The 72,089-nt window shown below is 35.1% G+C and overlaps 2 protein-coding genes and 1 long non-coding RNA gene across 4 annotated transcripts; 2 read left to right on the forward strand and 1 right to left on the reverse strand.

Moving 5' to 3' along the window:
• Positions 1-321: 321 nt before the first annotated feature.
• On the forward strand, positions 322-13,733 carry LOC145030297 (uncharacterized). Its single transcript, XM_078978687.1, has 6 exons — positions 322-492; positions 6,755-6,823; positions 6,902-7,107; positions 10,313-10,533; positions 10,661-11,992; positions 13,615-13,733. The coding sequence occupies exons 1-6, from the start codon at positions 322-324 to the stop codon at positions 13,731-13,733; spliced, it is 2,118 nt and encodes a 705-aa protein (XP_078834813.1).
• Positions 13,734-16,672: 2,939 nt separating this feature from the next.
• On the forward strand, positions 16,673-19,923 carry LOC145032383 (uncharacterized). 2 transcript variants are annotated; one of them, XR_013677123.1, is made up of 5 exons: positions 16,673-18,381; positions 18,514-18,622; positions 18,739-18,980; positions 19,059-19,136; positions 19,612-19,923. It is a non-coding gene; the product is annotated as an uncharacterized LOC145032383 (long non-coding RNA). The 2 variants fall into 2 exon arrangements; XR_013677122.1 differs by having other exon boundaries at positions 16,675-18,381; positions 18,514-18,980.
• A 10,610-nt stretch (positions 19,924-30,533) lies between these two features.
• Positions 30,534-31,799, reverse strand: LOC145032384 (uncharacterized). The gene is made up of 2 exons (XM_078981165.1): positions 31,655-31,799; positions 30,534-31,495 (listed from the first exon to the last, which is right to left on the reverse strand). Exons 1-2 carry the CDS (start codon positions 31,706-31,708, stop codon positions 30,779-30,781), a joined length of 771 nt encoding a protein of 256 aa, XP_078837291.1. The 5' UTR covers positions 31,709-31,799; the 3' UTR covers positions 30,534-30,778.
• Between the last annotated feature and the right edge of the window lie 40,290 nt (positions 31,800-72,089).

Below are 72,089 nucleotides of genomic sequence, written 5' to 3' on the forward strand. Positions count from 1 at the left end.
TCTCTCTCTCTCTCTCTTATCCTCTTTCTAATCTCCGTCACCTCCATCTATCACTGCTAGTGCCTCCTGTAACTACCACTGGTTATCATTCAAATCTCAAAAAACGAACCCTAAACTTGTAAATCGAAGAAGAGGGAGATTTAGATTGGAGAAGCAAGCTCAGATCGAACCCAGTATTCTCCATCGACGATAGAGACAGAGAAGGGACCATATTCGAGGGAGATGGTTTTATGGCCCTGATTTGTGGCAGTTATATGCGCTTTTGGTGAAGGTGAAGTTCAGAAATGGTTGTCGGTATTTAGGAACAAGTTTGATTTTAAAATGGTGGCATTTGAAGGCAACAATTTTCGAGGGTGGCGGCGACAACGGTTTGTTTCGGTGGTGAAGAGGTTAGAAACAGGTGGTGTAGAGGGTGGGTTCCGTGATGGGCAACCGGTGTTCCTGGTGAAGTGGTTCATGGTGAAGGCAGTTTTTAGGAAAAAATGGTTGATGGTTCTATGAATACGGTAGGTTATAAACAAAAAAAGTGTCCGAATTTGACTTTAAGGGATGTGTTGCGGTGGTGGTTGGTCGGAAGTGGTGGATTAGTGGTTTTTCAAGAGTTAACAGAAGATGGAGGAAGAGAGATGAGCAAAAGGAAAGTAGGGGGAGGGGTAGGGTGGTAGGGATGTTGGGGTTTTTTCTTTTATTTTTAAATTAATAATAATTATTATAACATTTAAATTAATTAAAAAAGAAATACAAAAGGGCATAATAGTCATTTTATGACTCATAAGGGATGAAGCTTGCAAATTTAAACTTACGAGGGACGAAGTGTGCAACTTTTAACCAAATGAGAGATGGTCCAACTTAATTTTTGAAAATAGGGACCAAACGTGCTTTCTGACACCTACACAATGGACAGTTGGTGTAATTTACCCATATTTTTATTAAATATATGAAAATCTTTTTTTTTCTCTTTTTGATAAAAAAAAAAGGGTAAAATTACTTAAATCGTCCCTGTGGTTTGGTCAAAATTGCACGTTTGGTCCCTAATTTTTTTTCCACTCCGATCGTCCTTGTGGTTTGATTTTGTTGCGTTTTTTGTCCCTGTGGTTTGATTTTGTTGCATTTTTCATCCCTTACATACATAAAGTTAGGGACCAAACATGCATTTTTTACCAAACCATAGGGACGAAAAACGCAACAAAATCAAACCAAAGGGACGATCCGAGTGCAAAAAAAAATGAGGGACCAAACGTGCAATTTTGACCAAACCATAAGGACGATTTCAGTAATTTACTCTTGATTAATTCACAAAATTCAAAACTTAATAAAACCATTTTACAATAATTCACAAACGCAAAGAAATCAAAAATTCAAACTCTACTAGCACCACCACCATATGCTGCCACCAACAGGGCCGGTCCAGACGGTGGGCAACCCGGGCGACCGCCCAGGGCCCACGTCACCAGAGGGCCCAAAATTTATGGGCTATGTAATGATATATATAAAAAAATTATTACCTAAATGATTTTTAGGGCTTAAAGTTGGTTCAAAATCAAACTAGGTCAAAAGATAAACAATTTGATATGTTTTTTATTGCTAATTGAACGCGTTTATAGTGAAAAATAAATAATATTTTTTTGAATTTTTATTATATTTGTCTTTAAGGGGCCTTTTTTTGTTTTTCGCTCCGAACCCCATATACGTTTGGACCGACCCTGGCCATCAACCACCTATACCAGCATCACAACCATCATTTTCTTCTAAATCAGATCTGTAAATAAAGTCGTGCATTAATAACTTAAATAGTACATTCACAGTCTAATAAAACACTTTATTTCACTCATTTTGAATTTAATGCAAAACTATTATGAAAACTAATGTATTCTTACATACATATACAACACAAAAAATAAATATATTCAGAAGAAAATTAATAAAAAAAATTATATATTTTAAATTGGGAATTTAATATATTAAGCCGTGAATAAAATTTACATTATTTCAAAAGCAACCAAAAAAATTATAAAATAATCACAACTTAATGTCAATTCATTCACAATTTAGTACAATTAATTCATAATTTAATACACAAAATTTACAGCTTAATATAATCAATTCATTGTCTAAAAAGAAAATTTACAGTTTAATGCAGTCAATTCACACTTTAAAACACAAAAAATCACAGTTTAGTACACAAAATTCAAAATTTAATACAAAAAAAGTAGGCATCCACAACCATATTTTCAAGTTAACACTCTTTATATAGTCAATTCAAAGTTTATACACAAAATTCATAGCTTAATACAAATAACTTCATACTTTCATACACATAATTCACAACATAATCTTATCAATTTACAGTTTAAATAGAAAATTCACAGCTTAATGCTATTAATTCGTAGTTCAAAAAGAAAATTCAAAGCTTAATGCAATCAATTTACAGTTTAAAACACAAAAATCACAGTTTAGTATACTAAATTCACATTTTAATATACAAAAAGTAGTATTCACATCCATATTTTCAACTTAAAACACTTATTACATTTAATACACAATTTAATATAGAAAATTCACAAACTAGTATAATAAATTCAAAGTTTAATTCAAAAAAAAATATACATTGACCACTTAATAGGAGTTAAAAATAAGATTAACAAAATTATACGACAAATGAGAGATTAAAACTTCAAATTAACACTTTAATAGAAAAAACAAACAAGAAAAATAGTTTAGTACTTTCTTTCATAGTATTCACTACATAAAACCATATCAATTCACCCATTCACAATTAAAACCAAACAATAGTTAAAACATTAATAATCATAATTCACAGCTTAAAAAAATTCACAATATTCTAGAAAACATTAACATAATAACACATCTTCTATGTTTTAATTCATAGTATAACAACCATCAAATATAAACTAGGAATAACAATTTGATGCATATGTTATAACAAATAAGAAAAAAAAAAAGAATGGATCCACAACTTAACAACAGAAAAAACTATAATCAACAAAAATAAATAATAACTGAGATATTAAAACATTAAATTCACAACTTAACAGAAGGAAAAAAAATAATAATAAATAAAAGATTGACATACCTGAAGTGTTTCACCAGAGGTCAGAGAGAAAGAGATGGAGAAGGCGACAATATTGAAACGTATCTAAGGTGGTGGAACTACCATTAGCTACCGGTACCACTATTATAGCTTCAGATATATGCATGAAATAGCACCATATAAACCAAATCTAGAAAAATAGAACCATACACACCAGATCTAACTAGATCTGAACATGATGTCGACAGTAGGAGATTGTGGTGTGACATTAGTAGTGGTAGCAATGGTGGAAACGAAGTTGACGGTGATGACGGTTGTATAAGCTCTGACCAAATCGCACCAGAACTAAGATGTTTTGCGTTTTAGAGAGGGAAAGTGAAGTTGAAACAATTTTGTGACTCCAAATCTTAGACCGGGTGTCGATCGACGGTGGATATGAAAGTATTTTCATCAGATCTTGTCAGATATGTGTTTCCGTTGGCTGCGACAGTGATGGACGAAGGTGGTGGTTATCACCGCTCACCGGAGCTCATAAATCTTGAGGAGAAATGGTAGATCTGAAGACGAAAATGGTAGATCTAAAGACGAAAGTCGTAGATCTAAATACAAAAATCGTAGATATGAAGATGAAAGTCGTAAGAAAATCATAGATTGGAAAACTAAAGTCATAGATCTAAAGCTGAAAACTATAGATTTGGATCCAACGGGAGCTTGTGGATCTGATGGCAGTGGTTCGTCGGTGGTCGTAGGCGGCAACGGTATGCCGACAGTAGGAGGCCGGGACAAGAGGGGGTGGTGGCTAGTGGCTATTGGTGGCAATGTTTATGTGTTCTTCAAGTTTGTGATGAGAGAGAAGATAGAGTTTGTGTAGTGTGTAGATCTAATATAATAAAAGAGGAAAGTGTAGGTGGGAGAGTTTGAGAGGGTTTGGAAAGTGAAGCCGAAATAATTTCGTGACTCCAAATCTTAGACCAGGTGGCGATTGACGGTGGATATGGAAGTATTTTCATCAGATATTGTCAGATACGTGTTTCCGTTGGCGGTGACAGTGATGGACGAAGGTGGTGGTTATCACCGCTCGCTGGAGCTCATAAATCTTGAGGAGAAAATGGTAGATCTGAAGACGAAAATGGTAGATCTGAATACAAAAATCATAGATATGAATATGAAAGTCGTAAGAAAATCATAGATCTGAAAACTAAAGCCATAGATATGAAGCTGAAAACTGTAATTCTGGAGCCAACCGGAGCTTGTGGATCTGATGGTGGTGGTTCGTCGATGGTCGTAGGCGGCGACGGTACGCCGACGGTAAGAGGCGACAACATCAAGGGGTGGTGGTTGGTGGCAACTAGTGGCAATGTTTATGTGTTCTTCAAGTTTGTGATGACAGAGAAGATATAGTTTGTGTAGTGTGTAAATTTGATATAATAAAAGAAGAAAGTGTTATTGGGAGACTTTGAGAGGGTTTAGAAAGTTTTCTTGTAAAATAAGTTTGAAAAAATAGACCAAAATAAATAATTACTAAGGTTTTTAATATTTTTTTTGTTCTCATTTGAACATTACCTCTCTCTCTTTATATATATATATATATATATATATATATATATATATATATATATATATATATATATATATATATATATATATAATTTCCTCGTTATTTCAATTTTTATGTGACAAGAAGTTTTGATCGCTGCCTACAAATAACTGTGTGTATATTAGTTTTGTTAAATTAAATATAAATAAATGTTATGGAAATTATAGTTTAATATTCTTATCCTATCAAAATGAGTATTTTATATCTATTTTTTTTACGAAATTTTAAGGCTAGTATCACAAAGATGATGTGGATGCAAAATCCAATTCAAATGTAATTTGTTATTTTTTCTAGTTTCTTGGTATAGGTTTTGTTTTTTGTTTTTTGTTTTTTATAAAATGTGATGTTGTTCTATATATATATATATATATATATATGAGAAAAGTGAATATACTCCTAAGGGTATATAAGCTTAGGTACCCAAACACACCATAATATATCGTTTTGTTTGGTATATTCATTATAATATTCTTAAACTTCAACCCCTAACTTGATTTAATTTCAAGATTTTCGAAATTTTAGTATTATCTTTCTCTTATATCATATCTTATTGTCGATAACCTATTAGACTATATATATTGTAGTTGAAAATGAAAATTATGTAAGAGGAAGATAAATGTGTAATTTATAAAAATCATGAAGTAAATCAATTTAAAAGATAAATTATAAGAACATTGGACAATTATAATGTATTATATGATACAAAACGACGTAATATTATCAGTTTGGGTACCTAAGCTTATATACCCTTAAGGGTATATTCACTTTTTCCTATATATATATATATATATATATATATATATATATATATATATATATATATATATATATATATATATATATATATATATATATATATATATATATCCTAATTCTAATAAATAAGTAGAACTCTGCCACGTGTCAATCTATAAGACCTCCAAAATAGAGTTTTCCCGCTCATTTTATTCATCTATATTTACGTAAATGCCATACAATGCAAAATCAATAATTCCGGAAAAATCTGCAAACAAATATGTTAATCAATCTGCAATATTTATCTTTTTCAAACGTAATCTTCATTATTTTGAAAGTTTGTTTATTTTGATTGCAAATTAAATCCCTAAAAATCTGCAATATTTATCTTTTTCAAACGTAATCTTCTTAATTCTTATTCTTATTTATTCAAACGTAAATAGCATTTATACGGTTATTTTCTTTTTACCATTCTGCTCCAAACAAATTCTGCTCCATAGTAATATTTGCAAACGTATTCTTCTTCATTCTTCTTGATTCTGCAACGCTTCAAAAATTATAATATCAGGTTAGTGTATTAAAATATCAGCATTACTAATATTTCTAACCTCTTAATTGTCTGATTTACCAGTTTCTATCATTTTTCATTTTATTAGTGATGTTCTTCTTCTTCCTTTTGCTAATTCTTCTTAATCATGTTCTTCTTCTACCTTTTCAGTTTAAAAGACGTAAATGTTAATGAAAATGATTACAAAATACGAAATTAGTAATAAAAATGAGAACTTTATTTTCTTTAAAAAAAACTGTTCTTCAAAGCTTTAACTATTACAATATGTTTTTTTTGTTTTGCTGTTTCATTTACTTTGATTTGCTGTTAATTTAAAAGGTTGCTAATTTTCGCCCCAATTCCAAAATCAAATAACAGATCCTTCGTATGATTCATTTAATAACCAAGGCTTCTTTTACTTCAAAATGACCATATTGCCCCTAAATTGATAAGTATTTCATATATCGCAATTAACAATTAAGACAAATCAATCAATCAATCAATTTGTATAATAAAAATGCAAAATTCTTAGCTTTCTTCCCCAATTCGCATTCTACTGTAAAATTCACATTCTTCATTCATCCTCTTTCTTCGCATGTTCCAGTCATTTTTTTTTTAGTTCATTCGCATTTGAGTTGTTTGTCTCACCAAATACGAAATGAATATTAACCATAATCACCTTCGCATCTTTAACCCCAATCCATACAACCTCATATGCGAAACCCAATTTTGATTTGTATTACCAAATGCGAACATTTTTGCTTTTACAATTCTTTAATGTTAAAGTACATAACGATTAACATATTTCCATTTTATTTTTTAGAGTAATCAATCTGTCGCCTTAAATCAAGTTGCTTTGGAATCCGATGATGTTGTACAGCCTGTTCAAAAGGTTTTTCATTTTATTTTATAAACTTTTAATTATATTAGTTGTTTTTTTTAGGAATCAAACATTTTTTTTTTAAATTAGGATGTGATCTCACAAACAGACGAAAGTTTTACACCCTCAACAGTTGATAAGTCAACCGCAACAAGTCCTTGCAAAATATCAGGTGATTTGAAGCGCAACCTCCAAGAAATTTATGATGTTGATTCTGGATATGATTTAAGTTCAACTAAGGCTAAAAGAAAGTCAACCGCAGAGGAAACTCCACTCTTGATTCCAAAAATTGAAAAGTGAGTGTCTATCGGTTATAAGACACATTTAATATATTTTGATTATTTGTTTTGGTTATAAATATATTTTAATTGCTTGGTATGATTTGAATTTTGGGGTATTTAGGATGTCAAATATTATTGGTTTTGAATATTTTTGGATACTTTTATTGTTTTAAATTGGACAAGTTAGTTGATTTTGGTTATAACTCAAATAAAATATATTGCCCCTAACTAAATAAGTATTTCATATATCGCAATTAACAATTAAGACAAATCAATCAATCAATCAATTTGTATATTAAAAATGCGAAATTCTTAGCTTTCTTCCCCAATTCGCATTCTACTGTAAAATTCACATTCTTCATTCACCCTCTTTTTTCGCATGTTCCAGTCATTTTTTTTTTAGTTCATTCGCATTTGAGTTGTTTGTCTCACCAAATACGAAATGAATATTAACCATAATCACCTTCGTATCTTTAACCCCAATCCATACAACCTCATATGCGAAACCCAATTTTGATTTGTATTACCAAATGCGAACATTTTTGCTTTTACACGTGAACTGCATTTGACTCCAATATTGAACAAATCACATTTCACAGTCCTTCTTGACTTCGCATTTTTCTTCACGAATCGTCCCTCAATCAATAACCCAATTAACCCAAATGCTAATCGAAAATCAAAACTTATCTGTTTTCATATGCGAACCCAACTGATTGGCTTTTCAAAATCAAATTTGCAACTCCAAATGGTTCGATTATTCGCCCCAATTCCAAAATCAAATAACAGATCCTTCGTATGATTCATTTAATAACCAAGGCTTCTTTTACTTCAAAATGACCATATTGCCCCTAACTTGATAAGTATTTCATATATCGCAATTAACAATTAAGACAAATCAATCAATCAATCAATTTGTATATTAAAAATGCGAAATTCTTAGCTTTCTTCCCCAATTCGCATTCTACTGTAAAATTCACATTCTTCATTCACCCTCTTTCTTCGCATGTTCCAGTAATTTTTTTTTTTAGTTCATTTGCATTTGAGTTGTTTGTCTCACCAAATACGAAATGAATATTAACCATAATCACCTTCGTATCTTTAACCCCAATCCATACAACCTCATATGCGAAACCTAATTTTGATTTGTATTACCAAATGCGAACATTTTTGCTTTTACACGTGAACTGCATTTGACTCCAATATTGAACAAATCACATTTCACAGTCCTTCTTGACTTCGCATTTTTCTTCACGAATCGTCCCTCAATCAATAACCCAATTAACCCAATTGCTAATCGAAAATCAAAACTTATCTGTTTTCATATGCGAACCCAACTGATTGGCTTTTCAAAATCAAATTCGCAACTCCAAATGGTTCGATTATTCGCCCCAATTCCAAAATCAAATAACAGATCCTTCGTATGATTCATTTAATAACCAAGGCTTCTTTTACTTCAAAATGACCATATTGCCCCTAACTTGATAAGTATTTCATATATCGCAATTAACAATTAAGACAAATCAATCAATCAATCAATTTGTATATTAAAAATGCGAAATTCTTAGCTTTCTTCCCCAATTCGCATTCTACTGTAAAATTCACATTCTTCATTCACCCTCTTTCTTCGCATGTTCCAGTCATTTTTTTTTAGTTCATTCGCATTTGAGTTGTTTGTCTCACCAAATACGAAATGAATATTAACCATAATCACCTTCGTATCTTTAACCCCAATCCATACAACCTCATATGCGAAACCCAATTTTGATTTGTATTACCAAATGCGAACATTTTTGCTTTTACACGTGAACTGCATTTGACTCCAATATTGAACAAATCACATTTCACAGTCCTTCTTGACTTCGCATTTTTCTTCACGAATCGTCCCTCAATCAATAACCCAATTAACCCAATTGCTAATCGAAAATCAAAACTTATCTGTTTTCATATGCGAACCCAACTGATTGGATTTTCAAAATCAAATTCGCAACTCCAAATGGTTCGATTATTCGCCCCAATTCCAAAATCAAATAACAGATCCTTCGTATGATTCATTTAATAACCAAGGCTTCTTTTACTTCAAAATGACCATATTGCCCCTAACTTGATAAGTATTTCATATATCGCAATTAACAATTAAGACAAATCAATCAATCAATCAATTTGTATATTAAAAATGCGAAATTCTTAGCTTTCTTCCCCAATTCGCATTCTACTGTAAAATTCACATTCTTCATTCACCCTCTTTCTTCGCATGTTCCAGTCATTTTTTTTTTTAGTTCATTCGCATTTGAGTTGTTTGTCTCACCAAATACGAAATGAATATTAATCATAATCATCTTCGTATCTTTAACCCCAATCCATACAACCTCATATGCGAAACCCAATTTTGATTTGTATTACCAAATGCGAACATTTTTGCTTTTACACGTGAACTGCATTTGACTCCAATATTGAACAAATCACATTTCACAGTCCTTCTTGACTTCGCATTTTTGTTCACGAATCGTCCCTCAATCAATAACCCAATTAACCCAATTGCTAATCGAAAATCAAAACTTATCTGTTTTCATATGCGAACCCAACTGATTGGATTTTCAAAATCAAATTCGCAACTCCAAATGGTTCGATTATTCGCCCCAATTCCAAAATCAAATAACAGATCCTTCGTATGATTCATTTAATAACCAAGGCTTCTTTTACTTCAAAATGACCATATTGCCCCTAAATTGATAAGTATTTCATATATCGCAATTAACAATTAAGACAAATCAATCAATCAATCAATTTGTATATTAAAAATGCGAAATTCTTAGCTTTCTTCCCCAATTCGCATTCTACTGTAAAATTCACATTCTTCATTCACCCTCTTTCTTCGCATGTTCCAGTCATTTTTTTTTAGTTCATTCGCATTTGAGTTGTTTGTCTCACCAAATACGAAATGAATATTAACCATAATCACCTTCGTATCTTTAACCCCAATCCATACAACCTCATATGCGAAACCCAATTTTGATTTGTATTACCAAATGCGAACATTTTTGCTTTTACACGTGAACTGCATTTGACTCCAAAAGTAGGAAAAGCCATCGGTAGAATTCATTCAGTTTCACCTAAACTAGGTGAAGCATATTTTCTTAAGGATTCTTTTAAATAAAGTAAAAGGACCAACATCATTTGATGAAATTCGCACGGTAAATGGAGAAACACATTCTTCTTTTAGAGATGCCTGTTATGCACTCGGGCTATTAGATGATGACAAGGAATACATTGATGCAATTAAAGAAGCAAGTCATTCTGGATCTGGTTTTTATCTACGCTTTTTATTTGCTACATTGTTGATGTGTAATAGTATGTCTAAACCAGAGATCGTTTGGGAAAATACATGGGAATATTTGGCAGATGGAATTCTATATAGCCAACGACGAAGATTTAAGTCAGCAGGTATTACATTTTTTCTTATTTTTTAAAATTAATTTATTTTTATTTTTCAACACCCATTAAATAATTAGTAATGAAATTATTAAATATCAACCACGTATTTTATTAATTATTTAATATTTTCGTGCAGAATTGTCTCTCGGAGTAGATGAACTTAAGAACTTAACTTTGTTCGAAATACAACAAATTTTACTTCGAAACAACTCTACTCTCAAAAACTTCAAAAACATGCCATACCCAGATGTTGAATCCGTTTCTTCTTCAAACAATCGACTTATCACCGAGGAACTAGATTACGACATTCCCGTGATAAAGAATGACTATGATCGTATGTTTCTTGCATTAACAAATGAGCAACGGAACATTTTCCTAAACATCAAGAGTGCTATTCAACAAAATAAAGGAGGTGTCTTCTTTGTTTACGGGTATGGTGGAACGGGTAAAACTTTTTTATGGAAAACAATATCTGCAGCAATTAGATCTGAAGGAAATATTGTATTAAATGTTGCTTCAAGTGGTATTGCTTCCTTATTATTGCCCGGTGGTAGAACAGCACACTCTCGATTTATAATTCCATTTGAGCTTACAGATGATTCTTTTTGTAACATAAATCCAGACGGTGAGTTGGCAAGCTTAATAAGGAAAACCTCTTTGATAATTTGGGATGAAGCACCTATGGTCCATAAGCATGCATTTGAAGCTTTAGATCGAACTTTGAAGGATTTATTAAGGTGCGTAAATTCAACCATCTCAAATATTCCATTTGGAGGGAAAGTTATTGTCTTTGGAGGAGATTTTAGACAAATTCTACCTGTTGTGCCGGGTGGCAGTAGACAGAACATTGTAAATGCTTCTTTGAGTTCTTCATATTTATGGGAACATTGCAAAGTCCATAGATTAACAAAAAACATGAGGCTAACTGTTGGAAGGGATCAATCAGATATAGGAAAAATAAGAGATTTTGCAAATTGGTTGTTGGATATAGGAGAAGGAAAACTTGGTGGTCCGAACGACGGTGAAACGATTATCGATATTCCGGATGATATTCTCATTAATGATTCACATGATCCTATAGGTTCCTTAATTGAGTTTGTATATCCTTCAATTTTAGAGTACTATAGCGATATAAATTATTTCCAAGAAAGAGCGATACTTGCTCCAAAAAATGAAGTTGTCCAGGAAATAAACGACCGTTTACTTAAGAAGTTTCCAGGAGATCAAGTTGAATATTTAAGTTCAGACTGCATATGTGAATCCGAATTTCTCCATGATCAATTTGATGCAAATCTATACTCTCCTGATGTATTAAATGGACTCAAAGTATCCGGTTTACCAAATCATAAATTAGTTTTAAAAATTGGTGTTCCAGTAATGTTACTGAGAAATATTGATCAGAAAAACGGCTTATGTAATGACACAAGACTACAGGTGTTATCATTGGGCAAACGTGTTATTGAGGCACGTATAATAACTGGAACTAATATTGGAAATCGGACTTTTATTCCAAGAATGTCTTTAACTCCATCAGAAAAAAAGATTCCCTTCAAATTCACAAGAAGACAGTTTCCTTTGGCTGTATGTTTTGCAATGACTATTAACAAAAGTCAAGGACAATCGTTGTCAAAGGTTGGTCTGTTTCTGAAAGATCCAGTTTTTTCACATGGACAATTGTATGTTGCCGTATCTAGAGTTCAGAGTAGAGATGGATTAAAATTATTAATTTTAGATAAAGATGGCAAACTCACAAATAAAAAAATTATTAATTTTAGATAAAGATGGCAAACTCACAAATAAAACTTCCAATGTTGTTTATAAGGAAGTTTTTCGAAATTTGTAGCCAACTTTTTTGTAACGTCGTTTTATTCAATTTTAGGAAATCACACTTAATCCATCATATTACTGTATTTTTTATAATTACGTATTGTTGTATTTTATGTTAATTTCATTACACACATTGGTATTGTATCATCTGCATATGTCCAATTAGAATGATGAATAAAAAAAAATAGTTTTCAAAAATCTTCATTCCTAATTAAATACTTCCCATTTAGTTAGTAATTAAATAATTACCAATAAAAAAATTTATTTAAATATTCAATATTACAATTTATAAGTTATCAGAATTATTGATATAATATTTTATTAAATAATTAATTTTTAAATTCAATTCAAAAACAGCACCCGTGGGTTCCACGGGTTTTAACCTAGTATATATATATATATATATATATATATATATATATATATATATATATATATATATATAGAGATTTTGTAAAAAATATATGATTTTCAACACCAATTTCTTCATGACCCCATAGACAGGTTACGTACTATAAACAAGACAAAACTGCAAAATTGGTCCCTTTGGTATACAAAAAACTTTGGATAAGGTCCAAAAAGTTTCCAACTTGCATGGATAGTCCAAAATCAAGGTTTTTCTTTGGTTTTGGTCCTAAAAATATTGAAATGTCCATTTTACTCTTATTATTTCTTTTTTCAATTTTTTATTGAGTTTAGTATTTAAAAAATTATAAAAAAAAATAAAAATAAAAAACTAACACCCTACCCCTCTCCATGACTACACCCACGGTACCCCTTCTCTCTCTCTCTCTCTCTCTCTCCCTCTCTCTCTTTTCTTCTTCTTCTTCTTCTTCTTCTTCTTCTACTTTTTCTTCTTCTTTTTATTCGTCTTCTTCTTCTTCACCTGCAAATTAAAAAAATAAAACAAAAGAGCAACCCATAAGCCCATCGTTCTTCCATTTGACTTTCTCTTTGTCCCTCTCTTTCACTCTCTCGCACAAAACTTGCAACTCAAGAAAATATTTTGAACAAATTTTTTTTATGTGTGTACGCTTTGTTAGAAACCAAGATCTCCGATGAACACCAGAACTTTGATGAGCACTGAAACTCCAAGATCGCCCCTGCAATCTTCCCCTCTCCCTTTCACATGCAAAATCTTACTTTAATCTGAATCATCTTCCATTTCTCTATCGACATCTTCCTGATTCAAAACTCTTATACACTAATTAACACACATGCATAGATATATACACACATAAACACTCTACAATCAATTTGCAGGTGTGAATCTTAACTTTACAAGCCCTAGATTTGCAATATCCATGGCAATCAACCCTAGAATTTACAAGACCCGTGTTGAATCGATTCAAATCGATTCATCTGGTTCAGTTGGACCTTGAACCTGTGATTGAAGGGTAAGACTTCCATGTCTCGCCTATCTTCTTCTTGATCAAGAAACTCATCTGGATTAATCAGATAAAAAGATTCAGAATCAGGTCCATCCATAATACATTCATAGATTGAATTGATTTGAACATGAGATGGACAGGTTTATCTGGGTTCATAATCGCCGCCAGATTCAAATCAGAAAGATGGAATAACACCAACACCCACACGCATGGATTGAATCGATTCTGGTGAGTTATGGCATTCGAGGGCTAATCGGGACAAATTGCGAACCAAATATCATTGCGACGGTAGCCGACGATGGTGTCGATGACCACAGGTTTAGAGGATCATGGTGGTGTCATTGGGTTTAGGGAGAAGTATACGAAAGGAGAGGAAGAGTCTGAGTCGTGATCTTCTTGGTCATCGAAGAGAGAGAGAGAGAGAGAGAGAGAGAGAGAGAGAGAGAGTGAAATGGGTCCATTCTTTTCTTTTCTATTTTTAATTGATAAAAGATTAAAATAAAAATACAAAAAGGAAATTAAAAGGGTAAAATCATCCTTTCAGGTTTCCCTAGGACCAAAAACACAGAAATTTCTTTATTTTAGGACTAAAACCATGGAAAGTATTCGATTTTGGACCTTCCATGCAAGTTGGAAACTTTTTGGACTCTATCCAAAGATTTTTGTAAGCCACAAGGACCAATTTTGTAGTTTTGTCTATAAACAAAATTAGTGGTACAAAATGGGTTGCTCTTGTCTTCAAACTCATTGTCCCAAAAGTTTCATTCGTATTCAGATAAACTCGAGATGTATACTTCAAATCGTGCACATTTGGGATTCTCGACGGTCAAATTCACGCTCTTGAATTGATTATCGTTGTATCCTCCTTTGCGATGATCTTGCCTTGGTCTAGAAAAATGATTGAGCTTCTTGTAGCCGTCCTCCCAAACTCTCGGTTTTAATTTCGTCTCTTCTTCCTCTTGCGCTCGTCGTTGCAAATATTTGATCATGATGTTTTATCGATCTATCTACTTATCTTGCGGGTCTCTACGTCAGTTGCTCTATCCTTACGCCCGACGTTGCAATGGTTTCTAGCTATATGTGAGATCTTCATCGACTGACCATATCTGTTAAGCTCTGATATCAAATGATGCAGAATAAATACATATTGAAAATCAGCAGGCTTAACGGTAACAAAGAACAAGAACACTCTTTAGAATTTTCATAAATTCTTTGTAAACTTTATTAAATCTCAACTCTAAAATAACTTCTAACTAGAATATGAATCGTCTAATTTAAAAACAATATAATTTCTGAAGATTTTATCCAATTATTAGATAATTATTAATCTAGATAAATTTTAATAAAATAAAATAAATAAAAATAAATCTTCAAGTTACATCTTTTAAATCATACATAAATTAAAATGTAAAAATAAAATAAAAATAAAAATCATGCATGTTGCACTCTACACTTCAAAATATTTAACCATCCATGTTTGGTAGTCTACAGTATTGACGTTTGGCAAAGTCGAAATTCCAATATCCAACTGCTAATCTACTAATACAAGGAAAATAAACACCTCAACAAAAAGCACGGTAAATACAGGAAAATAAGTTATCCAAAGAATTTGTTTATTTTGGGGAAATAATTTGTTTAATTTAAAACGTAACATATTGACATTTGAAGATTTCAAAGTTTAAACAAAGACATAAAGATAATTATGACCCGCTACAAATATGAATTAGAAGAATCGACAGTGTTTTAAGTTCTATTGAATCAATGAAATGCAAATGAAAATTATAGAAGGAAAAATAATGAAACACAACAACAAAATTCTTGTTTTGAAAGAGAAAAAGATATTAATTCCTTTCAAACATTTTAAAATGCGAAAATGTGTCTCTTTAAATAACAATCTAAAAACAGTCAACAAATTTACGAGTGTGCTCACTTCGAGGAGCCGATGTTTGAAACAATTAACAAAACTTGATCAAACTGCATAAAATATCAATCTATTCCTGTTAAATTCTAATTTTAGACAATTTAGTTTCTCTGAAAATAACAACATACTTCGCATTTCATTGGTACAAAAATTACGACAACTTACCCAAAATGGAAGAAATCAAAAGCATAATGTTATTTTCTATTTGAAAATAAAATACTAAGAATTACAAAAAACATGTTGCTAATTTAAACAAGGTTTCCTGAAAATTATCGTATTATTCAACTAGCTTAGAAATGCATGTGAGTGATGTTAGCTAGTGCACGTAAGGAGGTGTAATTTATTTAGGTCAAAGGAGTAGTAGTGGAGCAAGTGTTTGAAGAATTCTTTTAGTAGGCAAACCAAGAGTGTGATGTGTAGGAGAACCACTCACTTATGGAAGCATGTAGCTAATTCTAACAAATGCCCATCAAACATTAAATGACATAAACCCTACTGCTTTAAACACACCCAATTAACTCCCTATTTGCAATAGCAACAACCTCTATGAGGTTGAAAGGAATTCATAGTCATATTCAAACCTGGCAATTAGATAATGATCATATTGGAGTCAAACTAGCCACACATATACATAGCAATATTGAGAAAGGATTGGTCCAAAATCAAAGATGATTCTAAAGGCAGATCATGAAAGATTATCTGAACATGCTTCAATGGATTTATGCAAAATGACACATACTAGCATATTCTACCCTTGCAAAACAAGTGGTCAAAAGGTTTTAAAGTTATAGTTCCATAACACCATACATATAATTTTCTTACCAAATCTAGAAAGCAACATTTCACTTGTAAAGTATGCCTTAAGATGTCTACATGGATCCATCTAAAATTAAAAGCATGTAATTGGGAATCACTTAGGATGGATACACCACTAAACAAGTGTGGAATATCATCTTCAAGATAGCTATTCTAGAAGACCAAAAGGTATGAAAGTTCTAGCTTCACTTAATTTAGTGCTATGTTTTAATGTTAATTCGGAACAAAACATAGAGAGCTAGAAGGAAAGGTGCTACTTTCTGACCAGTGATAGTGTTTGCGTTTACCATCTGGATATTTTGAATGGTGTCCACTTTGAATCTTACTCTTTTACATATTGCTAGTTTCGCAAGTGGTGGTCCAATCATTAAGCATCTTTAGTGGAAAAATAATTAAATAAGTAATTAAAGATTTTTTTTTTTTTTTTGTGTACCGAGAAGTGTTTCCCAATTACGTGCTTTTTTTAACAGCAATTTATAATATTATTAATTTTAAGTTCTGCAAAGTACTTTTCTATTATTGGCTGGCTTTTTCTTTTTCCTATTTTCTATTTTCTTTGTTGGATTTTCTTTTTTCACAATCACTGTTCACAATTGCTACATGTTAGGGAGATAGTAACAACGTCTTCCACCACCAGTTTAGCCGATAACAAACGTAATTAGTGTCGGTATCCACCGCTTCCTTCCTCTCCATCTATATACCCGATTCAGTTCCTTCCACATATTTTCTATTATGTTAGGGCTCCACATATTTGCTTTCTCTTTCCTGATTCCGGTTCTTGATGCTTCCCACCGTTCCAACCTCAAGAATTGTAGATTTGATTCTTCTCCACCACTTATCTCCCTCCTAAATATCCATTACCATATATTTTTATCTGCTTTTTCTTCTTCCATCCTCCAACTCGCTTTAATGTGTTGGGTTTTCTCTTGGGTTTTTAGCCCATGAGGAAAGCCCACTTCTTTAGCAAAAGAGTAAGAAGCAAAATAAGGTTTTTTTTTTTTTCTCAATTCCCGTTTTTGAAGATACACCTGCATTGTTTGGTTATTTCCCGGAGATCCAACGGTCCGTTTTCTTTCATTTTTGGATAGAAGCTTCCAAACATCGAGGCCTTCAGATCCAACGGCTGAATTGTCCATATCAGCTCCAGAGACTCGGGAATCGTCACTTCTATTTGTTGCTGGAAATCAAGAACGTTTTTGGTGATATTCTTCTTTGTCTTTGCTTATTTAATTCCATATGCTTGACGTGATTTAGTTCCAAGTATATGATGATTATTGTATGCCTCTAGTACATCTAGAGAAGACTTTGTATTGCTATAATATTGGTGATAGTGGATTTGAAGCGGCTCTAGTAGTCCCGTGGTTTTACTCTCTTTTCTTGAGAGGTTTCCACACTAAAATTCTAGTGTCTTTATTGGTTGATTACTTACTGTTTTTGGTTGATTATATTGATCATATAACTTGCATTGGGGCTGATTTGTTGCAAGTGAAATTATCCTATTTGTTTGCATCCTAAAAGGTTCATTCAAGACGGGAATAGTTAAGTCAAACGAAGTATTATTCTGCATTGTTATTTATCATTGTGGTTGCGTTTTTCCCATCATAATCGACTTCACCGCCTAAAGATAAGTGGCTGAGTCGACCGCTTGATCGCTTTGAATCACCCCCACCTGATCATCTTCAAATTTTCAATGTCGGGTATGGAAATTTCTAGGGTTTTGAAGTAGAATGACGATGGTAATTTCTATGGTTTTGAAGCATTTAAGCTTTTTTTAAAGAGGGTACTTTAAAATTAGGAAGGGGTTATCTACTGTATGGTCTTCTAAATAATTGAAGCTTTACATGCGCCCTTTTAAATGTCTCTCAAAATCCACTTTCGACAAAGAAGAAGTGACTACCCATGGTATGATTTTCTTTCTATTTGAGTTTGATTTAGCTTTCGATCTTCACCAGATGACCACTGTTGGAGATCTTTGAACAAGTTGACCACTGTTGGAGATCTTTGAACAAGTTCTTACATTTTCAATTTTAACAGAGGAGGATGGCAGTGAACAGATCGAGACACAGACGTTCCTTTCTATAGAAGACATCCACCGCCTCTTTTTCCTCTACACACTTCGCCGTCGTTTAAGCCATTTCAGATGGTGCGACAAGCTTAAACGAACTCTTGAAGCAAAAATCTGATGCGTTCATAATATTTCCGCATATTACTTCTTATTCTTTTGTTGTTTATGTAACTATTTTGACAAATGTATCATAGGTTTTATACTATTTTTATCAAACGCGACCAGCAGCAACATCAAAATCAAGGCTAAACCCAAATCGGTTCTCGCTATATGTTGGTCCTTCAGCTTTGCAATCGTCATAGTTGGAGAATCATGTGATTAAAGGGGAGGATTTTCTGAGTACATATTTGGGAAATGGGAAGGCTAAACAAAGATATTGATTTTGGACAAGAAACATGCCTATAAGGTGTTCTATGACATGTCCGAGCCAATTAAGGTATTTATTCCACCTTACTTTACCTGATTCATTAGTTGATTATATTCGTTTGATTATTTATTTTTTTATTTTCTTCAGGAATTCTTAGTGTGATCATAGTTAGTGCTTTTGAGATACAAGCTAACTTTGTTTTATGGTTATTGGCAAGTGAATAAGGTATCCATTGAAGCTATTAAAACTCTGAACTAAATTTGAAATATGATTGATTTCTTGATCTATATGTACTCTATTGAATTGGAACCATCAAATTGTCATGTTAGTTATTGGTATAGTTGCAAAATCATAAACTTTTCCACCAACTCATATAAAAATGAGTTTTAGCATTTCCTCTATTTTTTATATCAACCTGAATGTAAATGGGAGAACACATAATTGCAAAGTGAAATTACTAAATACCAATCAACTTCCCTATTTATGATTTATCTATTTATTGATGATATTGAAAAAGTTTGTTTACTTAAAAATTAGAGGCTATGGATTTGAAATTCTATTTTTTGGTTAGTTTTATAACTGTTATAAAGAGCAATCGTGTCTCAAATATGGTTTTCCTTTTTCTATCATTGCTCCTCTTATTCTTTCTTTATAAATTTTGTTAATTCTGACTCATGCAAATCTACTTTTGAGTTTTCAGGGTTATTGGCCCTGTATTGTCATCTGCTTAATTGCTTGCTACAACAACTAAATTAACTAAAGTAGGGGCTAGGTTAAGGTATGGAGCTGGCTCCAAACTAGGAAAGCATCAATTATAGAGACATGGAAGCTCTCATGATGATATTTAAAGTGTTGCAGTTGTAGATCATTTGTTGTATTTTGTGTATCAGTAGCTTTAATGGTATTTCTTTTATCCAAAATTTTCTCTCCAGAAATGACTTCATGTCCTAGCAATTAGATTTGTTTTTTAATGTATGTGTCATTTCTAATTTGCACCTCATATTCCATTTTATATTGCAGTTACAGTCCCTATTAAGTGAAAAATAACTTTTCCGTCCTTTGATAATTTAGTTTACCTTTTTTTTTTTAAATCTATAGTAGTTCTAGATCTTCTTTTACGAAGGAAGGAGAGATGAAGTAATGAAAGGTAATGGGTGGAAACAGGTTTCAGGTGTGAAGGCGTATACTAATTTGAATATGGAATTTTGATAAATACTGCATTCTCTCTTAATGAAAAGAACACAATTGTAGCTAAAAGAGAGACATGTACTCACCCTAATGTGGCTTTTATGTTGAGCATGGTTAGCCGATATCAAGGGAACCTAGGTAGAGCTCACTAGACAACAATACAGAACATTCTTAAGTACCTACGAAGGACTAATGACTGGGTCCTTATACTTGGTGGGAGTGACGACTTGAGAGTGATAGGGTATAGTGATGTCAACTTTCAGCCCGACAGAGATAATTTACGCTCTCATTTGGGCTGGGTGTTTACCCTAAATGGAGGAGTAATTACTTGTAAAACTTCCAAATAGGAGACCGTGGCTAATTCAATGTGTGAATCAGAGTATATAGCAGTGAGCGAAGCGTCAAAGGAGGCGATATGGTTGAAGAACTTCATTAGAGACCTTGGAGTTGTACCAGCCATAAATGAGCCCATGGAAATTTTCTGTGATAATGAAGGAGCGGTTGCCTTAACCAAGGAACCAAGGGATTATGGTAGATCCAGACACATCGACAGAAAATACCACTTCATCAAGCATTGGGTAGAAGAAGGACTCCTCGTGGTTAAGATGGTATCATCATAAGAGAATCCCGCAGATCTCCTTATAAAGGGTCTGAGTAGGGTTAAGCACGTTCAGCATGCAAGGATCATTGGTTTGAGGGGCGATATTAGTTTTAGTGATTAGATAGATGTTTAGAAACTTGTAATAAATACATGTAATTGACATTTGATGATTAAGTAATGGATATTTATTTATGAGTAAAGTTTACTATCTCGTGTCGATTGTTTACTATTGTTTCACGTTTGCATGTTTTACTTCCAGAATAATTAGATTCTTCAAATTATCCACAGTCGATCATGCTTTGGAAGTGAGTTATGAGGTTAGACTGTCATGAATTGGTTTGTAGATTCTCTAAGTGCTTAGACATATCAAAGGTTTGTTGCAACGTTCATAAGTACTCTTGATATAAGATTTGAGTATTGTATGAAACCCACATCTATGTGATTCAATTCATGGAATTTATCACGAGTGATTGTGAGACGATAATATCATATGATCTTTAAATTGATATATATATATATATATATATATATATATATATATATATATATATATATATATATATATATGAGTTGTTGTTTACAAGTTGGTTGTGGATTGATAATGTGTAAACACATCAATAACTTGATTTTATAAAACGTATTGTTGTGTACGATTTGATGAGTAAATAGTACACGCATATAAGTCAAAGTTTATCTGTTCCTTTTATCCTAAACGGGTAAAAGCGAAATCTTTGTCCCCTCAATGATTTTGTGTTGAGTTATGTGTCGGGCCCGGTTAGGATTGAATTGATGTGTTCGATTATGTTCAATTTCAAACAAATCATAAGTTGGGAAACAAAATGTTGAACATTAAGAATGATTATGTTCCATGTCTTTGTCCACTTGATATCTTGCAAAACAAAGGATTATATGATCCCTTATCTAAAGTATGTGTCATTGACTAGGTCAGAGTTCGACAATGACTTTTGAGAGCTATAATTGCTTATCGGATTTTAAAGTTGCATTGGAAGTTATAGTTATTAGACTTATCCAAGTGGGATACTGTTGGATTAGGTGTCTAAGCCTTAACTATAATTCGGATGTACTTGATCTGATAGTAGCATGGTCCTTTTTTATTGTCTTCACCATAGCAACTTGACAGGATAAGTAATGGAGAAAGAGGTTGATAAATGATTTATTAATATATTATAAGAAATAATATATATTAATTGAGAAATCATATTATTTAATTAGTATTGATCAGGAAATAATTTGGAATTAATTTAGTGATCAAAAGAGACTGATTAAAAGTAAGGGGATTGATATTGCAAATCACTGATAGTTGCAAGTTGGGCTAATGGACTCCTAAAGGAAGGAATTGACGAATTCTATCGAAGCCCATAGAGATTTCTTCCAAGGGGATTTCTAGAAGGATCCCATGGATTGCTTAAGGCCTAAGCGGAGAATTAGGGTTTCCATCTAAAACCCCAGCAACTCAATTATATAAGGATCCATTGGCTACCAGTTTTTGGCCTGATGCTTACAGAGAGAACCCTAGCTAAAATTGGTAGACTCCATCCTCTCTCTCTCTCTCTCTCCCTCTCTCTCTCTCTTGTTCATCCTTTGCTAAGTGGTGTTTGTGAATCCATTAGAGGTGCAACACTTGAGGCACTAAGCTCTTGAAGGTCAAGATCAAACTATCAACAAGAAAGGTATTCTTATAACTCTAATATGATTAGATTTCAGTCTTATGTATGCTAGATTAGGGTTTTGCATTGGAAAAATTAATTTGCATGTATAAATTGAGAAAAAACCTAGATCCAAAGCAATTAGGGTTGCATGTGAACATAGGAATGTTGTAATGCTCAAAACCCATCACTGTTGGAAGGATGTGACCCACCAGGTAGGATCAGCTGGAGTGGATGAGATGTTGTGGGAGGAGTTTGTCAGACGTTTTGACTTGGAGTTTGCACCATCCATTGAGGTGCACCGTTTAGTAAGGGAGTTTCAGTAGAAACAGCAAACCACCGAGACTGTGGCAGAGATCACCACCAAGTTTCGGGAACGAGCACTATTGGTTCCGCAGTATGCTGTGGATGAGGGTATGAGGAGGACGAGGTATCATTCCATGCTGATGGATGATATCTATGAGTTTGTGAGCATTTTAGCGTGCAAAACCCTGAATGAGATGGTGGAAAAGGCCTGGGAGCAGGAGATGGAGTTGGAGCTCTGAACCAAGCAGAAGCTCAAGAAGGTTCAGGAAGTTGTAGGTTAGTCTAAAAATCCTAAGACCTCTAAATCTTCCAGTAGGGGCTAGCAAGCTCGTGGCCGAAGTGCCAGGTGCAGTAAGCCTAACAGTGGGGGTTGTCGAGTAGAGGGCTCGGGATGTTACACGTGTGGATAGCCGAGCCATATGAGTAGAGATTGCCTCAAAAAGGGCTTGATTTGTTTCCACCACAACCAGATCGGCCATAAAAAGGCCGATTGTTCGAGGTTGCAGGGAGGAGGAGGAGCGATGGCGGCGCCTGTGCTCGCCACATTGAGGATCGCTGATGGCCGCCCTGCCAAGGCGGACGCTCTTATGGTGAAGAGCTGTGCATTTCAGTTGACCACAGAGGAGGCTCAAGCAACGCCAGATGTTGTGGCTGGTACGTTGTTTACTTTCCCGCTCGGTACTATTTGTTATGCTTATGTATGTATGTGCTCTTATATAGGGACCTTTTTGGTCAATAGTATGTCGGCTCATGTTCTTTTCGACTTGGGAGCTACCCGATCATTCATATCTCTTACGCTTAGCAAGGAGTTTCGGGATGCTCCGGGGACTTTGGATTCCCCGCTTGAGGTTGAGATTACGGATGACCGCACTGTGTGTGCTGCGAGGGTATATTAGGATTGTGTCCTAAATGTGTTTGGGGAGAGGTACCATGTCGATCTGGTTCTGATACCGTTGCGAGGGGTGAAGGTGATCGTTGGAATGGACTGGTTGGGGGCCAATGGGGCCATGATAGACTGAGAGTGCTAGCTGGTGAGAGTTTGAACCCTAAGTGGGGGAGAACTGGATATTCAGGGAGAGAGGTCCTCGTAGGGGCCAACCTTTTTTCGGTTGTGGGGGCTATTAGACTTCTCCATCAGGTTTGTTTGGGATTTTTGGCATACATCTCAGATACGAGGGTTGAGACGACGACAAATTTTGGTAGTGTACCGATTGTACGAGATTTTCGGTATGTCTTTCCTGAGGAGTTGCCTGGGGTGCCTCCGGAGAGGCAAGTAGAGTTTCGCATTGATTTGGTGTTGAGTGCAAATCCGATAGCTAAGGCACCGTACATGTTAGCTCTTCCTGAGATGCAGGAGCTGTCTAAGAAGCTTTAGGATCTGCTAAACCGAGGGTTTATCCGTCCAGGCAGCTCTCCATGGGGAGCATTGATTCTTTTTGTAAACAAGAAGGATGGATCACATAGGATGTGTATTAATTATCGGGAACAAAGCAAGCTAAAATTGAAAAACCATTATGCGCTTCCGAGGATCGATGATTTATGCGATCAGCTTCAAGGTGCATCTTGGTTTCCAAGATTTATCTTCGGTCGAGGTACCATCAGATGAGGATTAGAGATGAGGATATACTGAAGACAACTTTTAATACTCGGTATGGTCACTATGAGTTTTTGGTTATGTCATTCAGGCTCACCAATTCCCCAGCAGCATTTATGGACCTCATGAACAGACTGTGTAGGCCGATGTTGGACCGATCTGTGATTGTTTTTATTGATGATATCTTGGAGACACTGAGGAAGGAAAAGATTTATGCCAAGTTCTCGAAGTTATATTTCTAGTTGCGTGAGGTGCAGTTATATTTCATTAGACCTAGTTCATCTTTATTGTTGAAGTATGAGCTTGAATTGATTAGGGTTTGAAACGAATTTTAGGTTTGAATCGATTAGAGTTGTTAATCGGTATTGCTACTAGTAGAAACTAATTTTAGATTTTTGGTGATAGTAGTGGTGAACTATGGAGATAGTGGTTTTGGTGGCCAACGGAGGTGATGGAAATCGCATTTGTGGTAGATGATGAGACCTTCCGATATACCGGTCACGAGCCGGTTTGTGGTCTACGTGGCCACAATAGTGGTCTGTGCACATCGCCCTGGGTTCTCGTGGTTGTTCATGTTCGTTGAGCCTCATGCTCTGAAGGACGAAGGAGAACGACGAACGGGAGAAAAGCAAAAGAAGTAGCCGTTGAATGGCTAAATTTTTTAAACAACTTCTATTTTTACCTATAAATACCACATTTTTACACTCATTTTTTACATCATTCTTTTCTTTCTCTATACACTATACACACACAACAATTTCATATCAATCAAAAATGGATCCCAACCAAAACACCCTCCAAACTATAGAAATCGCAAGCCCGATAATGCTTTTGCATTAGACACAACCCCTTACCAATTCCCGACCATGGAATCACCTCAATGTGGTTTTGTCAATTCGCTTCAAACCGGTTCCCCTATCCAACAAACAACATTTTTCCAACAACAATATCAAGTTTTCCTGACCTTCCAACAACAACAACCTTAACAATATCAAGGTTTCCAACAATTCCAACCACAACCATCACAACTCCCTCATTCGCCGTATTATGTTTCGGAAACTCAACATTCACCACCAACTCAACCTAAAAGGAAAAAAGGGAAGAAAAAAAAACAGCACGACCCAACACCATTGTAACGCTCAAAAAATTTCAAATACAATTTTTCATTTTTAAAACCACCCAAAACAAGATTTCACATTTCTCAAACCTAATGTATAAGTTGTTCAAAACACAAGACTACAAAATGTTTGATAATATCCTAGAATCTTCAAAAACATAATCTCCAGCTGGTGTGTACAATCATGTCGGCGCCTTCCCACGATTCTGAGAGGTACCTAAAACACATTTTATACAATACTGTAAGCACAAAACTTCGTAAGTTCCCCAAAATACCACACACACACACAAATAATTAGCCTCTCATGGCTATACTCGATAAGGACCCTCCGGTTGTGTGTCTCAGTGAAGACCCTTCAGTCTCACAGCTCGGGTTGGACCCTCCAATCCAATATCTTAGGAAGACCCTCCGGCCTCACAACTCGGGTTGGACCCTCCAATCCTGTATCTCAGTGAGGACCCTCCGGTCTCACAGATCGGTTTGGACCCTCTAGTCCTAACTTAGTAAGGCGCAGAATAATATAAATCATAAACTGTGACATCCCCAAAATCTCGGCCAGAAAAGACCGGTTTCATTTATGCTTTTTAAACATTTTCAGAGTAAATCCTTTCGATTTTAAAACAGATGCGGAATTTGTTCCCAAAAACAAAACATGATAAAATAGATTTTTTTTATCAAAACATTTCATAAAGAAATATAATTTCATTTCATAATCAAAAATCGGGATGTCATGTTCCGATACAGACCATAAAGCATAAACGATAACATTACAAGTCATTCAACAAATATATACATATACAGACTTGTAAACAAAACAACTTGATGATTCGTCCATCTTATGCCCTTGCGCCACTTCCTGTAATACAATTAAACTGAGTAGGTCAGGCTTGGGGGCCTGGTGAGCATATAGGGATTTCAACCCACAATAAATAATTATATTTAATCTCAACAATCAACAATAAACCCGATTACCCATTCCCGTTATCCTCAATTTATATCCCTAAAAACAACACCTATTATAAGGAACCTAATTTAGGATTTTCATCGGGACGGACATTACTGCCGAAGGGCTTCCTCAACAATAAGTGTCCTAAAGGCAACCATGTGGGGGATAGAGTACACCGGTGAACACATCGTTCACAACACCTACAGGTTATGAGCCTGCTAGCGTTCCACCGAACTGTCTAGAATAGTATGTGGTCGTCATCCATACTCTACTGAATGACTAGAATAACACCAACAACGAGGCCTCTCATCAATTTATTTCATTGCACACCAACTGTCTACCCATGTTCTACCCAACATATTAGTAGATAAAAATATACATGTTTTATACATAATTTTAAAACAAAAACTGTATAGCATGCTCTTTCAATACTCCATTCAAATAGCAAGTAATACGTAAACACATAACAAGAAATTTCAAGGAGAGTCATATAAGTCTATGTATTAGAAGGTAATAATAATACCCTCACATAACCTGTATTCTTAAATACATTAAACGATTACTTGTATAATATCGTCTATTAAAAGGAACTATACACTCACTTGATCAGAAGATGATCGGGTAGCACTACGGCTTGCAGAAATAGTGTTTCTCCGTAGATCTGGAAGATCTTCACAAAAACTGGGCTCCTCGCAGGCAGAGCTTCGGCTTGGAAATCTCACTTCTCGGGATCCTCAGGGCTTTGGAACTTACTTCGGGGCTAGGGAATGATACCGGGGCTTCGGGATATGATTGACATGCAATTCGATGCATGAACTAGAGAGAAGAAAGATTTTGAACAAGAGAAAATGGCTGATCTCGGTTTCTATTTATAGGCTGCTGGGTCTGGGATTACGCTGGGCGTAATTTCAATTTACGTTGGGCGTACTCAGTACGCTGGGCGTAATTAGGTTACACTGGGCGTACTTTGACGTCACTGCCTGCGTCAATTAGTGGCACTCGAGTATTGGTCAGACAAGTTACATCCCTCTAAGTACGCTGGGCATACTCAAATTACGCTCGGTGTAATTTGACTCGTTAAACTTCTAAATTGCGTAACTTTCGCATATGAGCTCCGTTTTCGACGTTCTTTATATCCACGCGTAGGTCAGACCATACTCTACAACTTTCATTTAGACTCTGTCGGCTAATTTTGACTTTTATTTTTATTATTTATTTTTAGAAGGTCGGGATAGAAAAACTTCGTTATAAATTCATAACTTCTTCGTCCGACGTCCGTTCTCGCCTAACTTTTCATCGTTTCGCTACTAACAACGAGATCTTTAATTCTCGTTTAGATTGTTTCGGCTAAAAACCGCTCGATCTCAAATCGAGTATTCAGGCTGCATACTGCCAAGTCGAAAATTCAAAAAATCATAACTTCCTCATATGAAGTCAGATTTGGGCGTTCTATATATATATTCGGAAACCTCGTTTCAACTACTAACATTATCCAAAGATATCGAGTTTATTTTACACTTAAATTTTGACGCTCATTTTATTCTTAATTCATTAAATTATAATAATTAAGAAAATACACACATAATTCACATAGATCACAAATAATAAATTTTTATTATTTCAAATTGGGTTACAAAGGTTAACCTAGACTATTATATTGCTAAAAAAAATAGCAAGCCCATAAACACGGGCATTACATAAACCATAAAGGTAGAATGCATAATATATCACATAACTCAATATAAGTACATAAGAACCTCCGGTCAATACTCCGATAAGACCCTTTGGTCACACAATATTACCACTCAGGTAAGTATAGTGAGAAGACTCACCTTGCGTAGTAAAGCAATATATCCCACACTCGAACTACTGGCCTAGACTCCGCCTATCCATCGTCTCCAAAATCCACAGCTTGACTAAAACCCTAAAGTCAACAGAAGTAAACAATACTACTCATGAACTCGTCGAGTTCCTAAGTCCTTATTAAATCATGAAAACCCGAGTCAACTCTCCGAGTTGCTAGCCAACTCGTCGAGTCCAGAAGATCAGGGAAAAACCCTAACCACTCGTCGAGTTGTCCCAACAACTCGTCGAGTTCACTCTGAATCCAAAAACGGGAAAACCCAACTCAGCTTGTCGAGTTGGATGCCCAACTCGTCGAGTTCAGCCATTACACATTAAAAACTCATTCCAGTCAATTCCAACACTCCAAACTCCAAATCCAACCTCATAGGATGAAGTTAACACATAAAGTTGCTAACTTTACGATCATGCAAGACCTCACAAGGCTAAAACACCCAATACTAAGCTCAAGAAGGGTTTTAAGACATGAAGACGGGTTAAGCTTCATAAAGCTTGAGGCTTTAGGCCTAAAGGGCGTAGTAGTGTCCAGATCTGAGGTCTCAGCTCCATAGCATGCTCACAACCATTAATGAGTTAAGGAGAAGCTAGAAATGGTCATAAACTCTCTAATGGAGAGATCTAACAAACAAGTGATCAAGGTAATGACTTTTTACCTTCAAATGATTGCTACCATTGAGATGATGTCGGATCCAAAGACTCCTTCTTGTTCCAAGCCTTCTACTCTTCAAGGAATGCACCAAAACACACACACTATTAGCTCTAACCACTCTCAAATGGAAGGTACTCGACTAGGGTTTGTCTCAGGGTGATAAAGTGATGAGGGAGGCGGGAACTGAAAGTCAAAATCCTGGTCAAATTAGCTCCAAGTTTAACGATATACGACTCAAATGCACCGAATTTGGAGGATTTGACAACAACCTCCTAAACATACGAAAAAACGAGTCAAATGATTTTGATGTTTTAAAGGCGACTTTGGACCAATTTGAAAAAATAACGCCAACCCGCAAACATTTTCTATATGTGAAACCTTGGCTAAAGTTTAAAGATGCTCTGAAATGGAAAGATCAAATGGAATGAAGTTCACAATCTTCTGGTTCAAAACATTCATGAAAACCCCGATGCAACGTCTTAACTATCAGACGGGTCGAACACATTTCGATATCAACGATGAACCGCTCGACCTTGAAGACGAGTAACCTCTTCGTCGCCCGTTGGAAGAAATAGAGCAAAAAAAAAGCGGCTTCAACGAATTCAAGATCTAGTGTTTTGGATCAATTTGAAGAGAAATTTGCTTGTTATGTTCATGTTCAAAAAACGAAAGCGGAGATATTGAGTCGGGTAGAACAAAAAATGATAGAAACACAATCGGTGATTCAAACAAAAACCGATATGAAAATCTTGAAAATGAAAGCGGATGACCTCGAAGACGAATATTTGGCGCTATTTCTCGCGATAAAAGAGTTTGTTCGAGTCCAACGTAGGGAATAGGGGGTAGTTTTTTTAGTTAAGCTTGGTAAACTTAGGTTTATTATTATTAATGTTATTTTTTTAATTAATGTAATTTTTATTTCTAATGATATTTTTATTTTTTTATTTTAATTAATATAATTTTTATTTTTAATGTTTTTTTTATTTTTTATTTTTTTAATTAATGTAATTTGGTATTTTAAATTAATGAAAACTAGTATTTTTAAAATAAAAAAATTATATGATTTTTATATATTTTTTATTTAAATTTAATTAAAAAAAATAAGATGGAACGATATGTTTAGTGATAGGTATTATATTTTTTATAATAAGATGTGTGGTGATAATGTAACACTCACCACCATAATGATTAATGATGATTATAACAGATCAGAATCTCACTTAACGGTAAATTATATTTAAAAAAATATTATTAAATTAGATAAAATATATTAAGTCGCAAGGGAATGTTAAAATGATAAGTTTTAAAATGATAAAGTTTTAAACAAAGACAGCTTTATCATTGTCTGTATAATTTTTTTTCTAAATATATACAAAATTAATAATCCATTGCCGTTAGGGTCATTTTCACTTTTAGTTATTTTAGTATTGGCCCATTTCTTACTCTAATGTATTTTATAACTTAATACATGCTAAATTTGGTAGTAGAAGTCAAATCCAACCACATTCTAGTAGATTTTGATTCTGATTGTGGGTCTACCAAGTGGAACCCATCTCTCACCGACCGACACACCCCCAAATCAGCCGTGACAATCTCATCTCCAACACATGCAAGCTTTAGGCTTTAGCTTTTGATCACAAAAAAAGCAAAAACAGATATTATGGTTCTAAAATACGAAAACAATTTCTCGATTCTTGTTTCAATGGCTTGAAAGCATTTTCTTGATTTATGCTACTCATATAAACTCTATGTACAAATTGGGTAGACCAGCTGTAAACACCTTCACATCACAATACCCAGATCAATTCCTTAACTACTTCGCGTCGTTTTGTAGAAAAAACAACTTAAACTATTTTGTAATTTTGCGATTTGACTGTAAAGTCGAATCTTTTTTGTATATGCGATGAAGCAGAAACGCGGAATGCAGTAATAGGAGTCAATTTAGGGCAATTCTCTGGTATTTGGTCTCGGTGGAAGAATCACAGTCTTCAGAAAACGCTCGTTTGGTGTTAAACTCCCCGCAATTGTTGGTAATTCTCCGTAAGAAATCTTGATTGGATAGATGGTTGGAAGTTGGAGTTGAGATCACTAACGGCGGCGATGGAATATGGTAGGTGTCCAGCGGCGGAGGTGGGTGCTGCCAATGTGGGAGTGGTCCTGCCAGGAGGAGGTTCTGTAACAAAGGCCCTGCTTTCATCATTGCTTCTAAGAACTTCCCCTTTTCCGGCAACCCTTTTGGCTGAACCACAGGAAACTGCAGTTCCTGCTGCGGCGGCGGTGGCAATTGAACTGGGTTTTCGATGGGTGGAGAGGAAACGATGCTTTCTTCACAGTCTGAGGAAGAGAAGCCACAATTGGCGATGGGTTCATCTTCAATACTTGAAACACCAGATTGTGGCGGGGGTGTGGTGGTTTGAAGGTGTGTGTACCGGCGGTGTTGGTGAAATTGCTGTTGAAGAAGCAATTTATTATCAAGGAGGAGAGACTGGTATTTGCTATAAGCTTCATCTCTTTCTTTAATGGCGTCATTCAGAAGATCTTTGAGTTGATTTAACTGATCATCTCTTGCTCTGATCTCTTCTTGAACCCTGATCCTTGTTGCTTCAAGCTCCATTGTAGTCGACCAAAGTGACTGTGTCAACTCCTCCGCACTCTGTTTCAACCAAATATCAAATTAGAACAAGTTTCAATGTTCTATGAACTGATTATAATCTAATATTAATTCTAAGTAATGAAATTAGGGTTCTTGATCGGGTAGTTGCAGTAAAGATAGGGGGAAAGAAGAACAAGTGAAAAGGGTTAAAGTGGTGACCTTTTCTTTGTGCAAGTATGGCCATTCAAGAACAGAGTTGCGGTGATCTTCCATGAGCAGATGTGATGTGTCTTTTTGAGTGAAGCGATTGGTGTAGTAGAACTGGAGTGGCCTTATAAAGATGCTTTTGGCCTTTGGGTACCAATATTCCTTGGTACTCTGACTAAATGGTTAATAAATTCCAGTTGTTAATAGCAAATTAAGTTGAAAGTAAAGTTTGAACACCTAAAAAGAAAACATATAAACTGTATTATATAAACATACCGATTCAGACTTTACAGGAAATTAAGTGTGAATTGAAATAAATAGACCCCCTAAAACTGTTACCATTTTTTATAATACAAAGGAGCATTTGTTAATTGTTACTTAGAAAATAGGAAATTAATTAAAATGACTTCTATCAGAAAATAACAAATGTTTTTTAATTTTTGGAAAATAACCATTTTTTTCGGGATGGTTTATTCCGGAAGCTGTCCATAATCCGGAATTCTTCTTTTTTTTTTTTTTTTTTTTTTTTTTTTTTTTTTTTTTTTTTTCAAAGAATGTTTCATTGTGAATGCTCTATTTAGGTTTCATCTCCAAATATTTCATCTTTAAATTCTGGAGTTATTATTTTTATTTTTTGAAAAAATATTATTATTTATATCTAAAATGTTAATTTCGAATTGTTTAATATCACTATTTTTCAATTTAATTTTGGTATCTTTTATTTTTCGAAAAAGTATTATTATTTATATCTCAAATGTTTATTTCAAAGTGTTTTATATCATTATTTTTCAATAAAATGTATGATTTTATCCACTAATATATATATATATATATATATATATATATATATATATATATATATATATATATATATATCCTTATTCTAATAAAAGAATATGTTTAATCTACTATTGACAAGTGTCATACAATTAGAACTCCTCATTAATGTTATATATAAATTATCATACCACTTATCAACCTATTAATTATCCATTTCAAATTTCAAATTTTAAATTTTTCACTCTAATTATAATAAATTAATATTTTATTATCTATTTCAAATTTCAAATTTTAAAATTTTTTACTCTAATTACATTAAATTAATAATTGATTCTTTATTTTTAATTTCAAATTAAAATTTTTTTCACTCTAATTATATTAAATTAATAACATTAGATTGAAAAATAAAATAAAATTAATATATACTATAATATGATATAACTTTATTATTTATTTAAATCAACGATTATAATTTGATATAATTAAAAAAATATATTTTAAGTAATAATTTATTTAAAATAATTAATTAATAATTTTGATTTTTTAATATGAAAGTTAAATTAATTTTATAACCGTGTTTCTCACGGGTTATAAACTAGTATATATATACACACACACATTTACTATGTTTGTTTAACTTTTTGTTGGATTTAAATAAAAAAAAATACATTTTTTCTCAAAATTTTGGAATTGTTTATCGAATTTCGGACTTGTTCTTAAAATTTTAGAGTTTTTTTTTTTTTTTTCCGAAATCCAAAATTTCACTAATACAAACTCTAGGGTTTCTTTCTAGGGAATGAGGGTTGATAATTAAAGTAAATCTTAATTATATGGTTGCTTAAATAGGGCCCAAGACCCAAGACCTATGATTTTGAATCCAACCGCCACCATATTGTGGCCAACCCTTTACCATGGTTTGGCCACTTAAACGACATGGGCACACTGTGGTGGTTCTCCATCACTACGTTGCGGTCAGTCGAAACCCCCCAAACTTCAAGACTTAAAATAATAAACCCAAAAGAATATTACCTGAAAAATGAATGTTACCATTCTCCCTCCGTTTAAATTGGATTTCATCTTCGAAATCTGCCTTAGGAAGACATCTCAATTGAAAGGCATACCATTCCAAAAAAAAGGGTAATCCAAACCCACATGTCATTCCATCAAAACTAACCACTCGAAGTCCATTCTAAATACCCTTGATTGACAAAATGAAACTTAATGTTTCTAGAAACAACTTAAACTTGTAAGAGTGCTTCAGGAATCACTAAACCCCGAAAATCATGGAGAACATCCATTTGAGCAACCCACTTGCGCACTTAACATGTTTTCCTCAAGTCTATACATAGCCATACCCAAGCAAATCTTTGGGTCCTACAACCCAACATTTCTCCTTAACCTGAAACAAACCATCTCAAAGTACTACGATACCAACCAAGTCCTAGTGAGACTCATCAATAGTCGATCCGAGATCCAACTTATACATCCCATTTCAAAAATCACCTTCACGACTTACCCATCAATTGGTTTGAAAGAACATTAAGGATCCAACGACGCCTAGAGATCCTCGAGCTTACCTCGATCCTTCACCCTGAATGACTCTTGGGTTGAACCTGATCCGTCAATTACTAAATGACTCTAGGGCTCACCCTGATCCGTCAACCACTAATGACTCATGGGCCCACCCCGATCCATCAACCATTTACCATAGTAGGTCAAACCGACATAAGGCATAAACAAAAAATTTAACACTTAACTGTCCCTATCAGGCTTTTGAATTATCACTTGAACGACCATGTCCCAATCAAGAAAAACTAGACAAGAAGATCTCCATCACAATCCTCCACTTATGCTCCCTTAACATCCTAGAACCATATACAAGACTAGTACCTTACAATTTAAGGAATTACCTCTGCAACCTACAACTAACACTATTCGGATGGAAATTATAGCAATATAGATAACATAACCAATGAAGGAATTTAAAGGACGCGCAATCATACAAAAACCCTCAACTCAAGCAATCCAGTAGAAGATCGATATGTTCAATACTCTCCCAAATCATTAAAATGTAGTCGACACATCATAAAGAGATCCAAATCAACCCAATTGGGATAATACCAACCTAAATCGGAAGTGGAATTAAATGGTCCTTTGAACCATCCAATTCAACCCCAATACTATAGTGTACCATAAAACCCAAGAATGTATAAATCAAAATCCATTCACAAAACAACAATCATTGTGAAGAAGATCTCAAAAGAAAAATGCAATACATAAGCATAAAATAATATAGTTGGAATCATACGAACAACCATCATAGTAGCCACTCCTAAATCCTCTGAAATTCTTTGGTAGGTTCTCCCCTCAATCCTAGGAACCTCAGCTCTCCCTTAACGTCCAGCCGACATCTTCCAACCTAAAGGTGTTGTAACATCCCATTTTCACTTTATAGTGTAAACGAGTAATTATATGATTCAAAGTAATTGAAACATTTCTTTTTAGCCAATGCACTATTAATGAAAGTTGTAGTAATCGTAATTACAAAAGCATGCACATAAAGAATGCCTAAATATGATTTCGTGTAAGTAAGTTATGATTTTTCAATGTTTCGGTGTGTTGCAATACAATAGTGTGCGACATCGAAATCGAAATTAAAATCATTGAGTGTTAGCGAAAACAATGTAAACGAGAGTTGAAGATCTCATAAATACGAATCCCTCGATATAGAGACAATTAAGAATGGGGTTCGTATGAAGAAGTTATGCATTTTGCATGATCTTTTACAATGTAATCTTTATAGACTGTAAGTTTAAAACAGAGTGAGAATTAGTCGTTGAGATCTAAAGGAAAGTTTTAGTGCATGGAAATACCAACCAGAATCTGACACGTGTCAGCACTAGATTTGTCCTTGCTGCCTACACAAAAGCATGAGGTGCCCATGTCTGAAGTGTCTCGTGTTTTTCGCTCCTGGCAGCCTATAAATAGATATCAATTTTTCCTCATTTCATTACAACTTCCACTCCAATTTCGATGGAGAACTACCTATATTATAAGCCCAATCTTCTAAGGATGTTGGCTACTTTTGCAAGGCTCTGAAGCATCAAAGAGCCTGAAAAAAAAAAGAAGCTTTCGAAGTCAAAGCTTTGCCTACGAACTTTTCAAACTTTTGTCAGAAAAGTTTGTAAGTTAAGCTGAACTTAGTAAGATTTTAGGTGTAACTTATATTTATATTCATAATTGTTATTATAAACCTATAAATAAGATTTATCAGTAATTCCAAGTCAAAACATTGATTGATCTACTTATGGGAGTTATGTCTATGCTAGATATGGTGAGGCGTTTGAAGTGGATATTCCAAAAAGTATACCCTGGATACCAAACGGATCCTACCTCTAATATGATATTACTTCATTATTCCTTATTTGATAAAACTTGAAGTATTCATTGGGATTAGTGAAAAATATAGCTTTCGTTACCAGATTTCCATAAATATTAATAAGTTATAATTCTATAGGTTATCACTTGTTAGATGCGTTTCCCGCCAGTTGGATAACTGATAGTCATCGAAGTGATTGTCCAGGGGAGTTATCTCACTATAATATATATTATAGTATGTATCCATGTATGTTAGGATATAAGAGTTAGAAGAGTAGAAAGTATAGTTTATATGTGCTTAATGTTATTGTACTTGAGTTATTGAGTAAAGTTGAAAGTAAAGTTTCTATGTGCTTGTATGATATTATACTTGAGTTATTAATTGAAGGTTTGATGGTGGAACAATGATGGGTTGGGATTTTATAGACTCGTGTCTATAGACTCTTACTGATGACAAAATGGGAGGAATGTAAGTCTAGATACACATATTATTAGTGGATTAACGAAAGTTCGTTAGCCATTGGTCCTATGCATGTATATGTATTGTGATATATGTTATTTTGGGGAAATCACTAAACTTTGTGTTTACCCAATTGATTACAAATGATTTCAGGTACTTCTTCGGATCTTGAGAAGACCAAGGCTTAACTTCCTCCCTAAGGCTTCCAAGGCACCCTTAGAGCCCAAGGAAACCCTAGGACACTCTAGATTTAGTTCCCTACCTCTAAGGGAGGTTCTAGAATGCTCAATGCTCAACTTTTGAACATTGTCACCTTTAGTCCCTACTGTTTCAATTAATTCCTTTAATCCCAAAATTAATTCCAAATTAATTTATGATTAAATAGTAATTAAACAATATGATTTCTAATTAATATATTATATCCATAATACATTAATAAATCATTTATCTTGATTTCAAATTAATTTATTAACCAAGTAATAAATTAATAAATTATTCTTCTCTCTCCAAAAGTTATCCTATTCAATTGTCAGGTTTGAAGGCAACCTAAAAGGACATTACTACTATCAATTCAAGTACATACCAATTATAGTTATAGGCTTAGACACCTAATCCAACAAGAATTGCCTGATATTTTAGATGCCTTATAGCCTAGAGATTTGCTTGTTATTTGTAGCTTAGAACCTATATTGATATTAATAAGTTATATGAAAAATACATTAGGTTCCATGCTCCCATAATTTAATAGTTTTAGATTACTTGATTTGATACTATTATGTAACTCTCGTATGATTCCAACCGTTGTAGTGTAGGATCTTTCAGTCGAAAGACTATTTAATTTTAGCGACATGTAGTTGTATTCATCAAATAATTAGTTAATATTGGTTGAAGTTCTTCCTTGGCTGATAGCAACGTGAAATGAAAAGGAATACTAGAAGGAGAGTCTAGGAAGTATAGTATATTTCTTGATAGGGCACATATTCATGAAGTAGTGTGTTGATAGAGATGCAAAATCCTAATAGAGTCTAGGAAGATCTATTGTATGTGCTCGGTAGGACACATACATATATGTGTTGGGTTATGAGCATTCTAACACTCCTAAGTGTACATGCAACCCTAAATACCTTGGATCTATGTTTTCTCTATTATACATGCAAATATGAACATCCAAGGTATTATCCTAATCTAGCATACAAAACTATCAATATAACAAGATAGAATACATACCTCTTTGATGGAGCTTGTCTTCATGAAGCTTGAGTGCCTAGTGCCCCAAGTGTGACACCTCAAATGGTTCACAATCATCAAAACACTTATAATAACTTAGAGAGAATTCTACACTTCATGAAAATCGGCTAGCCCCTTCTTAGTCTCACTAGTGGCCGCTTTTCCTCAAGAATAAGATGCTTATATAGTTATACAATTAGGGTAAACCCTAATTGTCATGACTTTCCATTTCCTTGGATCCATGGGTTCAAATATACCATGGAGCATCATATGGGTTTTGGCCCAACTAGATAATCCATGGAGCATTAGCCCACTATACAAGTATAGATGATTTACACAATCAACCCATATATTTAATTAGTCTTCTTTTGATCACATAATTAATCCTAGATTAATTCTTGATCAATACTAATTAAATAATCTCATTATTCTTATTATTAATATACTAGAACTTATAATATATTAATAACCATAAGTGTCTTATTTCTCTCATTTAGTCTATCCAAGTGCATGATGGTATGCAACCCAAATGGACCATGCCGGGTCGGGTCAAGTCTTACCAATTATAGTTATGGACTTAGACATTAATCCAATAGTCTCCCACTTGGATAAGTCTAAAACTATTATTGCGTATGACTTCAGGAACCAACTGGCAATCGTAGCTCTCAAAAGCTTCTGTCGAACTCTGACCTTGTAGATGAACTCTGATCTTGTCAATGACTTGTCCATTAGATAAGGGATCATATATTCCTCCATTCTAGATATCATATGGACTGAGACATGGATTATAATCATTCTCTCTGTCCATTAGTTGTTTCCTGATTTCCGATTTATGACGACTGACTAATTGAACAAATCAAATCAGTCCTGGCCCGACCGAGCACTTCCATTTGTCATCATCAAATCATCGAGGGGCCCACAGATATCGCTTTTATCCCGAAGGTAAAAGGAATGGATAAACTTCGACTCATATGGCTTGTTCTACTACTTGTTGAATCATACACAAAGGCACGTTTTATAGCACCGAGTTACCAAATGCAGTTTCGTGCAATCAATGTACAACCAACTCATAGTAACAACTCATATCTCTAGGTTTGAAGAATATAAGATATTATCGTCTCATGATCACTCGTGATAAAATCCATGAAGTGATTCCAATGAGCGCGGGTTGAATCCAATACTCAGAACTTATGAATACTCATGAGTGTTGTAGCTATTTGTCCAACACCTTAGACCTTTACAAGCCAACCCATGACAGTCTTAGTTCATATCTACTTCCAACATATGAACGACTGTGGATGGTTTGAATAACTTAGTCATTCCGGAAGAATAACCTAGTTTATTCGGGAAGTCAAAACATGCAAAGTGAAACACAATAATAATTGAATCCAATATGCTATCAAAACCTATGAACATAAATAAAACACCTTTTATTTATCACCATATGATTACACATTATTCATTGTATACTGTTTCAGCTATCAACTATATTCTTGAATTTAAAACAATAGTTGTCCCATGCTCCAAGCATGTACACTATGTTTTCTAAACACTAGTCATGTCATACACCAAGTATGCATACTATGTTTGTCTATGATCTTTACTTTGTGAAGTAGATCAATTGAGCAAAACTTCAATGATTCTCTTTTCACACTCCCAAATCCTTACTGCAAATACAAGAATTCCAAATTCATGTCATTTACTGAAATCTTTTAGATTCTAAACTTATATGCATTGATCCTCTCGTAACGATTATGCACAAATTCACAAAGACTTGGCAACAATCATTACAGAGTATTCCAAAGGAGATCAACTCCTTGGAACCATCCTTCTTGCATTAAGTTTCCTTAATCTTACACAGATTGAAAATTCTAACTTTGAAACATTTCCAGATTTCATTTCGACTATCACTTCTGAACATGAGTTGCCTCCTTACAGATTATGTCAATATGGTCCTTCCAGAATTATCACTACACTTCCAACTGTCCTTGAGCAACCAATCTTTGGTAAACCTTAGATTGTCCTCGACAATTGTTTAATCCTTTTAGTCATATCCAGTTCTAAACCTTTTCCCTTCTTAATGCCCTAGGCATTTGGAAAATTTTAGAAAGGATGAATATAGCACATGTAATCGATCCTATATCCGAAGCATATGGGACACGATTCATGATGTCTCACATAAAGACTAAACCAGTCTTTTGCTATAACATTTCCATTTCTATTTGCCAAGTTCTCATAATTCAGATTATGAAAAGGGATGTCGTAATCATAATCGAATTTAAGAACGCAAATAATGGACCCATATACAGAATTTCCTTATGTTGAGCCATTCCAACATGAAATTCATATATATCCTTGACTAAATGATTAAAACCTCACGATCTAAGCTTGTAGATTTGAGATGAAGTATAATTTCCTCTCCCTTAATTATAGCAAAACAACTCTTTCCCAGTTGAAACTTTTGTTTTCTATAATTAACATTGCTAACTTGCAATACTTATCATAATTATCATGCTCCCACTAACATGATGATTATTAGCATAACACTTATGCTCCCACTAGCTTTGACATGTACTCAGAAATCAACTGGACTTCTAGAAATCAATACTTTATTGACTTTCTTACCAAAGTTGAGATTTCTGATACTAGATTGTTTTGATAAGACTTTATCAAAAACATACACCTTCCCTTAGATAGCACACTTGTGTGTCTAAACAGTTATGAAGAGGGATGCCGTAATCATAATGGTTAGACCTTTTTGCCACTTCTCACAAGTCCAGGTTAGTGTGCCGGTAAACCACACACGCTCCACTAACGACTTTGAGAATACAAATATCACAATTGCTATCTGGCTAAAATCTACTTAGTGAAAGTGTTTCCTCACCATCATTTTCATGAATCGGAGAGAAACCTTATGACACTTAGATTTAATGGTGTATGTGTTCTTATCCATGTGAATTGTCAAAACCATAGTCACAAGACAAGGATAATGACAAATCCAAACTCATATGGACTGAACTCAATCTTAACTTCTTGCCACCTGGCAGCTTAAGGGCCTGCCATTGCTTCCAAGTTGTTGTGCAACCAATTGAGAATTTTAAGACCTCATATGAAAATCCAACTTTAATTGGAATGGGCACAGAATATGTCAACACGATAGGTTATAAACCTCAAGTTGTGTGCTAGTGAGGAACTTCAGGTTTCATTCTTGATTAGTTCTTGAGAATTTCAAGACCTTTAAGACTCCCACTGTCCTCTTGACCTATAAGACTTCCTTGTCAAACATCCAAGAGATAGTGTGGATTCTAATCAAGACAAACACTTCACACAATTGGCCCAAGTTGGTCTTTGTTTTATCCAAAACATCACAACTTACCAATTTCAAATGTACAAGAGTAGAAAACTTTTACTCTTACATTTGTCAAGTGTTTTAAACCTTCTTTAAGACATGTCACTCAAATTACAATCTTGGAGTATGACTCTAAGACTTGTATTGGAACGAAGTATGACTCATCTTCTTGATTTAACCATTTCAACAATTCAAGATCCCTTCTTCTTAGTCATAAGAATGCACTAAGACTTCCTTAGAGAACTAATTTTGATATGGTTTCTTAATCATTAAGATGATCACAAAACTGATACTAAAGTACTCTCCCATTTTTTCAGATTTGAGAAACTTTTATCTTTCTGCCTAAGTTGATTCTTCTTATTCGCTCTGCCTTACATTGGAACCTTTTCCAATGTCTCAGAGTTACACTTAAGCCTGTAAGTATAATCATATTTACTGAGCTTTAGTAAACTATGACGAATAGTCTTATTAATCTTTTGTGGTGGACTTAATCAGTGCACATGACTATGTACTCGATTCCTTAGTCCATTACTTGACTCACACATCCATGTGAATAAGTAATTAGTCTTAATTTTCCAATACTTGAAAGTTCTCATTCATCATGTTATACACCTTGCATGATTCCAAGTTCCGGTCCAATTGAGACTTGGGTGATGAGAATCTTTCCTTTATTTGATAAATTTAGACATTACCACAAATGAAAGAATCAATTTCATACTTCCACTCTTGCTATTAATGGAATCATATAAGCAACAATTTTTCCTCAAATGCCATTGTAAGGATATTTTAAAATAACTAAAATAAAAAAATTTCTTTTATTTTAAAACTATGCGGAAAAACTTATCCTTACAATCCATATGAAAACCTGTTGTTATCTATTCCTTAGCAATATCTCATAACTCCTAAGAAGTAGCTCAAGAATCCGATTTTCAAACTACGCGATAGAAATCCATCTATGCGATCAGATTCAGCATATTCTTTCTTTAAGTTCCTTTACTTTTCTTTGATTCTTAAAACATTACCATGTGACCCAGTCACATCATGTATCAGGAATCTTAGAATAGAAACTTAACAGAGTTAGATTAGTGGACTTTACCTGAAGTAGAGTCAATCTTATTGACTTTAACATCCTTAGGTAAATTTGGCAGCTTCGCAACTAATGACCCTTACTTTTGCAATATAAACATATGGACCCTTTGATAATGGTACACGAGACTATCACAGACTTAGACTTTTCTCTTTACCATTTGGTCAACCGAATTGACTATGGCCGATCCCTTTCCATTAGGAAGAGAATGCTTTTCTGGATTTCCTGTGTCACCATTGTCAATGTCCATAAAGTTTTAGGAAGTTGATCTTAACAAATACATAAGATCATTAAGGGTCTTGTCATAGTCTGTTTCATAGGTGTTCCAAAAGAACTCACTATGTGACTTAGAAAGTAGTTGAACCACCAACTTTCTCAAGACTTTGACACCCAACTCTCCCGGCTTGTCAATATGTGACTACATCTCCAAGATGTGATCACACCTAGACCTTGTCTTGCCATTAGGGCTTGAGTGATCTTAAACTTTTCAAGAACTTGTGGGTTAGGGAGAATAATTGGAGGAGGAGAAAGAAGTATGATATCCATGGGACATCATCTTCATTAGGAATGCTTGTTTCAAGAGATTTGGGAAGATCATAAATGTCTAAACCAGACATCTTTTGGGAGATATTCAAGATAGTTGATCTAAAGTCCTTAATATGACACCCAATATGAAATATTAAGGCTAGGACCCAACAAACTATTTTATAACTTAGAAGAGGTGTGCCGTAATCCAAGCTATAAAACAATTTGAAGGTAGGTGAATGACGATTCACCAATTTCCACCAAGATAAACGAAATGTATTATTAGGTTTTAATTGGTTTTTGAAACTCCTAGATCTTTGAGATTCATTGAACTGTTCAATGGCATGTTTCAATCTCGAGTGTGCCCTTCAGGTTTTGTGACTGGGATGCCGAGGATCACAAAACAAGGTGTGAAGTAACCATGCAAATTACTTGGTACCCTTAAGTGTTTATCCCTCAATCGATGTGCCGGTTAACCACACATGCTCCATCGATACTATGATAAACATTAAGTTACCCTTTGCCTACCTTGTTAAATACGAGTTAGTGTGCCGGTTAACCACACACGCTCCACTAACCGGCTTAAACAAAGTGCAAAGTGTAATTTCATGGATTAGCACCTTATTCACATTTTCCTAAGTAACTAAGATTGGGTATTATTAATAGTTTAGTTACTTAGTATTTATCATTAATACTTTTAATGAAGGGAGAATTATAGTCCTGTCAAACCCGTTCGGCTAACGACCCTCCACCAATCAAGCAAGCGGTGGGTGAGAGTGGACACCCATTAAGTTGCCATTTTATAGGCAACAACCTTATACCCACCTTATAGACCGGCTTCGTGAATGAGGCGTACTAGCGGTAAGATCGACTTTACTCTTATACATATATATATTATTAACTTATAATATTATAAAGTATAAGGGTTGAATTTTAACTTTTAAAATTCTAAGGGCTAACTTGGAATTAAAGTATTCATAAGAGAAAACTTTACAAATTCCAAAACTTGAGGGAAAGTTTTGAAACTATTCAAAACTAATTAATTCCATAACTTATGTGTTTAAAGTAGTTTTAATCCAAAAACTCTTCAAGTTCCATAACTTATGGAAGACTTTAAACTAATAAAGAATTAACTTTTTCTTTATTTTATAACTTATGGAATTAATTAAGGTTACATTATTTTTTTATTTTTTTATATTTATTTAATGAAGAGACTCTTGGTCCTCCATAACTTGAGGACAAATTATGGAGTCATAACTCCAATTAATTAGAACTAGACTCTTCATTTTTTTGTAACCTTTGCCAATTTTATGAGTTTTATGAGTCTTTAATGTGACTCTTCATGTAACTTGAGGACAAGTTACACAAACACATTTTATACTCAACTCTTAGATTAAAATGGATTGAAAACAACTATTTCATTCAACTTTTCTATTAATCTAAGAAACTCATAAGAACAAGATAATTCAAATCAAACTTTTTCATGTAATTAGTCTAACCTTTAAACTAATACAAAACATGAATCTATTGACAACTATCTTTGAAAATGGATTAGCATGAACATTACCACATCAAAAAACAAGTTTATAAGTTCAAAAACAACTTAGGGTAATGTTCCTAGTCCATTTCTAGCCAAAAACCTCGAAAATATGATGTATGGGGTCCAACTCGTCGTGTAGACAGCAACAAAACTCGATTTTTCAGCTTCTATTGCAAGTATAACAAGAAAACAAGCCTAGGCTCTGATACCACTATTGGGTTATGAGCATTCTAACACTCCTAAGTGTACATGCAACCCTAAATACCTTGGATCTATGTTTTCTCTATTATACATGCAAATATGAACATCCAAGGTATTATCCTAATCTATCATACAAAACTATCAATATAACAAGATAGAATACATACCTCTTTGATGGAGCTTGTCTTCATGAAGCTTGAGTGCCTAGTGCCCCAAGTGTGACACCTCAAATGGTTCACAATCATCAAAACACTTAGAATAACTTAGAGAGAATTCTACACTTCATGAAAATCGGCTAGCCCCTTCTTAGTCTCACTAGTGGCCGCTTTTCCTCAAGAATAAGATGTTTATATAGTTATACAATTAGGGTAAACCCTAATTGTCATGACTTTCCATTTCCTTGGATCCATGGGTTCAAATATACCATGGAGCATCCATGGAGCATCATATGGGTTTTGGCCCAACTAGATAATCCATGGAGCATTAGCCCACTATACAAGTATGGATGATTTACACAATCAACCCATATATTTAATTAGTCTTCTTTTGATCACATAATTAATCCTAGATTAATTCTTGATCAATACTAATTAAATAATCTCATTATTCTTATTATTAATATACTAGAACTTATAATATATTAATAACCATAAGTGTCTTATTTCTCTCATTTAGTCTATCCAAGTGCATGATGGTATGCAACCCAAATGGACCATACCGGGTCGGGTCAAGTCTTACCAATTATAGTTATGGACTTAGACATTAATCCAACAATATGTTTAACGGTCATTGTATGTAACGAGAAAAGTGACTTGGAAACTTCGGGAAAATTCTTGGGATGAGTACACATAGGTGTGAAAAGTAGTATAGGCTTATACTACCAGAAGCACATGATGGGTACTTGGATCACAAAGAGTCACAAAGTTACTAAGGCACTAGTAGTTAGGTAGAGAGTGTGGCTAGAACTATAAATTTGTTTTGCCTTGTTTTAGTCGTTACTTGTTGTATGATGATGTTTGGGAGAGTGGATCTAAGTTTGGTCCTAATCGGCCATGAAGGTTTGAGTCTGAATAATTTAGATTTGTATAAGTGAGTGGGTTCTAAGAGCCTTGTTTGACATAGTACCGACTTTAGTCATAAGTGTAACACTCGGTTTCAAATCGCTTCATTATTCAGGTTTATGGCCTAATCATCAGTTATCATAAGACTTAGGCCTTGGGGAAGAAAGGATTTGGCCCTTTTTGGATGTGGGTAGTATAGATTAGATTATCCAAGAGTTCGATGGTGTTGTAAAGCCCAAGGGTATATTCATAATTTGGGTAGTTCGGGTTTTTATGAATTTTCGGTTGGTGTTCAGGAGGTTTTAAGGCGGAGGTGAGTTGTTAAAAATGTAGGGATTCTCGTCAGCTTTCTGTGGATATAAAGTTCGTCGGAAATTGGACTTAGAACAAAAAAGTTAGGGCGAAGTGAAGTTTTAGGGTTTGGAGGTTTAATGAGTATGCGGGGGGTACTCATTGTGAACACGGGGTGTAATGAGTAATTGGTTGTGGATGGTCCTTAAGTACGTCAGGCGTACTAAGAGGTACGCAGGGCATACTCCCTTCAGCACCAAACCCTAATTTCGGGGTTTTATCCCTATATATGCATCATTTTATCCTTCATTTATGTATTTTAAGTCAATATCCACCCCTTTTAGTATACATTGAAATCCTAAAGTGCCTCGAGTGAGTTATGGAGCTTGGAAGAGGGTTTATGGTGGCTTGTGTAAGAGAAGAAGAGGTTGAAGACTCATTTCTTGGAGAGGAGCTTGTAGATCCAGAAGTTTCTTATCTTTTGAAATCTATTGACTGTAAAAAGTTTCGATCTTGTCATATCTTTGTTTGGATCTTCTTTTGGGTTGTTTATGGTCATTTTAGCCTCCTTTTTTTGGTCCTTGTGAGCTAAGGTTGTTTCAGAGGCTTGATCTTGTAGATGTGGACGTTTGGGGAGTCCCAAAGCCATAAAAATGTGATATTTATGGTTTATTTGGACTCATGCATGTGCTAAGATCTTTCATTAAGATTTTTTGAGCTCAAGAGCCCTATTAAGCCTTGCATGCAAGTAAAGTTTCCAACTTTACGTGATAAGTCATCCATAGGAATCAGATCTGAGAGTTTAGAGAAAGGACTTAAGTGGTTAAGTGCTTAATAGATAAGATTGGGGTTCAGGGGAGTGCGTTGGGCGTACCCATCTGGTACGCTATGCGTACTGACCCCAAAGGGTGTATGTTGGGGGTACCAGCTGAGTACGTGGGGCGTACTCGGTCTATTTGAATTTTCTTGTTTTGTTGACTTGTTGGCTATGGACCTTTGACCAGAAGTTTGACTAGGGTTGACTTTTGGATATTTTGGTACTTTTAGGTTATTAGGCCTTCTTAAGTTAGGTCCATGATGGGTTTGGGCCCAATTTGGATAATTGGGCCATATTTGGGATTTGAGTAATTAATAAGATTTTAGGCTTTCAGATTTAGGGTTATCAAGTTAATTATTGATTTGAAATTTGAATTTTTTTTAGTTGGCGCGAAGATTATCTAGTTCGATGGTGCGGGCAGTTATTGGAGTATCAGCAGGTTGAGGTTAGTTTTCCTCATTGTATTTACGGGTTGAAGGCATCAAGGCTGACCCATTTGTTTGATACATTTTTTATCCTCTTATATGCTGAGTATGGATTAGATATGCATGATTCTGCTAGTTGTTGATATGTTGGTCTGGTAGATCTGTAGGACTACATGTGATTTTTTTTCTGTATGATTATCAGTATATGTATGGGTATTATGTTGGGTTAAGGTTATACTGCTTTGTGTTGTAGCCAACAAACCCTGGAGCATTCCAGATGTGAGTTGAGGGTCAGGTATGCAAGACAGACTCAAACTGAGGGCTCAGTAGCATTCCAGATGTGAGTTTAGGGCCAGGTAGGGCAAGCCAAACTCATAGAAAGGGCTCACTAGCATTCCAGATGTGAGCTGAGGGTCGGGTAGGGCAAGCCAAACTCATATTGAGCGCTTATTAGCATTCCAGATGTGAGATAAGGACGATGTAGGGCAAGCCAAACCCATACTGATGGCTCAGTGGCATTCCATATACAAGCTAATGACCTGTGGTATGCTAGAATCGTACTAAGGGTTAAACATTGGTATTCCAATCTGACGATTAAGGGAGTAAGCCAGACATAAAGTTGTGGGACCCGAGGGAAAGCCAGACTTATGTTGTAGGCTTGGAAGCAAGCCAGATATGAGTTATGGGCCTGATAGGTAAGCCAGACTCATACTGTCGATTCAGGGGTAATCTACTCTTTTAGTTGTGGACCCGTTGCAACCATTATTTTGCATATGTTATTTGTTTTTGTGTCGGTACTTTGGCGGAACTCACTAATCTTTGTGCTTACAGTTTTGGTTATGGTTTCAAGTACTTCAGAGAATTGTGGCAAGGCTATGGCGTGGCCATACACATCCTGATTTTATGTCATTGATCTTGGGAGACACTTATTTTAAATAATATTTTTGGAAACAATGTCTTTGTATACACCATTATTACCAAATGGGTTGCTTTGAAAAGCTTTAATTGGTTGAAATGTTTGGGATGTTACAAGTTGGTATCATAGCCTCGGTTTGAGTGAAATTGAGGAACACTCATGTGAATCCAGTCTCAAACTATGGAAGAATATTTTAAAAATGATTTTCAAATTGTTTTAAAATTTATCAAGGAGTATACGATGTGTACGATCAACCAGAGCTAGTAAGTAGACCCCAAATTACCACACTGTTATTTGATATTGTGATATGTCAGAACAACATGCTAGTGATAGGCTAGGGATCTTCATGAATTGCATTATAGAATTTGCTGATTATATGATGCCTTATCTCTTATAGAATCCATGATTGATTGTTGTATGACTCTTTCGTTTGTGAACTGGCTATTGAGTGAATACGCTAAGTCACATACTACATGGTTTAAATGATCATAGGATAAGGGATTTTGTCTTGTTGTGCAACTTTTTTTTGAATCCAATAGTTATGGAATTGAATCTTTTAGCCTAATATTTTTTAAACTATGGGGCATGTGATTGTATTCATTCGATAGTCATCTGACACCAATGGAGGGTCACGTGGCAGTTAGTGGTAGGGTGAGTTATGTAGGGTCATTCAGCTAGTTGCATTATTGGATGAGGAGGCACTGGGTTCCGTAGAGTGGGTGCGGGGCATAGCTAGATAGGGTGAGGAATGTTTAGCCACTCTTGAGAGAGTGGGGGTGGGGCGAAGGTGTGCCAAGATGCTGGGAGATTTAGATCGAGAGTTCGTATGAGAATCCATCTGATTTTATTGTGTTTAGTGTCTGTTAGCTCCTTTTCTCGAATACTGCTTGCTTTGTGCTTTGTGGGACCCATGTCGGTGAGAGTTAACCATAAAATGAATACATTAACTTACATGCTATGAAGGTTAAATAATCTTAGAATGAAGGACTCAGACCTATTGTGTAGCTCTTGTCTGAGTCCAACCATTGTAGGGTTGAGTCCTTTAGTTGAAGGATTATTTAAGCTTTGTTACATGTAATTGTATTCAAGAAGTGGTTAGCTAACATTGGTAGGGGTTCTTCAGCAGCTGATGGTGGAGGGGTGTGGCTAGAAGAGCCTAGGAAGTATTTAGTGCGGTTGTTTCGCTGTAGAGCAGGTTTTGGGAGTATTTTATAAGTAGGTTTTAGAGGACCTGAGATGATCCTTCAGGAAAGTATGGATAGGTATGGAAGGTAGTATTGGGTCCGTACTACTGGAAGCACAAGATCCAAACTCAAATCAAGGAGAGTTTCGGGGATTCTAAGTGATGGTCATGGAGGATATCATGGTTTGATACCATGATACGTGGGAATGGTCCTAAATTTATCAACCTTTTGGTTATGGTTGCCCTGGCATGAGGATGGGGTTGGTATTTGTGTTGGGCCCAGTGGCGAGATTGATTTGGGTTGTTTCATGCAGATTTAGATGAGTTCTTTGGTTTTGAGGTCTCAAGGATTTTGCTCGAGGTCGTGCATTTGAGTTACGGAACTCAAGAATGAAATAATTGTTATGATTGGCTTGGGATTTTTAGCTAGAAGTGGGATGGTTGATTGATGGATTAGAATGTCATTATCTGTGGCAAGGGTTATGCCCTTTCAGTTTTATGAGTTCGGAGAAGGAGTGAGTAGGTTTGTGACTTCCAGAGTTAGGAATGGTGGTACATGCTTAAGCCGGTTTGAGTTATGATTTGGTTTCAACACCAGTGGGTGGTGGTTCAATCCCTAAGTGGGGGAGAACTGGGATTCTCAGGTTGAGTATCAGTCATTGAGGGATTTGTCAGTTCACTGTTCGGATTACTGCTTTCTTATTATTTTGGGTAGATTTTGATCGGTGAATCATCCCCAGAGGCGGATATGTTCAGTTCTAGGTAGGTTTTCGGTTCTCTAGATGAAGTGTCAATACATCTTCAATCATTGGTCTTTTCACTCATCAATCAGCGGAGGGTCTCCAAAAGTTCAAGTTGTGACGTTGAATCTTAATGGTGAGGTCAACCAATCATCAAGTTCAGTATGTTCTATGTTCCTTTTGTCTTTGTGTATGTTTACCCTCAATGGTGGAATAGAAACTTGGTTCATACCAGACTTAGGTTTTGGTAACTTTCGAGATCTGTTGGATTAGGTGTCTAAGCCCATAACTATAATTGGCATGTACTTGACCCGAGAGTAGCATCGTCCATTTCGGGTTGCATATCACCAGGACAATTTGATATGATGGATACTTGAGTAAGAGGTTACTTATGATTTATTAATATACTATAAGCTCTAATATATTAATATGAAATCATATTATTTAATTAGTATTGATCAAGAATTAATTTGGAATTAATTATGTGATCAAAAGAGACTAGTTAACTATATGGGAATTGATTTGGTAAATCAATAATTCTTATAGTGTAGGCCAATTGTTATTTAGGATGTGCTAAACCAATATGGTAGTCCATGGAGGTTTAACCCATGGAGTGCAAGTAATATGAAAGGTCATGGGCATTGGGGTTTGCATGGATGTAACCCTAGACTTTGTCACACAATAAATGGACTCCCTTAGCACCCAAAATCAGCCACTAGAGTTCTTGGAGTTCATTAGAGTCGATTTTGGAGCTAGCAACATCTCTCTCAAGTTCTCCTTTTCCTAGGTGTGTTGTGAACCGCTTGAGGCATCACACTTAGGATGCTAAGTTCTTAAAGGTCAAATAAAACAAGTTCTACAAGCTACATAAAGAGGTAAACTCCTAACTAGTATTTTATGTTGTTTATGTGTAACACCCATAAAAATCATGCCAAATTTAAACTTTTTCAAAACCATTAATCATTACAAACTTGTTTTCAAAATAGTATAATATCAGAGTATCCCAGAAACAAGTCATAAACATGAGGAGTTATACGATCACGCCTTTACCTTCCCGTGATCATCTGATGTACCTTGAAACTCTAAGCCCAAAGCTTAGTGAGTTCCCCCAAAATACCGATACACTGCAAATGAAAGATATACAAATAACAGCATGTACTAGGTCCACAACTTTCCAGACTGTATTACCCCTAGGCCCATCTGGATTTCCTTCCGGGCCCACAACTCACATATGGATTGCCTTCGAGCCCACAATATGAGTCTGGTATGCCCTACTCGGCCCTCAGCTCGTATCTAGAATGCTCCCGAGCCCACAGTACGAGTCTGGCATGCCCCACGCGACCCTCAGCTCGTATCTACAATGCTCCTGAGTCCTCAGTATGAGTCAGGCATGCCTTGCCCCAACCCTTAGCTCATATCTGGAATACTCTAGGGTTTGTTGGCTACCACACGGAGCAGTACAACCTCAAACTAACCCACATAATATGTCAACATATAACATAACTAATGCACATACAGATAATCAGATAATAACACAGGTAGTCCTACAAAACTTCCAAGCTGGCATTTCAACTAACATGCAAAACTAACTCATACTCAACATACTACCAACTGCTAGGATAACAAATCCAATGGGCTGGCATTGGTGCCTTTGACCCCTTAGTATAGCGAGGATAACTTACCTCTCAACTATCGAATCGAAGTGATAAACTCAAACTCTCGAACCACGACCACGAACTCCACCACCTATATGACTTTTACTGTTTTCTTGATTTGTCGGCTATGGACCCTTGACTAGAAGTTTGACCAGGATTGACATTTGGATATTTGGGGCCTTTAAGGAGGTTGTTCCTTCTTGGGTTAGGTCCATGATGGGTTTTGGCCTAATTTGGATAATTAGGCCATATGTGGGCTTTGGGTAATTAATGAGATTTTGGACTTTCAGATTTTGGGATATCAGGTCAACTATTGATTTGAAATTTGTATTTTTTTAGTTGGCATGAGGGTTATCCGGTTCCGTGGCACGAGCAGTCATTAGAGTATCAATGGGATGGGTGAGTTTTCCTCATTGTTTTTACGGGTCGAAGGCACCAAGGATGGCCCATCGATTTGATATACTGTTATCATCTGATATGCCGAGTATGGATTACATATGCTGGTCTGGTAGATCTGTGGGACTACATGTGATTTTTTTCTATATGATTATCGGTATATGTATGGGTATTGTGTTGGGTTGAGGTTGTACTGCTATGTGTTGTAGCCAACAAACCTTAGAGCATTCCAAATGTGAGCTGAGGGTCGGGTATGGCAAGCCAGACTCATACTGAGGGCTTAGTAGCATTTCAGATGTGAGATGAGGGCCAGGTAAGGCAAGCCAGGCTCATACTAAGGGCTCAGTAGCATTCCAGATATAAGCTGAGGGCTAGGTAAGGCAAGCCAGACTCATACTGAGGGATCAGTAGCATTCCAGATGTGAAATGAGGGTCGGGTTAGGTAATCCAGACTCATACTGAGGGGTCAGTACCATTCCAGATGTGAGCTGAGGGCCAGGTAGGGCAATCCAGACTTACACTGGTGCCTCAGTGCCATTCCAGATACGAGTTGAAGATCGGGTGGTATGCCAGATTCGTACTAAGGGATAAACATTGGTATTCTAGTCTGATAACTGAGGGAGTAAGTTAGACATAAGTTGTCATCCCCGAGGGTAAGCCAGACTTATGACATGGACTCGGGGGCAAGCTATATATGAGATGTAGGCCTGATAGGTAAGCTAGACTCATACTGTGGGCTTAGGGGTAATGTAATATTTTAGCTATGGACCCATTGCATGTTGTTATTTTGTATATGTTATATGTTTTTGTGTTGATACTTTGGGGGAACTTACTAAGTTTTGTGCTTATAGTTTTGGTTATGGTTTCAGGTACTTCAGAGAATCGTGGCAAGGCAATGGCATGACCGTACACATCCTGATTTATGTCATTTATCTTGGTTGAAACTCATTTTAAATAATGTTTGTGGAAACAATGTCTTTTCATACACTTTTATTAGCAAATGGATTGTTTTGAAAAACTTTAATTAGTTGAAATTTTTGGTATGTTACAGTAAGATTTAAGGAGTTGATCTGGGTGATTGATCAAAGGATTGTAGCCTTCGTAGGGGATGAGCAACCAATGACTAGAGTTGATACTTGTAGCGATGTGGTTGCATGTTAACCTCCCATAATCAAAGAATGGAAGATTAGACTCTTAGTACGAGTAGGATAAGATAGATGTAAGATGCCTTTTATGTTATTTTTTCTCTCATAGAGACAAAGGTTTAGTTAATTATTAGCCTTTTTGAAGCAAAAGGTTATCAGAATAAGTGGTTACAAGTTCTAATTATATTAACATAATGTCAACTACACACCATAAAGAAGAGAACTCTAGGATTATCTCAGACGATGCGTTACTACACAATTAGATTATTATTGAAGTCTCACAGATCTTACTAGAAAAATTGTTCGGTATTATTGGATGGATCACTTATAGGTTAATCATCAAGTTCAAGGAGTGGATTGCAGTCATTCGAACTGTTGAAGAGATTGTAAGACCGCTCAGGAAAAGGATCTTGGTTTATAAACACGAGTCGGAAAGAGAAAGCAAGCAAAGGAACCGAATCTACCAACAACAACCAAGAAGCTTGATGTTCTTATATCAAGCACTGAAGGTTATAAGGACTACAACATCTATGGTAAAAGTGGAGGTATTTGTGAGTCTGTGCGCCAGAAGATCAAATGTTACAAGTATGGATATAAGGCATATAATCATCAAAATTTCACGCTAGAGGTGGAGTTATGTCATCGTTGTCATCAGCCTGGTCACATTAGGGCTAAATACACACATTTAGTAGTGGGGGTGATCAAACCCCAACAATTACGGTTTTGAAGGAAGCAGAAGGAATGGTTTTTGTTCCGACGCCTAAGGTTTCTCAATTGTCAAATGGATGTTTGGGGGAAAGGTACCCCACAACCAATAAAGGATTTGTGTTTTTTTTCCTATCAATGAAGAATGAGCGACGCTGATGGAGATGTCTGATATGTTCTAAAGTATAATGCTATGTCCATTTTTTGTACATAGATACTAATACGTAAACCAGCAACCGTCATTGCTTATAAATTCTATTACGCAATAATATCCTCTTGTACCCTTTGGTTATGCATATTTTGTTCCATTTTTAAAACCATTTCCCACGTGTCGTGATCTTGTTCGATTTCGATTATGTTATGTGAGAAGATCACTTATGTGGGGCACAAAGAATAATACTATGATGAAAGCATTGAAGTCATTTATATGACAATAAAGAGTTTCTTTAAAGCCAAAAGGAGCTACATAGGCCGAGCCACATTGGGATTTGATCGGTCATGAGTAGCAGCACATGATGGGTCGGACCCAAGTGGGGGAGAACCGATCGTTAAGGTCAAAGTGCGAAGGGAAGTTTGAATTTCGATTTCAAAGTCAGTGTCCAAGAGAGTTGTGGTACAAGTGAATGGTGGTTGTTAGTTTCGGTTTTGTTATGTGGGTAAAAGAAGAAGGAATTCTTCTACAAGAATACCTATATGTTATAAGTTTCTGAAAGTGGTTCTCCAAGAATGGTTAGATTTTCCTTCCATACATTAGGTAGAATCTAGGAAATTGACCAAGAGAAACAGATAGGTTCGTGCCCTCAAGGATTTGGAATTTATCCTCATAACGTAGGAGTTGCAAGACAAGGAACTCAATCGATCGTATAGTTCGACATAAGGAGCGTTGAGTGCTTTCGTGTAGAAAAAAGGATGGACCACTCAAGGTATACATTAGACTTAGAGAGGGGTTTAAGAACACAGTAAGGATTTAATTATCCCATGCCAAAGAATTACAATGGTAGGATTAATGCCAAAGGAGAGAGTGTTTCCATCGTACGATCGTTTCAAGTTGTCTTTTGATGTGCGCATAGGAAAAAAATAGATGCCAAGAAGGGGATTATTCGGGATAGACTTTGTCCATTAAGAGAGGAGGTAATAACTTCCAAGGGTTGCAGATGTATCATCAGTATACATGATAGGATTAGTAGATCATGTTGTTGATCTAGGCTCGACCAGATGGTCTTGAATTTATCGGTGGAAGTTGAGATTAACTGAGAGTCCTTACCATGAATTATTAATGATTCAAGTATAGGAGTGAGTCCTCATTAAAACCTGCATAAGCTGTTATAGTTGTTGGAGATTTAGCTGTGCAGACGCCTCTTCAGTTAAAGCACTATTGTAGTGATGCCATTAAAAGTTCAACTTGCAAAGCAGTAAGAGGAGATCGATGAAACCAAAGCTACTCCTGAACAAATAGCTGAGTATAGGGCTCACGAAAAGGACACAACAAAGTTGTCGTGTATTATGGTGGCCACTATGACACCCGAACTATAGTGGTTCTACGAGGACTACTGGCCTTATGAGATGTGCCAAGACTTGATGGAAAAGTAGCATCAAGGTGCGTGTCAAGAAAGGTTCGAGATTATCTCCTTGCTGATAACAACCAAGATAAAGGATGGAGAGTCCATCACGAGCCACTTGCAAAGAATGTGGATCGTTTGCTCAAGTTGAATGTCAACTTTGATGAAGACCTGGAAATTCATATAATCCTACACACTTTAACTCCTTGTTATGATCAGTTCAAGATGACTAATCATATGAACAAGGAGGAAGTCACATTGAGCAAACTTCAAGGTTTGTTGAGAACTGTTGAAAGTGGATTGAAAGGCAAAGGTGTCGAGTCTACTCCTGCTGATGCTGCCCCAGTCCTGGCTATATGACATGGAAAAGGGAAAAACCAAACACATAGAAATTGATCGACCCTTTATCAAGGATCACCTTGAGAAGAGAAGAGTGGAAATTCCTTATGTTCCATCTAAACATCAACTGGTTAATATGTTGATGAAAGCAGCATGTAGGAGAGTGTTTCAGTGCTCTCTTAACAAGCTGAGAATGATGTACATAGATTCTCCACCATGAGGGGCAGTGTTGCGGAGAGCAATATCCAAATAGGTTGTTTGTGTCTCTTATCAAGTTCTAGAATATAGGTTGTATCATTGTTAATGTTGTTGTTATCTTTGTGTATAAATACATGTACCTACAACTGAATTCAATAAGAAAAATTGGAAGCTTTCTTCCTCCACATTGAATTAGATCATTATTTGCTACATTTTTCTTACAAACTACAAACGTTTGATCCACCTCTTTTACTATAGAGGTCTGCAGATGTGGTTCCCAGACTGCAGACATTTTCCTCTGAAAAAACAAATAGAACCTACATGAATATTTATATTCGTATTCTTACACATAAGTATGTTAAAAAATATCTATGTTATTTTAATTTATTAGTCATTTAATACATTATTTATAGCAAAGTCTTATTAATATAGAAAAAGTACATCTAATAAAAAAATCACATTCATTGAAAACTTTAGGAAAATACCTTCACAGAAGAAACTTCTTTTAGTTTTTGAAAGGTTCCTAACACATACAAAATTCAAAATAGATAAGTCATATCGGTTCTGAATTAGATAACATTATTAAAAATTTAACCATTTTATAGTTTTTTATTACATAACGATTATAAACTTACCAATATACATCTTTTATTATATAGAAAATTGTGTTTTTAATTACACAAATACCTTTTTTTCTTATTATTATTATTATTATTATTATTATTATTATTATTATTATTATATATATATATATATATATATATATATATATATATATATATATATATATATATATATATATATATATATATATATATATATATATATATATATATAAAGAGTTAGGTTCAAATGTGGAATGCCATATATTGTGTGAACGTATAGACAATACTGTTCTGTGAAAATGACAAAAAAATATGTCGTTTGATAATATGAATACGTTCAATCTTATATAATTATTGTAAATATTATGCATTTTTACTAATTAAATCGTCTATAAGGTTATTATAGATTTTTTTAATTATTCTCATTCTGTCAGAATATTATCAGGATGTTTATTGAATCGTATTCTAGAAGAATGAAAATAAGTGAAAAACGATGCAAGAGAACAAAAATGAATTGGAATTAGTGAGAATCCATTAGAATGACAATAGTTCTGTGAGATTGAACGTATTCACATTACTAAACAACATATTTTCTAAGTAATTCTAATAAAATAACATTATCCACATGTCCTACAATAGTTGTTTATCCACATTATAACATAGCCACATATATATATATATATATATATATATATATATATATATATATATATATATATATATAGAGAGAGAGAGAGAGAGAGAGAGAGAGGACATGTTCACTTGATATTCAACCTTAGCCATATATTTCTCATTTGTAGTTCTAATGTTCCAAAGTACCGGCAATAACAGAGTATGTCTAATCATAAATGATTATATATATGTATGTTCACCGTACGACAAATGTAAATTACGTGGCTGTGGTTAAATTTCAAGATCTTTGTTTTCTTTTGAATGAATGAAAATGTAAAGTGACAATGTGACATGGTGTTCTGTTGACGAGCGTATCTAATTAAGATAGTCATTTGACTTCGTGGTTTTAATAACATTTGTCAAATAAAAAGTTAATTTTAGTACCAAGCAACACCCATAGATAGATTATCAAACAAAGAGCACTATCCAAACCGTAGAGAATATGTTGTAGTGGTGTACTCTTGATTTTGATGGAGTTTGGAATATTGTTCATAGAATTTCCTGTAACAATAGCTTTCATCACTTCTTTTAAAACAACGACAAACACTTTCTAATCTATTTGTAAATCATATCACTGTCTCAGACACGATTTGAACGTCAACCACTTAAGCTGAAGGGTACCATGCCAACACCAAATATTGTTGGGTTGTAAACCTTTGGTATTAAGATAACTACTTATAAAACACTTATGGATGCCATTGAAGTACTTCAGGTGTGAAACTCAACACAACCGTTAGTGTATAGTCCTTAAGGGTGGAGGGAGTTTATTGCTACACCTAGAGGCGGATCCAATGGAATCGCGGGGTAGCCCGGGATACCCCTCAAAAAAATTCCGGTAGTGTAATTTTTGTTTATGGATCCTTCAATTTTTTTTTGATATAATGTATATATACGCGTCCCTTCAATTATAACCACAACCGAATAGTAGAGCTACTCGTTAAGGTGTTAGCTTATTGAAGTAAAGTTTTCAGGTTCAATTCTTGTTCTTTACATATCCTTGTCCTCATACTTCATTTGATATCTACTTTGAATCTCACATTGATTCAACTATCAAAATATACTTCAACTTCATGTTTATATAACAAGACTTGAGGTTAGCTAATGATTCGATTAATGTTTGGGTTTAAAACTGAAACCGAATCGGGGAAACCTAGGTACTCCGAATTTTTTTTTGGGTTATTCTAAATATAGAATTAGGATACCCTTTTACTTTGATCCTGGCTCCGCTATTGGCTACACCCCTCCTAACATACATCCCACCTAGGCACTACATTAAATATTTGTCTCTTCAAAGCTCACAATATATGAAAAGTCGGTCATCCAACCCACACCTTTCGATACAAATTTTAATGCATGTTATACAAATGTATTGAACAAACAATAGGGTTTAAAAGCGGGTTATCTAACCCACACATCCAACATATTAGCGGTACCACACACCATAAAATGTTGTTTATGAAGATATTGTTCCCATCTATAGCATCATCCTCCTCCACTCTAAGTACATCTAGTCGTGAAAATAAGTAGCTTATCTGATAATAGCAAAGCCAAAAAAAATAAGTGAAGGGGTGTGATATTTAAAAATGGATGATAGGTTATGTTATGGAAACAAAATCATTCTATTTGGTGAGATTATATTAAAGATTGCAAATTTCATTTGTAATTTATTTAAAGATAGATGTACGTGTAAACCCCATCTTAAGTAACTTTATCTTTCAAAAGGAAAAAAAAAAAAAAAAAAAAAAAAACTTTGTCGGCATAATACTTGCAAAAAGAATTAACATCAATCTTTAATGTTTAAACAAACGAAACTAGTTTTTTTTTTTTTAATTTTTTTTTAGTTTTTTTAAAGCAAAAAAATAGAAAAGAAAAGACACAAGAAGTGATGAGATTCTCCAGCGCAAAACGCGGAAGTGAGGATGACTTTGACATCATGTAATGTTATTGATTTTCCATCATAAAACTAATCAGTAATATAACATATATTCTTTTTATAGATTTCTATCAATAATTATATATTTAAAATGATTTTTAAATAAAAAAAGAAAATAGATAACATTACTGCGATCGAATTTAGCAATATCTTAATTATTGTAAATCAACCCTAAATGCAGTATCTCCTACAAAGGTTAAAAAGTGAGAAGTATTAATATTAATAATACCCAAAACATTCGCTAGCAGCAGGGTTGAACTATATCCGAGAACCTTCTACGGTTGCAAAACAAATTAATAAAACACAATTCATAAAGTCTTATTAGACGAACGTAGTGACATTATATAATTTTATAACTAATACAGCGAAACCGATGAATGAATACATAATTGGATGGTGTTATATTTATGGATAATAACTTTAAAAGTTAATATATTTTTTGATTTTTTATATATTTAGTCATTGAATTTTTGTTGTTCATATTTGTTCATTCAACTTGGTTAACGGTACATATTCAGTCTTTGTGAATGATCACTTCAGGTAACCAGAAAAAAATGATTTAATATGGTAATATATTTTCATTTTTATATGCATTTAGTCCTTAATATTTTTTGTACATTTAGTTTTTAATATTTTTTTGTTGTAAAATATAGCTTTGTTTTTTATATATTCGGTACTTATAACCTGTTTCTTTAGGTTTTTCTCATGACTTCATACATAGGACAATCATTAATGATGTGTCCGAGACTGTTTATGCTTATGGCCACCACGACCTCAACAGTTTGATAGCTTAGGTCATGTGTTTCGTTTAGGTCTTGTGTTTTGAACGTCGTAACTTCATCATACGATCTTGGATTTTAACGATTTTTATATTCACACGTTCATATCTTTTGTGTTGTGAACGGCGTAACTTCTTCATACAATTTCTGATTTTAACGATATTTATACCCACACGTTCGTATTTGAGTTTACTACAACTTTCGTTTTAGATTGAGTAAATTACATGAATGGTCCCTATGATTTAGGGTAATTTACACGTTTGGTCTCTAACTTGTTTTTTAACTCGGAATGTCTCTACAGTTTGTTTTGTTGAAAGCTTGGTCCCTATCTTACCTAAAAAAAACCATTTTGCCTTGAATTTTTGATTTATTTAAATAAGATGGGGTAGGTAAGGTAAGATAATGTTAAGCAGAAGTTAGGTTGGGGGTGTGTTTATTTACGTAAATCAAAAAAATCAATGGCAAATAGTCTTCTAATCCAAGGTTGATCAGGTTGGTTTTAACTTTTGGAATTTGAGTTATGGCATTATTGGTCCCCGAGATTGGAATCTTAACCTTTTTTAGTATGCGGGGTGTAACTCTTATTACGCTGGGCGTAGAGGAGTCCGGGTGCGTACGATGCGCGTACATCTTGTACGTTGGGCGTACGTGGCTCAGACCAAACCTTATTGATTAGGGTTTGTTCACTATTTAAACCCTACTATGACCCCAAGACCCTTCCTCACCTCAGGCTCCAATGTCATTTCGGTCTTCTTAGCTAACCCTAGCCATTTTTGAACCTATTGAGCTTTGTAGTGAGATTTTGAGCTTCTTTGGTGGTGAAGACGATGGTGCAAGAAGAAAGCTTTGTCTCTAAGACTTTAGATCCAGCCTTTGCTACTCATTTGGCGCCACATTGAGGTATAAAGCTTAAACATTTGCTTGTGTTTCCTTAAGTTCTTGGTTAAGGCTAGATTTTCCCTTTGGACCCAAAAATGTGAGATCTTGGTGAGTATGAGCTACTCTTAAGCCTTTTAGTTGCATTTCCAGTTAGGATCTAGTGTCTCAATGCTTAAAGGTGCAATCTTTGTGGTAGTCTGGCCCCCATTCTTGAGATAAGACGTATGAAAGGGCTTATGAGACTTGATCTTTGTCTTTGGACTTCTTGTAGTCATGCAAGGGCTTAAAGTTAGTTATAGTCATAGAGTTCTTAATGGTCCAGATCAGAGTTTTGGACGTAGAATCTTAATGTATTAAGTCTTTGCATGGATTGTGGTATAGCTGGCACGTACGTCGTGTGTACTGCCTCCAACTGAGGTACACTACGCGTACTAGTGTGTATGTCAGGTGTACGATTCATGCAACATTGTTAAGCGTTGGGCTCAAATCTTTGGGCCTTATGTGGGTTTTTGGGTTTTTAACCATGGGCCTAAGGTTTTGGATCAGTTGGGCCCTGGAATTCATTATTGGATCATTAGTAGCTTAGTTGGGACTTTTGGACCTTGTGGCCCATAATGGATACATACTTTGGATACTAGGCCCATTAGTTAAGAGTTGGGCCATTAAGGGGGAACTTAGACTTAGATTTTTGGGCTTTTTAATTAGGGTGAATTATCATCCTAATTTAGGGTTATTTGTATTGTTACTCAGTGTGAGGTTTCAGACTGTTAGGTGAGCAACTATTGTGTTCAACAGATTGAGGTGAGTCTTCTCATTACACTCATAGGTCGAAGGCACCAATGACGACTTATTAATGGTCATGAGATGATTTGTATTGAAATATGTAATTGTTTGGTATTTGATTTATGTGTGAACTTATGTGTAGACCATGGAAGCAACCCATGGCAATTGGCAAGGCTATGGGAGAAGCCTATGGCTTAGGGATATAAGACCATGAGGGTAGCCCATGGCATTCTAATGAAAACCATGGAGGGAGTCCATGTCAAATTTATATGTATGTATGTGTGCATGGTATTATGTGATTTTATGTTTGTGTGTTTTGGGAAACTCACAAAGCATGTGCTTACAGTTTTGGTGGATGTTTCAGGTACTTCTGATTCTAAGGGCAAGGGCCCAGCTTGATACCTCGACATGCATTCTCCAATGTTTCCACATCTAGTTTTTGATACTCTGATCTTTTGAAACACTATGGTCATGTAATGGGATTATTTTGGAAACAATTGTGGTTGATTTTGATACGTATAAAAGTTAAAAATTTTCTGTAAAATTTGGGCTTTTACAAGTTAGTATCAGAGCCTTGGTTGAGTGATTCGGGCACACTCTTAGGCGTGTCAAACTGAAACAAAGGAAATGGTAAGAAATTATTTTTCAACAAGAAACCAAAAGTTAATTTTTTTTTTGAAAAAGATTTTTGTAAGAAAAAAAGGGAGAGTGCAATGCGCGTAATCGGCCGAGCTCAAGTAAGTGTTCCCAATATTTTAGCCATGTTATATATATATATATATATATATATATATATATATATATATATATATATATATATATACATATATATAGGCTTAAGTTATTCTATTCAAAGTAATTATTGTGTTATTGTATGTATAAATGTGGGCTAATCATTTTACTTATTTTAATAAAGTGATTTACCTATATTATTAAATAAAAAGAAAAATAGAATAATGTCATTTAATTAAAAGAAGGGTAATATCGTACATTTGCATTTCCTTAAAATTAGGAAATCCAAATTTTAAAAAAAAAAACAAACAAACTTTCAGTTTTTAATGGATGTGTGATTATCTTAATTTTTGAATTTTGATTTTTTTAAATTAATTTAGTTTAAATAATTCTAACATAATTTTTAATCGTACCCGGTTTTATTCTGTCAGAATGACATTCTTTTTATAATGATATTCTATGAAAATGCAAGTCATAAACTAATAAAGAGACTTACTTCTCGCAGAATAAACAAATTTTTAGATACAAGTTAAATTTTTTCTATCACATCCTTGAAAAAATAAATAAAAAAACTTTATATTTTTTTTTCTATAATAAAGAAACACTCCCTAATAATAAACAAATATAATATGTAGATTATTCTATTGGAATATACTATTACATATACTCTTATCATTCTATTATAGATTAATCTAACAAAATATGACAATGAGTAGTTCATTTTTCTGGAAGATTAGTGACCATTGAGGATTGTTCATGTCTATCCCACACGCATTCATCCAACCGTCGGGTCATTGATCATCATATACTTCATTCATTCTATGAGAATAACTATCATGAAATTGAATTATGTAAGAATAAAACTATGTGAGAATGCTTTTATACGACAAAAATAAAACAAATTTTAGTAATTCTAAGAGAACTCATACTACATGTTAAAATCAAGTAACACAACTAACGAAGTCATAAATTATTTTTGTGTTCTTCAAGAATTTGAGCATCAAGTTCTATTTCAGACATTTCTACGAACACCTAGTGTGTAATATCCATGGGGAACCTTCTTAGGTTCAGGGGGAACTCCCATCCACAATCCAGGGGGAACCTTCTTCAATTGCTCATGAAAATGTTGATCTTGCTCCAATACTCCAAGATAATTCTATGGGTTGCTTGGTGGTTGTCGAGGCCAACACAAATAATAACCCTAAATATTACACACTAAAATAGTGTATAGTGGTAAAGGGATCGAATCCACGGAGATTGGTTCAATTTATAACTCTATGAAAAAAAAATATCTTTGTAAAAATACTTGTAAAATGACAATAAATATAAAATGGGGGGTTTTGGTGTTTTGAAACACTTGAAACAAACTAGAATTAACTATGATTTAAATAGACAAATGCAACAAAAATAAGAGTTTGATGTAAAATCATTAAGGGAGAGAAGGTTGACTTAAAGTTTCCTCACTTTGACTTTTGATGAACATATCATTAGAATCCAATGGTGCAATACTTTGATTTAAATCCTTAATTTGGCTATAGTAATCCAAGGAGCTTAAGATTACCTAGACTTTTCTTAATTGTTGAAATGGCTAGAGAAGCTCATAACAATTTCCTTAGTCAAAGTCACTAATTCCAAATAGCATGTAATTAGTGAAAGTCAACTAGCATTAAGAACCAAAAAGTCACCAAATCCAAGAAGGGTCAAATGCTTTCACCACCATGTTGGAGGAAATGTTTTTATGATTGTGTGAAGCAAAAACAACACAAAAATCATTTGTTGCTTGCTAATTTGAGGATCCTTTACTTAATCAAGAAATTAGCCAACTAATCACCACAAACACATTTAAACTCATGAACTAAAACATACAAGTAATGATAAGATGTTAAAACACAAAACATTCTCATAAAGATTCAAGAACATGTTCATGGATTCTTCAACATTCAACAAAGTTCAAAGGATTAACCAAAAGTCAACCAAGATTAGCTTAGCCAAGCATGGCTAAACACAAAGAAACAAAGTTAGAGAAAATTGTACCAAACATTAAGCAAGAATCAAGAGGTAAAAATATGATGTTCTTCAAGGGTTCTTGGCCTTCAAAAGTCTTCAAAACTCCAGAGAGAATCTCCAAAAATCGGATGTCCAAGAGTATGCAAAAGATGGGCACCAACCTTCCTCAAATAGCTCAAAAGAAGAATTTCCGAAACTGCCCCTGCAGGAGGTTGCGCGACCCGCGTGCTCTTGCGCGGGTGGGTTGCGCGGGTGGTCCCTGGATGTAGCATCTTTGAGGTTTTGGGCCTCCATAGCTTAGCCCACTTGGCCCAGGTCGAATCCAATCACCTCCTAGCCCATTTTCTTCAAGTTTTTCTTCATTTTAAGCCCAATTTGACCTCTCTAAGTCCTCCAAAGCTCGTGAACTCGCCCGATTAATAATTTACGTACGCTTGAATATTCCCCCGCATCTTGCAAATTTAAAGTTTATTTCTCTCCAAGTCTTCAAATAATCATCAAGATCACTCTATGCATCATCTCCACTACCCATCAAGCCCAACGTCATTTTTGTCTACCAAATCTCATCGCCTCCTATACGTCCCGAACACTCCCGCTCCGCTAGACCCGAAAACCTGCAATTATGCTCACAAGATTCGAGAGTACCCGAAATAGTCATAAAATAACAAAAAGGAAAATATGCATGGAAATTATCTAAATTATGAATGAAATATGCTAAAATAAACTATAAAAAGAAGTAAATAAAATGAAGCTATCAAATCACCCCAAGCTTAAACCTTACTTGTACTCAAGTAAGACAAGACTAAATGAACTTGGGATGAACTACCCTAGAAATAAAAAGAATGGATAGAACCATGGAACCTGTTCGACGTTAGTCAACATGGTCAGAATTGATTTCGCTGCTATCTCACAACTTTTTCATCCGATGACAATGGAACCATAAACCACAGCCAGGACAACTCCTTTAGGTGAGTAAGGAGGGATGAGCAGTCGCAGCCTCAATGGAACATGTATACAATGAAGAACATCTGTAGTAGGGAGAAAGCAACTGGATGGGCTCGGGTGGAGCTCTTCTTTAAGTGCACACTCTGATCTCACATTTACCGGTTTCTCTCATGTGTAACTAGGTTTAATCGCTCGGGCACCGTTGTAGGAATCAGTTCACTTAGTGTTGGCCCAAACCTCCCGTAGTATCCGACTCAACAGTCTCTCTAACATCACCAATTTGTGAGAAAGAAAAGAAAAAAAATAACAACTCGATCTATATACAATAAAACAGACCTATACAAATGAATATCAAACGTCGGGTGACCAAGATGTTGGAAAATTTGTTCAATAATTGAACCGGCCACCTATCTAAGATAGTTGCAACTGAAAATTTGCATGCTTCATTTTGTTTTTGTTTTTGTTTTTTTGTTTTTTTTTTTGTTTTTTTTTTTTTTTGTTTTTTGTTTTTGTTTTTTTTTTTTTTTTTTTGATGAGAAAACCCTTTGACTCAAAATTTGGTTCCCAAAGGTGTGTAGGTGGAACCGAAAGGGTAATGATATAATCCGAATGGCCTAAGTGTGAAAATGACCATGTGTGGAGCATAAAGATGTAATGTAAGCTCCTTTTCAAACTTGTGGTTTTTCAAAGATAATGAAAATGTCCAAATGTGGACTAAAAGACTCTCTAAATTCTAAGAAAATCGCAAAAAGATATGGTGATGTAAAGAGACCGGATATGGATTCTACTCGGGGACAAGCACCAATGCTTCATCCTAACAGTTCAAACATGATCAAGTGTGATCCTCTCCGCGGCAGTGACCGCAAGGCTAAGAACACCCATTGCTATAGTATATCCTACAGTTGTTAGTATTGTATGCATAATTCTTCATGAAACTACCTGGCCATGATCACTTACCCGTTTAAGCTACCAGCATCTGATCCCAAGTATGAAATCCCAAACTGCAGCTAGTGGTCCCGATTCGATGGGTGAGATAGCAACAAGATCCTGGACCAATAATGATACAATAACTGTGAACCTGTTCCATGGCATCCAAGAGAGGTGAGAATAAACAGACAACAAAAATGCATGAATGCTAATGTCTTAAGCTAAATGTTATGCAAAAATAAAAAGTAGAAAAGAAGAAAATAAAATCTTTTTGAAATTTTATAAAATAAAAAAAAATGAATGAAAATTAACTTAAACTAATATGTTATGCAACCTAACTAAAAATGCATGAAAAAGAGTAAGAAAAAAAAGGGAAATGCCCCACCCCAAGCTTAAGAACAAGCATTGTCCTCAATGCTTAAGGAAATGGCGGAAAGGACCTAAATCGGAGGGTCGGGCAGCGGGAAATGTCTATGGCCGTGGTTTCGTGAAATTACGACCGGTAGAACTCCGCCAATCTTGAATTTTCGAGCGAGGTGGGTGTTGGAAGGTTATATGAGAGGAATGGAGTGGGAGGTCAAGATGATTAAATGAAGAAGAAGAGAAGCTGAACATTTTAATCTATGGGTCAGAAAGGGTCAATTTCGGTCAATGTTGGTCAAGAAAAGTCAAAAGGTCAACTCATTAAAACCTTTGGTCAACACCTGGTCAAATAATAGCCAAAAATAGCCCAAATTACCCAGCACAGTGCGCGGGTCGCGCAGTGTAGCACGCGGGTCGCGCAGACCTTGCAGTTAAGTCTTGGGCCAATGTCGCTTCATCACACCTGGCCGTGCAACCCACCCGCGCAACAGCACGCGGGTCGCGCAACCCCCTGATCCTGATCTTCATTTTTGCTTCATTTTTCTTCGTTTTTCACCCGTTCTCGCTTTGGAAGGCCCCCAAAACCTAGAAACTCTTGATTTCTTCAAAAACAATTCTTTTGAATCCCAAAAGCATCTTCAAAAGTCATTTATTCAAATTAAAAACACAAAAACACAATGCTTTCCAAAAATGCCATTCTTTAACGTCTTTGGCGAGACGCCTCCAAACTTCACTTTAACACTTTGGGGCGTCCAAATGGACGACATCTTGGACATTTGAATCAAAAACTTCATTGAATGGCTTCAATCGATGTCCATTAACCTTGTAAATTTTCCCCGTGTCGACATTTTTTTAATTTCCACACCTCCATTGAGACTCTTTTCTTGTATTTGACTTTCTTTTTACGGGAGAACCATACCAGACTCAAACCTTTGATAATAGCAATCATCCAACCATATTCTTTCTTGTACTTGTTCATTAAGGTGACCAACTCTTCCTTCTTTGACATGGTTTTTGAGTAGGTGACCGGTTGGGCGTCTTCTTTCTTGTGATACGTATCCTTTGAAGAGTCCGACAAATTTATCGCTTCCATCTCTTGTGGTTGGTCTACCAATGGAGTTAGTTTCTTAATGGTAGTGGGCGGCTCAACCTCTCTTTCATTAACCCCTATCACTTCCTCTATAGTTTCATTGTCAGCTTTTTCAATTTCTTCTTCTTCTTTGACAACCTCTTCCACTTCTACTTCTTCTTCCTCTTCTTCATATAACACTCTTGGGCCATCAAAAATTTTCTCATCATTCAAAGGAATGGAACATGCACTATGCGATGGGCTCTTTTCGGATGGTAATTTGTCTTGAGCTTCCATTAAACTAATTGATTGAGCAATTTGTGTTATTTGTTGCTCTAAGCTTTTGAGGCTAGCTTGGGTTGTTTCCTGAAAAATTTGGGTAGAAGTGGCAATGCTTTTAACAATGTCCTCTAAGGACATGCTTGGTGTTTCAGTTTGTTGAGGAGGGTAAGGATAGGGTTCTTGGAACAGTGGAGTTGGTGGGTATTGGTTATTTCCCCAAGTTTGGTATGGGTTTTGGTATTGGTTATTTCCCCAAACTTGGTTGTTGTCCCACCATTGATCATGTTGAGGTTGATCATAACTCGATTGGTTTGACAAATAGTAGCTTCCCTTCTCTTGCACGTCTCCCCATTCTCCTTGTAAATATGAACACATGTCGGAATGATGTCCATTTTGGGCACAAAAATCGCAAAGAAGAGGTGTGGGCTGCACACTTTGGTCACTTTCAATCATCATAACTAACTGAGCTAGCTCAGAAAGTCGCTCTTCGGTGCAAGGAGTGTTCATCTCCGAACCATACTTCTTTTTTTTTTTTTTTTTAATTTCAGGAATTTAAATTTGAGTACCTGCACAATGAGATCTAGGCATAGAGAAACAAATTGATTAAAAATAAACCAATCCCCGGCAACGGCGCCAAAAATTTGGTGGTTGTCGAGGCCAACACAAATAATAACCCTAAATATTACACACTAAAATAGTGTATAGTGGTAAAGGGATCGAATCTACGGAGATTGGTTCAATTTATAACTATATGAAAAAAAAAATCTCTTTGTAAAAATACTTGTAAAATTACAATAAATATAAAATGGGGGGGGGGGGGGGGGGTTTGGTGTTTTGAAACACTTGAAACAAACTAGAATTAACTATGATTTAAATAGAAAAATGCAACAAAAATAAGAGTTTGATGTAAAATCAATAAGGGAGAGAAGGTTGACTTAAAGTTTCCTCACTTTGACTTTTGATGAATATATCATTAGAATCCAATGGTGCAATACTTTGATTTAAATCCTTAATTTGGCTATAGTAATCCAAGGAGCTTGAGATTACCTAGACTTTTCTTAATTGTTGAAATGGCTAGAGAAGCTCATAACAATTTCCTTAGTCAAAGTCACTAATTCCAAATAGCATGTAATTAGTGAAAGTCAACTAGCATTAAGAACCAAAAAGTTACCAAATCCAAGAAGGGTCAAATGCTTTCACCACCATGTTGGAGGAAATGTTTTTATGATTGTGTGAAGCAAAAAAAACACAAAAATCATTTGTTGCTTGCTAATTTGAGGATCCTTTACTTAATCAAGAAATTAGCCAACTAATCACCATAAACACATTTAAACTCATGAACTAAAACATACAAGTAATGATAAGATGTTAAAACACAAAACATTCTCATAAAGATTCAAGAACATGTTCATGGATTCTTCAACATTCAACAAAGTTCAAAGGATTAACCAAAAGTCAACCAAGATTAGCTTAGCCAAGCATGGCTAAACACAAAGAAACAAAGTTAGAGAAAATTGTACCAAACATTAAGCAAGAATCAAGAGGTAAAAATATGATGTTCTTCAAGGGTTCTTGGCCTTCAAAAGTCTTCAAAACTCAAGAGAGAATCTCCAAAAATCGGATGTCCAAGAGTATGCAAAAGATGGGCACCAACCTTCCTCAAATAGCTCAAAAGAAGAATTTCCGAAACTGCCCCTGCAGGAAGTTGCGCGACCCGTGTGCTCTTACGCGGGTGGGTTGCGCGGGTGGTCCCTGGATGTAGCCTCTTTGAGGTTTTGGGCCTCCATAGCTTAGCCCACTTGGCCCAGGTCGAATCCAATCACCTCCTAGCCCATTTTCTTCAAGTTTTTCTTCATTTTAAGCCCAATTTGACCTCTCTAAGTCCTCCAAAGCTCGTGAACTCGCCCGATTAATAATTTACGTACGCTTGAATATTCCCCCGCATCTTGCAAATTTAAAGTTTATTTCTCTCCAAGTCTTCAAATAATCATCAAGATCACTCTATGCATCATCTCCACTACCCATCAAGCCCAACGTCATTTTTGTCTACCAAATCTCATCGCCTCCTATACGTCCCGAACACTCCCGCTCCGCTAGACCCGAAAACCTGCAATTATGCTCACAAGATTCGAGAGTACCCGAAATAGTCATAAAATAACAAAAAGGAAAATATGCATGGAAATTATCTAAATTATGAATGAAATATGCTAAAATAAACTATAAAAAGAAGTAAATAAAATGAAGCTATCATTGCTCTCAAGTTCAAGGGGAACTGTTGTCTCCAACCGTAGAGTCTTCCGATATTGTAGATATTCCCTCCACCACAGCCTCCGATCATTTGCAACCACGTCTACATGTATGGACTAAGGACCACCCACTGGGTCAAATCATCGGAAACCCATCAGCAGGCATCCAAACTCGATCTTCAAAAGATTTATCTGATCACTATCACTATGCAACATTTATGTCCTCATCGAGCCCCGGACAATCAAAGAATCTTTAATGGAGCCCAACTGGATGGTAGAAATGCAAGAAGAGCTGGCAGAATTTGAAAGAAATAAGGTGTGGTAACTCGTTCCAAAACCGCAAGGTCACACTATTGTAGGTACTAGATGGGTGTACAAGAATAAGTTGGATTAATCCGGTGCGGTTGTCAGAAACAAGGCATGACTAGTTGCTAAGGGGTATAGTTAACTTTAAGGTGTTGATTATGATGAAACATACCCCCTAGCTAGAATGGAGGCCATATGCATCTTCTTAGCGTATGCAGCTCACAAAAACATCAAAGTACATTAAATGGATGTAAAGATTGCCTTCTTAAATGGTGAATTAAAAGAGGAGGTTTACCTTCAACAACCTCCAGGCTTCGAATGTCATGAATTCCCAGATCGCTGCTACAAGCTTGAGAAAGCAGTTTAAGATCTAAAGCAAGCTTTAAGGGCGTGGTATGAGACTCTCTTAGAGTTTCTTGTCATGTCTGGCTACAAAAGAGGGATGATTAATCCCGCTTTATTTAGAAAAGCAAATGGTAATCACCTTATGCTTGTACAAATATATGTGGATGATATCATCTTCAAATCTAAAAATCAGGGGATGGTGGATGAATTTGCAAGGCTCATGACCAACAAGTTTTAAATGAGCATGAACAGGGAGATTAACTTCTTTCTATGTCTTCAAATTAAACAAGTCCCTCAAGGGATATTCATCCATCAGGAGAAATACACCTCTGAACTACTGAAAAAATACTCAATGGACAACTGTTCCTCAGCTAAGGTCCTTATGGCCTTCGGATTTAAGATTTCTGTTGTTCCGATCGAAGAATCAGTAGATCACAAAACTTATAGAGTAATAATTGGCTCGTCGATTTACCTCACCGCAAGTATACCGTGTATTATCTTTGCAATAGGCGTATGTACAAGGTACCAGGCCGATCCAAAAGTATCACATATGACTGTAGCTAAGCAGATTCTCAGATATTTAAAGGGCAACAAAGCTTTTGACCTTTGGTATCCTGCGGGGAACGACTTCAACCTACAAGCATTCACTGATGCGGATCATGCTGGGTATAGATTGTATCGAAAGAGCACTCCGAAGGATGTCAATTTCTGGGTGGAAGACTGGTCAGCTGGTCGTCAAGGAAACAAAGTTGTGTCTCATTATCTACCGTAGAAGCTGAATATGTGGCCACAGCCAGTTGTTGTTCACAAGTCTTGTGAATGAAAACACAACTTTTGAACTACGGATACGGGATGCTGCAGATACCAATTTACTGTGATTCATAGAGTGCTATAGCGATTTCTCACAGTCTTATTCATCACTCAAAAACGAAGCATATTGAACTATGGTGTCACTTCATCAAAGACCACATTCTCAAAGGTAATATTGAACTAATTTTTGTAAACACTCAGGAAGAGATTGCTGATGTATTCACAAAGGCACTTAACTCGACAAAACTCAACAACTTCTTACAAATGTTAGGAATGATGAATCCGAACCCGTAATTCTTTTTGAATTGTTAGGTATCGCAGATCTTCTCTGGTCTCCATTGCGGTCCTAGCCAAACATAAGTATCTACATAGTTTCAGTATATTTTATATACCGCAACTATATATCATACCTATATTTCAAGGTCCTTATTGTTATTTATTTCTGACTTTGATTGAGTGTTTCCTCTCAGCTTATTCTACCGCAGTCATCTAACCGTCTACCGCAGGGATGATTCCATCCGCAATGATGTCTTACCGTGCAATAAATTGTCGTTTCACTGTCACAATCAATTAACCTTTATTTACTTCTTTAATTCTTTTTGACATGATGTGTGCCATTTAAGTATCCTTCAATAAATAAGAAAAACATTCTCAAAAAACATTTGTTACACACATTCGTTTCAGTTTCTCTCTCAAATAAACCTTTTGTCAGATCTATTTTGGGTGTGATGCCAAAATAAATCAGGTTCCCATAAAAGAAATCTTTTGGAAATCTTTTTCATTAAAT

Source organism: Lactuca saligna, chromosome 2 (assembly GCF_052625555.1).
Source record: "Lactuca saligna cultivar CGN05327 chromosome 2, ASM5262555v1, whole genome shotgun sequence".
Taxonomy (NCBI): domain Eukaryota; kingdom Viridiplantae; phylum Streptophyta; class Magnoliopsida; order Asterales; family Asteraceae; genus Lactuca; species Lactuca saligna.

Bases quoted from the DNA above. Each gene is read 5' to 3' on its own strand.
- LOC145032384 (XM_078981165.1), bottom strand. From the start codon at position 31,708: ATGGAAGATCACCGCAACTCTGTTCTTGAATGGCCATACTTGCACAAA. The intron at 31,496-31,654 runs GTCACCACTTTA...TGGTTGAAACAG, and splicing joins CATACTTGCACAAAGAAAAG to AGTGCGGAGGAGTTGACACA.
- LOC145030297 (XM_078978687.1), top strand. From the start codon at position 322: ATGGTGGCATTTGAAGGCAACAATTTTCGAGGGTGGCGGCGACAACGG. The intron at 6,824-6,901 runs GTTTTTCATTTT...TTTTTAAATTAG, and splicing joins TTGTACAGCCTGTTCAAAAG to GATGTGATCTCACAAACAGA. The intron at 7,108-10,312 runs GTGAGTGTCTAT...TTCTTCTTTTAG, and splicing joins TTGATTCCAAAAATTGAAAA to AGATGCCTGTTATGCACTCG.